At 45.7% G+C, this 62,808-nt stretch overlaps 7 protein-coding genes across 9 annotated transcripts; 5 read left to right on the top strand and 2 right to left on the bottom strand.

Annotated features, from left to right (window-relative positions):
* The first annotated feature begins 7,077 nt into the window (after positions 1-7,077).
* Positions 7,078-8,940, top strand: LOC136535223 (vacuolar protein sorting-associated protein 32 homolog 2-like). Its single transcript, XM_066527530.1, has 4 exons — positions 7,078-7,161; positions 7,695-7,794; positions 8,657-8,742; positions 8,821-8,940. The coding sequence occupies exons 1-4, from the start codon at positions 7,078-7,080 to the stop codon at positions 8,938-8,940; spliced, it is 390 nt and encodes a 129-aa protein (XP_066383627.1).
* Positions 8,941-14,893: 5,953 nt separating this feature from the next.
* LOC136535206 (vacuolar protein sorting-associated protein 32 homolog 2-like) lies at positions 14,894-16,816 on the top strand. The gene is made up of 3 exons (XM_066527510.1): positions 14,894-15,002; positions 15,095-15,290; positions 16,472-16,816. Exons 1-2 carry the CDS (start codon positions 14,913-14,915, stop codon positions 15,284-15,286), a joined length of 282 nt encoding a protein of 93 aa, XP_066383607.1. The 5' UTR covers positions 14,894-14,912; the 3' UTR covers positions 15,287-15,290; positions 16,472-16,816.
* An 8,791-nt stretch (positions 16,817-25,607) lies between these two features.
* On the top strand, positions 25,608-29,374 carry LOC136535217 (protein neprosin-like). Its single transcript, XM_066527525.1, has 7 exons — positions 25,608-26,079; positions 26,574-26,660; positions 26,742-26,990; positions 27,101-27,265; positions 27,423-27,476; positions 27,587-27,733; positions 28,737-29,374. The coding sequence occupies exons 1-7, from the start codon at positions 25,936-25,938 to the stop codon at positions 29,112-29,114; spliced, it is 1,224 nt and encodes a 407-aa protein (XP_066383622.1). The 5' UTR covers positions 25,608-25,935; the 3' UTR covers positions 29,115-29,374.
* Positions 29,375-32,125: 2,751 nt separating this feature from the next.
* LOC136535212 (OVARIAN TUMOR DOMAIN-containing deubiquitinating enzyme 5-like) lies at positions 32,126-37,095 on the bottom strand. Of its 2 annotated transcripts, XM_066527519.1 has the most exons (3): positions 36,653-37,095; positions 36,404-36,546; positions 32,126-33,160 (listed from the first exon to the last, which is right to left on the bottom strand). In XM_066527519.1, exons 2-3 carry the CDS (start codon positions 36,505-36,507, stop codon positions 32,287-32,289), a joined length of 978 nt encoding a protein of 325 aa, XP_066383616.1. In that variant the 5' UTR covers positions 36,508-36,546; positions 36,653-37,095; the 3' UTR covers positions 32,126-32,286. The 2 variants fall into 2 exon arrangements, with proteins under 2 accessions (XP_066383616.1, XP_066383614.1); XM_066527517.1 differs by having other exon boundaries at positions 36,404-37,081.
* Positions 37,096-37,372: 277 nt separating this feature from the next.
* Positions 37,373-39,915, bottom strand: LOC136535213 (uncharacterized). Of its 2 annotated transcripts, none has more exons than XM_066527520.1 (5): positions 39,716-39,915; positions 38,540-38,783; positions 38,165-38,441; positions 37,994-38,071; positions 37,373-37,862 (listed from the first exon to the last, which is right to left on the bottom strand). In XM_066527520.1, exons 2-5 carry the CDS (start codon positions 38,773-38,775, stop codon positions 37,815-37,817), a joined length of 639 nt encoding a protein of 212 aa, XP_066383617.1. In that variant the 5' UTR covers positions 38,776-38,783; positions 39,716-39,915; the 3' UTR covers positions 37,373-37,814. The 2 variants fall into 2 exon arrangements, with proteins under 2 accessions (XP_066383617.1, XP_066383618.1); XM_066527521.1 differs by having other exon boundaries at positions 37,392-37,862; positions 38,165-38,438; positions 39,716-39,914.
* Positions 39,916-42,721: 2,806 nt separating this feature from the next.
* On the top strand, positions 42,722-43,665 carry LOC136535220 (photosystem I reaction center subunit II, chloroplastic-like). Its single transcript, XM_066527527.1, has one exon. The coding sequence runs from the start codon at positions 42,854-42,856 to the stop codon at positions 43,448-43,450; it is 597 nt and encodes a 198-aa protein (XP_066383624.1). The 5' UTR covers positions 42,722-42,853; the 3' UTR covers positions 43,451-43,665.
* A 3,933-nt stretch (positions 43,666-47,598) lies between these two features.
* LOC136535207 (dihydrolipoyllysine-residue acetyltransferase component 1 of pyruvate dehydrogenase complex, mitochondrial-like) lies at positions 47,599-55,255 on the top strand. The gene is made up of 20 exons (XM_066527511.1): positions 47,599-47,819; positions 48,138-48,199; positions 48,298-48,351; positions 48,591-48,627; positions 48,702-48,735; positions 49,217-49,266; positions 49,371-49,415; positions 49,553-49,626; positions 50,409-50,478; positions 50,588-50,986; positions 52,232-52,292; positions 52,374-52,418; positions 52,534-52,617; positions 53,660-53,736; positions 53,816-53,878; positions 54,135-54,205; positions 54,303-54,363; positions 54,451-54,511; positions 54,589-54,669; positions 54,765-55,255. The coding sequence occupies exons 2-20, from the start codon at positions 48,171-48,173 to the stop codon at positions 54,821-54,823; spliced, it is 1,455 nt and encodes a 484-aa protein (XP_066383608.1). The 5' UTR covers positions 47,599-47,819; positions 48,138-48,170; the 3' UTR covers positions 54,824-55,255.
* Positions 55,256-62,808: the final 7,553 nt, after the last annotated feature.

Here is a 62,808-nt window from a genome sequence, read left to right as displayed (position 1 = left end):
TGTGGACGTCGCTGCTGGCCGCGCGTCGCCAACGCCCTGCCCCGCACGGCAGAGCCCGGCCAGAGCGCGCCTTCACCTCTCTAGCACCCGTCCGTACTCAGCCGCGCCCTCATTTCCCCACTTCACCTCCTCCTTCCTCGCCGCAGCGACAGCCGAGCGCGTCCCGCCTCCGCCGTCTCTATAGCCAGCTCTAGCTAGCGCTGAGCCGCCCATTCGCCACCGCAACAGCATCCTCGTCTTCCCAGCAACTCCCTGTGTCCCCTAGTGCCCGCTGTTCAAGCTTGGTAAGCCACCGCGCCGTGCAACGCCTCGCCGGAGCTCCGCCGCTAGCCCCGTCACCGTGGCCACGTCGCCTCCGTCCACCATAGGCTGTGATAGCTTGTGATATAGGTTCGCTATGGTCTAGAGATGCTCGTCCAAGCCTTAGTTGGTGCCGCCGTAGCTTCCACCGGTGTCTCGCCGTCGGCCTGCACCTCCGTTCCGCCATGAGCGCCGCCGCCGTTGCTAGCACCGACAAGAGGTCCCACCGAGTAGCTCAACTGGTGCGCTAGGTCACGTAGGTCATGTGGTGAAGATGTCACCGCCGACGAACTCGCCGCCGTTGAGCTTTGGCCGCGCCCAGCGCGCGTAGCGTAGCTGCCCTGTTTCGGGTCAATGACGCGTGGGGTCCTCTGACCAGCGGATCCCACCGGTCAGCGACAACAGTGTTGAGGGCTAGTTCAAATATTCTAGATTTTGAATTGTTTTGTGATTTTTATATCTCCAGTTTGATAGCTTCAAAAATTGTGCAATAAATTATGTAGTGTTCCTTAGGAAGTGTAGTATTTAGGAAAAATATGTTCTTGACATTTACAGTAGAAATTTTGAGAGATTTAAATAGAGATTTGAAATGTGTTTTTGAATGCATGCAAATGTGGTTATTTTATATCTAGAGTTCCTGTACTCAAAAAATTATGAAATTTTTGTGATAAGCTATTCTTATCATGTATGAACTCTGGTAAAAATTTGAGGATCAGTGCATATGTAGATTTATAGTTATAGATTTTTTTTTTTTATAAATAGTTAATCCTTGTATAAATTTTTATAAATTATTTATGAATCCAAAATTCATGAAATTTGTTGGGGGTAATCCTAGTACCATAAGGATGCTAAGAAAAATAGGAAATCTGTTGCTTGACACTTTTCACTAGGGTTTTCTATTTATGCTATTTTAAGCCTTTATGCTTTGTCTTTTTTGTATAGGGTGTTTTACTAAATAAAACAGCATGAAACTTTTACAGTAGTCCTTTGATAGCATTAGTAAGGTACTATAAATTTTTAAGAATTTATGATGCACATTTGATATATATTTATTATTTAACCTATGTATCTAAATAAAATAATAAAGGCATATAAAGAAATAGTTTGGGCTTCACCATTATATTTTTTTGGATGTATTTGGTATGCTTAAATTGTTGATAGACTTTGTGTTGTCAAACTTTGACTGATTACATGAAGTAGAAGTATTGTTACTTTGTATTGCAAATTGAATAGTTTCCGGACAGATTCTGGAGTTTGATGAGTTGCATGTTGAAAATGATGTTTACTGTAAAAATGCTCAATAACAAAGTTGTAGATAATTTGATAAGCTTTCCAGAAAGTCTAGGATCACTGCATTTGGGTTAGTAGAACTCCAGTTATGAGTGAAACAAGTAGCTGCTGTTTTGTGATATAGTCGATGTATTGTGGAAGTAGTAATTAAATAATCGAGAAGAGATATGCACCTACTCAATAAATATGATGCACTTGTTAACATATATGCATTCGTAATACTTATGTCATATTCATGCATCTAGGATCGGAGGAAGAAATAACGTTGCTGGAATTCGAAGAAGCAGAGGAAGGGGACCAGCAGGAGAATCCTCAAGCCGCAGCTCTCAAAGGCGTGGAGCAGAATCCTAAAGAGCTTCCAGAGTGTCCTGACCACCGTCCTACTTCCTTTCTGTGAGGCAAGCCCCGGAGCATTCTAAGTCTCCTAGTATTTTACAAATATTTACTTAAGTACTTATGATTGATGCATTAGGTTATAAGAGGTGAATGGAACCACTTGGTGCATGTACATTCCTTGTCCAGATATTACATCTTTAACCGGTATAGGTCCAGGATCGAATATATGTTTAGCCATGCTTAGACCGGTAGAAGTCGGATGATGTCCTGTCACCTGCGAGATATAGGTGGATACCGGAGCACGGTTGGCTATATTTGCTATCATGGAACAGAACCATGGGGTAAAAGAAAATCGAGACCGGGCGGGATGTCGATAGAGAAACAACAAGACATGGAGGTCTTGAGTGTGGATCTATCCTCGTCTGTGTCGATTAAGGATCATACCGTTGTTGGCGCTTCTGACAAGATTGAACGCATGCCTCTCACTTAGCTGGCCGGATAACTCGTTTCGACCGCGAAGCCGAGTAATTCAACTCAGGCCGGGACCCGTTCTGTTGTGCGCTCCTTCCGGGGAACGATCAGACTGAGCCCAAGGGCAGGCTAGGCCTGAACATCCTGGCATCTGGTGTTCCAGATTGTGCGGCGTGGTATGGACCCGTGAAATGTAGATCTGAGCTATACCAAAGGTGACCTAAAGCTATCGTGGCTGGTAGACCTGGGTTTGTGTTAGGAATAAATTCCTAGCTGGTTGAAATCGATTCGAATCACCGTCTCTCCCGGATAGTGAGAAACTTGGCTAGTCCCAACATCGTAGTAACTGTGTTATGAAACATGATGGTTCGGATGAATATGGAATTACAATACCTACTATGGTTACTATTGTATGCTTTTAAATGGATATACCACATGTTTGGCACAAGATAGTTGCTAATCTAGAAATGGATAGTTATAATTAACTTGATAAAGGCATCGTAATGGTCCAACTACGTCAATTGCTTTTATGCAAAATGTTGTCAAGCTACGTCCACTTATACAGCCTTGCATAATCCTTAGAGTCATTTTATTTCTGGTTCATGACGGATAAGTCTAGCTGAGTACCTTCTCGTACTCAGGGTTTTATTTCCCATTGTTGCAGATGGCACTGTGTATCATGGTTATTACAAGAGTTGCTTCTATCCCGCCGTGGATGAGGAGTAAGCCTTGGACAGGCTTCTTTATTAATCTCTGTCTTTGCTTTTGTGGACCGTGATCCTATCTGGCACTGTATCAAACTATGTTGAAAACTTTATTTCGAACTTAATTGCTTCCGCTTTATCTATCAAACTCGGTTTGTAATAACTTTTATTCGTACTCTGATGGAGAAATGTATCTGTGAACTTTATGTAATATGTGGCATGTATGTTGAATCATGTACAATTTTGGTTGTTGTAAATCGTTTATCGAGACCCATCGTTGTACTCGATGGACTACCGGGTTTATATGGGTTCAAGTATGACAGTGCGACCGCTTGCGGGCTGCCATTGTACTTGTACTCTTATAAATTGGTCGGTTCTGCGACAGAAACTTTCGGCACCTATGTTAACATACGGCCAACAGCGAAGACAGGGGAAGATGGGCGAACACTGCACATGTCGGAACTCCCGACAGCTGTCGGGACTTCCGACTGGGGCCAGGACTTCTGACGCGCTATTAGAGGTCAAGACAAATTGGGACTTCTGGCTCTTACCGGAACTTCCAACTTCCGGAATTCCCGGGAAGTGTCAGAAGTTTCAACAGTCTCGAAAAATTAATCTATGTGTTCGTGAAGTGCTAGAGTGTCTCTCTTTTGATTTTAATTTTATACTTGAGCACTCTATCTTTCTTAGACCACCTAAACTTGCATCCCTCTTTATAATACGACAAACCTAAACTCAAAAGCATAAGATAGATAAATGAAGATCGTTTGAGTTCGTCCGCCTTTTAAACTTCAAGAATTAAAGAACTCTATTTCATCTAAAACATCAATTTAATTCTTTCATGGGACTAAAACTGCAATACATCTCATTAAAAGCTCATTAGTCCCTAATTTGGATGTCATCAATATATCAAAACCCACAATGGGAGCACCAAAACTCACAATGGGGGCAAATACACTTTCACACCTTGAACCTTTTTAGCCTTAATTTTGGTATCATAACACTGCTTCCAAAGCAGAAAGAGGTCACGCATATTAAGCGATTTCGTCCTATATGCCTTCTTAATGTGAGTTTTAAAATATTCACAAAGGTAGCTGTTAATAGGATTACAACAATTATGGAGTAATTAATAAGCCCATCATAAACTGCTTTTATGCTTGAAGGAACATAATGGAAGGGGTAATAATACTGCATGAGACAACACATGAACTCATAGGAAAAAAGAATTGTGTCGTATTAAAGCTAGACTTTGAGAAAGCTTATGACAAAGTAAATTGGTCATTTCTCCAGCAAACATTAAGGATGAAAGGTTTCTCTAAAAAGTGGTGTCAATGGATAAACCAGATCGTAAGTAAAGGAAGTGTGGGTATAAAAGAAAATGATGATGTGGGTAGATACTTTCAAACTAAGAAAGGATTGTAGCAGAGAGATCCCCTATCTCCCCTGCTTTTTTTAATCTTGTAGCTGATATGTTGGACGTACTAATATCTAGAACGAAAGAAGATGGACAGATAACTGGTTTAGTACCACACCTAGTTGATGGAGGCCTCTCTATTTTGCAATATAGGGATGACGCTATTACTTTTTATGGAGCATGATTTTGAACAAGCAAAAAACAAGAAACTACTACTCTACGCTTTTGAAAAAAATAGCGGGATTGAAAATTAATTTCCATAAGAGTGAGTTATTCTTATGGGGAAGCAAAAGAATGAGAGGATCAATACACACAACTTTTTGGTTGTGAAATGGGACAGTATCCATTTTGTTATCTTAGTATCCCAATGCACCATAATAAGATTAGTATGTAATGCCGACCGGAAGATAATAGAAGATAAATTTGAAAAAAGACTTAGCTGTTGGAACGGCAAGCTTTTGTCTATGGCGGTCGCTTAATATTAATAAATTTTGTATTATCTAGCTTGGCTCTTTTAATGTTGTCCTTTTTTGAAATACCTAAAGGCATTCTTCACAAGCTGGAGTTCTATAGAACCATTTTTTTTGGCAAGGGGATGATCATAGAAAGAAGTACAGGCTAGCAAAATGAACTATTATCTGCAGACCTATGGAACAAGGGGACTGGGTATTCTTGATTTAGAAATCCAGAATAAATGTTTGCTCAGGTAGTGGCTATACAAGTTAATAAATGAAGATTGAGAGTGGCAACAATTGCTTACAAATAAATATCTTAGTACTAAATCAATAATCAAGTGGATAGAAAGCCAGGTGACTCTCAATTTTGGAGAGGGTTGATGAATGTCAAAAATCAATTCCTATCATTTGGGAATTTCCGATTGCAAAATGGCATGCAAATTATGTTCTTAGGACATTTGGTTAGGTTGAGCCACTTTAAAAGAGCAATATCTTAACTTGTTTAATATTTTTAGGAGGAAGAATGATACAGTCTTTGATATCTTATTAAACACTGCACCTCTAAACATCTCCTTTTGGAGATCTCTAGTAGACCAAAATCTATATGATTGGAATAGTTTAGTCTTATGAATTCTAGATTAACATTTAAGCGATCAACCTGATGTTTTTTAGATGGTCACTAAATACAAGTGGATAATTCTCAGTTAGACTTAGGTATTATGCCTCATAACAGACTCCTATGGAAACTTAAAATTCCTTTAAAGGTAAAGGTTTTCCTTTGGTTTCTGTATAGAGTAACACTCACCAAAGACAACTTAGTTAAAAGAAACTAGAAAAACCGGCGCGGCTTTGCCGCGCCCAGCTTGGAGTGTGCCAGTGGATGAATCACGTTTTGTTGGGTTAGTATACCTTTTTTTATGTATCCCAGCAATGTTACTTTATAAGGGCAAATTTATAGGTCATAGTAGGCATTGTGAGATCCTTTCAAAAGCTCATCTAGGATGATACTTCAATCTCCAAAGAGAGGTTATAGGGAGTTCCTCAAAAGACGTTTATATACACAACAGAGATCCTTTCAGCTGAACTTTTCGGTTAGTTTCCCTTGGCCATGCCAAGAGAGACCGTTTAAGCATATCAAGAAACTTAGGGTTGAATTTTTTTTAACAAAGATTTCATTTGTTTCAGGTTGCATAGGAATATGGCTCTGAAACGGAGAAATTTGGGGCTTCAGGTGCATCGAACATGAACAGGCAGTCGTCGCACTATTGAACATTGCTTGTTTTAAGAAAGTGGAACTCATTGTCACCACTATTCCTTGTCTGGTATTAGGTTGTCTTTCCTTTTTGCTACTGGGATGTTTGACTGAGGCTGCCTTCCCTTAGGCTGTGTTCGGTTGACATGGATTCGTGCCCTGGAATCATTCCAGCCAGGATTGCTTGTGTAATTTATATAGAAAGTGCTCACCAGAATTGATTCCTACCCAGAATCAGTCCTAAACGAACGAGCCCTTGCTGGAGTGCGAAGAACACAGGTCGTTCCTTTGCAAGTACGCTGGTACAAGGAAATGGATCCTACATCGCCTTGTCATTTTCGGAATCAAATCACCCGACATCGGCCGTGTCGACGTCTCCCTGCAGTCGATGCATCCGGGCCGTTCGCTGCCATCGAAGAAGGACCAGCTCAAGCAGGGACGGACGGGGCAGTCAAGCGGCCCATCTAAGCCCACAGCACGGACGAGGCCCCAACTCCCCAAGCGTGTGCGCAACCCCCACCCACCGACGACTGGGCCGGCCGTCGCTGGCGCCCTACTCCGCCACCTTCGCCGGCGACGAGCACCACCAGGTATGCCTTCCCCTTGGTCTTCCCTTCCTGCTGTGCGAAGCCGTGCGCCCAAACCTTAACGTAATCCGTAGGGACGCCCTCTCCTTGGTCTTCCCTTCCCTTCCTGCTGTGCGGAACCGTGCTCCCAAACCCTAACATACTACTATTTGTATTCGGATCTGAATCTAGTTACAAGTGTATGTGCACGTATTATGCCTGCTAACTTCGATTGCTTGGCAAAAATTATCGCAGGTGTTGTTGAGTTTCTGTTGCGAGTGTTGTAGCCATGTCCATGTTCAGTAGGATCTTCGGGAAGCCCAAGGAGCAGGCCAACTCCAATGCTTTGGCCACTCTGGACAAGTTAAATGAGGTGACCTTTCTGTCTTCTTTATTTATTTCCTGGCGTATGATTACCTTGTGTTACTTCCATTAAGGTGTTCTTCTTTATTGATGTTTTCTTATTTTGGCTGCCTAAATATAATCGCGACCTCAGAGTACCCTTCATTTTTGCACTGGACTGTTATTATAAGGTTTAACCAAAATATAACATCACTTGTTGCCTTATCATGCATGTGCATGACAAAATTCCAACCTTCTACTTTAGTCTCTTGGAACTCTCACATGTTGTTGAATTCATCTCAACTTATGGGATGCTTAAGTTCTTCCCATGGCATAAGCTCCATCTATTTATGATCAATACCTTTATAGTCTGATCATTCTTTGATTTTTCCATATTTGCTCCTCAAGTTCTAACAATTTACCTAGGGTCAGTATCGTTAACTCTTTGTATATCTTTAGCCAACTATTGAACTATGCTTTTGTTATAGCTTCCAACTTGGCACATGTAATGTCTATGCCATAGTAAATTAGAAAGTTATAAAAGCTCACTTTATTTATATTCAGACACTTGATATGCTGGAGAAGAAAGAAAAGGTGCTGGAGAAAAAAGCAGCCGCGGAGCTTGAGAGAGCCAAGGAGTTCTCAAAAGCAAAGAATAAAAGAGGTATGGTAAACCACAATAGTGCAGTTTGAAATGTGTGCTTGTGCTCTGGCGGTACGATTGGAGATGACATGATTTTTGTAAAGTAATCTGAATTTCCTCGTTGCACATGCTGCACTCCAAGCTTATCCATCATATTCGTGTATTTGTGCATACAAATTTCTTTGGTGCATGGTGCATTCGATCAACAAAGATGTGGGTATTTCTTTTGACGCATTTATTACGCTTATCATTTTTAGCGTTGTGTCACCATATTGACATAGTATTTTATCAAAATGAATTTAGGCTTATCCATCATATTTGTGTATATAAATTTCTTTGGTGCATGGTGCATTGGTTCAACAATTATGCGGGTATTTCCTTTGACACAGTTATTGTGCTTATAATAATTGTTAGTATTGCGTCACAATGTTTACATAGTATTTTATCAAAATGAATTTAGGCTTATCCATCATATTTGTGTATATAAATTTCTTTGGTGCATGGTGCATTGGATCAACAATTATGCGGGTATTTCCTTTGGCACAATTATTGTGTTAATTGTTAGTATCGTGTCACAATGTTGACATAGTATTTTATCAAAATGAATTTAGGTTTGTATGCACCTGCAATGTAATAGATTCACATAGAATGCAAATTCCATGGTCTATTATTTGTGGAGCAATTTTCAACATCTTTTACCTGAAGACCTCATGACCATGCATTATTAGCTAAATACAGCTTATGTTCACTTTATTTTTCCTCTTTTTGGCTTCCATGTAAATTAATGTTGATCATACTTAAATGCTACCAACTTCCTTTCTTATGCAATGGAGACTGGATTTATTAGAAACTTGTGCTAATACAAATAAACTTCCTCAAACAGCGGCTATCCAATCCTTGAAGAGGAAAAAACTTTATGAGCAACAAATTGAGCAGCTTGGAAATTTTCAGTTGAGAATCCATGATCAGGTATATTTTCACTCAAACATTGAGCTTTTTGTTTACTGTACGTTATGTGTGTTAACTGTATAACCCATTTTTATACAGATGATCATGTTAGAAGCAGCTAAAGCTACAACAGAGACTGTTGATGCATTGAGAACTGGAGCTGCAGCTATGAAAGCAATGCAAAAAGCGACGTTAGTATTAATATTGAGTCCATTTTGATGGATAAGTCTCTGTGCTGCTTTGTGGGGCTGTTGGCTGTACTGCTGCCACAAGGAGGGGACTGCTGTTGCTGCCAAGTGCCAAGGACAGCACAGCACCCTTGACTAGCATCTTAGCATCTAGGACTAGCATCTAGGACAGCATCTTAGAGGACAGCATATTAGGACAGCATATTAGCATCTTAGACTAGCATCTTGGTATATGCTTGGCTGCCTAGCAGCTATAAATATGTAACCCCAACCCCTTAGGTTGGTATGGCATTTGTGTGAGCTTGTGTGAGAAATAGACAAAAAATTGCCCCAACTCCTAGTGTCATCCTCTCTCGATGAGAGTAAGAATTCTCCTACTACCAAGAGTGAGAATTCAGCGACTAACAACTGGTATCGGAGCCGTATTATCCTGTAGCCTGAGCATCTCTTGCTCATCTTCTCTCCCAGCCCCACAACAGCCCCATCTGTTGGCAGCAGCAGCTCCTCCGGCCGCTCCTGTTCACTCCTCTCCCAGCTCGTCTGAAGCAACCTTCTCCCCACGCAGCAGCCCCCCGGTAGCGCGTCATGTCCGCAGGGCAGTCTCAGCGCTCGGTCGCCTCGAGCACGCGGCGTCGGCAGGAGGCCGAACTTGCCGCGGCAGAGGAACGCGAGCGAGCGGCGGCAGAGACCGCTGCGGCGGCGGCAAGGGCGTCGAGGCTAGCAGCGGCGGAGCTGGCAGCAGCCAGAGCGGAGGCGGAAGCAGCGGCGGCGGCGAATGCAGCGCGTGCGGCGGCGGCGGAGGTCGAGGCTCTGCGCGGCAGCATCGGCAGCTCCATTTCCGCTGACGACACCGCCGACGCGGACCTCGAGCTGCTAGAGAGGGAGGCAGCGCGAGCGCGGGCGGCGCAGTGGACAGCCGCGCACATCCACGAGCGTGGCGGCAGCCCAGACAGGCGTGGACGCGCTGGCGGCGCTCCTGGAGGAGGCGCGCACGGCGGTGGCGCTCCTGGGGCAGCCGCGCACGCCCACGAGCGCGGCGGCAGCCCAGACAGGCGCGGACGCGCCGGTGGCGCTCCTGGAGGAGGCGCGCACGGCAACGGTGGCGGACGGGTCGATGGAGAGCGCGGCCTTCACAGGCAGCGTGGCTCTCTCTCCCCGGATCGGTACCGTGGTTACCATGGGCTCCAGGCTATTGTCAGGGACGTCGGTCCCGGCGGTGGGTGGCCTACCCTCACCAAGACCAACTACGTCGAGTGGGCTGCGGTGATGAGGGTAAAGCTCCAGGTGCGGCACATGTGGGAGGCAGTCCGGTATGGCGACGTCGACTACGACCTAGATCGACGGGCGCTGGATGCTCTCATCGCTGCAGTCCCGCCCGAGATGCAGTTCTCGCTTACCAGCAAGCGGACTGCCAAGGAGGCTTGGGACGCCATCGCTGCGGCACGCATCGGCAGCGACCGCGCCCGCAAGTCCACACTGCAGGCACTTCGCAAGGAGTGGGAGAACCTGGCCTTCAAGCCAGGTGAGGACGTTGATGACTTTGCTCTCCGTCTCAATACTCTGTTGCAGAAGATGGTGCAGTTCGGCGACGACACCTACGGCGAGGAGAGAGCTGTCGAAAAGCTCTTCCGCTGCGTCCCCGAGAAGTACAAGCAGATGGCTCGCTCGATCGAGTCTCTGCTGGATCTCTCCACGATGTCGATCGAGGAGGCGATAGGTCGCCTCAAGGTCGTCGACAGCGATGAGCCACAGTCCCTCTCAGGGCCCATCACCACTGGCGGGAAGCTCCTTCTCACTCGGGAGCAGTGGCTTGCCAGCCAAGGTGACCGGAGGAAGGGGGAGCCTTCTTCCGCGACAGGCGGCCGCAAGCGTGGCAAGCCGCGCAAGGCGCGCAGAGACGCCCAGGCCGGGGCGCGAGGACGTGCCGAGGGTGATGCCCGCGGAGGCGCCCAGGGCGGCGCCGCCGGCAGGCACAAGCCGGCACGAGACGACACCTGCCGCAACTGCGGCCAGCTTGGCCATTGGGCCAAGGACTGTCGACAGCCACGACGCGGCCAGGCCCACGTCGCACAGGCGGAGGAGGAGGAGCCGGCTCTGTTCATGGCACATGCCAGCATCGAGCTACCTCCAGCGGCACCGGCCGCAGCGGCTCTCCTCCACCTTGACGAGCCAAAAGCACACGCCCTCCTCGGCGACAGCTCCGGCAACGACAAGACTGACGGGTGGTGCCTCGACACCGGCGCCACCCATCACATGACCGGTCGACGGGAGTTCTTCACCGAGCTTGACTCTAGCGTCCGAGGTTCCGTCAAGTTTGGGGATGCCTCCGGCGTGGAGATCAAGGGCGTCGGCTCCATCATCTTCACCGCCGTGTCTGGTGAGCACAGGCTGCTCACCGGAGTCTACTACATCCCCGCGTTGAGGAACTCCATCATCAGCTTGGGACAGCTGGATGAGAACGGTTCGCGCGTGGTGGTTGAGGACGGAGTCATGAGGATTTGGGATCGTCGCCGTCGCCTTCTTGCCAAGGTATCCAGAAGTGCAAATCGACTCTACGTCCTTAACGTGCAGGTGGCACAACCCCTCTGTCTCGCTGCTCGTCGGGACGACGAGGCGTGGCAGTGGCACGAGCGTTTCGGGCACCTTCACTTTGAGGCCCTGAAGCGGCTCAGTGCCACGGAGATGGTGCGAGGCCTGCCGTGCCTCGACCATGTGGAGCAGCTCTGCGACGTCTGCGTGTTGACGAAGCAGAGGCGACTCCCCTTTCCCCAGCGGGCGAGCTTTCGAGCCAAGGAGAGGCTCGAGCTCGTGCACGGGGACTTGTGTGGCCCGGTGACACCGGCCACACCGGGAGGACGACGCTACTTCCTGCTGCTCGTCGACGACCTCTCCCGCTACATGTGGGTGATGGTCCTCGGCAGCAAGGGAGAGGCTGCGGACGCCATCAGACGCGCGCAGGCTGCTACGGAGGCGGAGTGCGGCCGCAAGCTGCGCGTGCTGCGCACCGACAACGGCGGCGAATTCACGGCGGCTGAATTCGCGTCGTACTGCGCTGACGAGGGCATTCAGCGCCACTACTCCGCGCCGTACAGCCCGCAGCAGAACGGCGTCGTCGAGCGGCGCAACCAGACGGTTGTGGGGATGGCTCGGGCCCTCCTCAAGCAGAGGGGGATGCCGGCTATCTTCTGGGGAGAGGCGGTGGTGACGGCCGTCTACATCCTCAACCGCTCGCCTACCAAGGCGCTCGACGGCAGGACGCCGTACGAGGCTTGGCATGGGCGCAAGCCGGCGGTCTCCCACTTGCGGGTCTTCGGCTGCCTCGCATTCGCCAAGGAGCTTGGCCACATCAGCAAGCTCGACGACAGGAGCACTCCGGGAGTGTTCATCGGCTACGCGGAGGGCTCGAAGGCCTACCGCATCCTCGACCCGAAGACACAGCGTGTGCGCACGGCGCGCGACGTTGTGTTCGACGAAGGGCGAGGATGGGCGTGGGACAAGGCAGTGGACGACGGCTCAGCTCCGACGTACGACGACTTCACTGTCGAGTACGTCCACTTCGAGGGAGCTGGGGGAGTAGGCAGTTCTTCTTCGGCGAGCGCGTCTACCCCAGTCTCCGAGCCTCCACCGACCCCGGCACCTGCTACTCCGACATCACCACGCTCTCCAGCCAGGACCTCGGCTGCGATGAGCTCTTCGCCGGCTCCACCACAGCCGGCAACGCCACGCACTCCAGCACCGACAGGCACCACTCCGGGCACGTCTACTCCACCACCAGCTCGTGTCGAGCACGGCCCGGTTGAGCTCGCTACTCCGCTCTCTCACGACGAGGAGCGCGTCGACGCGTACCACGACGGTGAGCCGTTGCGGTACCGTACGGTGGAGAACCTTCTCGGCGACCAGCCGGTGCCGGGACTGGTGCCTCACGACCTGGAGGACCTGGAGGCGCAGTTGCACCTTGCGTGTGACGACGGCGAGCCTCGGTCGTTCGCAGAGGCCGAGAGACACGCGGCATGGCGCGCCGCGATGCAGTTGGAGATGGATGCGGTTGAGAAGAACCGCACCTGGGAGCTTGCTGACCTTCCTCGTGGTCATCGCGCGATCACCCTTAAGTGGGTGTACAAGCTGAAGAGGGATGAAGCCGGTGCCATCGTCAAGCACAAGGCTCGCTTGGTGGCACGAGGTTTCGTGCAGCAGGAGGGGGTCGACTTCGACGACGCCTTTGCTCCCGTGGCACGGATGGAGTCCGTGCGACTCCTCCTTGCGCTAGCTGCCCAGGAGGGCTGGCGTGTTCACCACATGGACGTCAAGTCGGCGTTCCTTAACGGCGACTTGAAGGAGGAGGTCTACGTGCACCAGCCGCCGGGGTTTGCGATCCCCGGCAAGGAGGGCAAGGTGCTCCGCCTGCGCAAGGCCCTCTATGGCTTGCGGCAGGCACCGAGGGCGTGGAATGCCAAGCTGGATTTCACGCTAAAGGGGATGGGCTTCGAGCAAAGCCCGCACGAGGCGGCCATCTACCGACGAGGCAATGGAGGTAATGCCCTGCTGGTGGGTGTCTACGTCGACGACTTGGTGATCACCGGCACCAAGGATGCGGAGGTGGCGGCATTCAAGGAAGAGATGAAGGCCACCTTCCAGATGAGTGACTTGGGGCCTCTCTCCTTCTACCTGGGAATCGAGGTACACCAGGATGACTCTGGGATCACGCTTCGACAGACCGCCTACGCCAAGCGCGTCGTTGAGCTAGCTGGGCTCACCGACTGCAACCCAGCTCTCACTCCGATGGAGGAGAGGCTGAAGCTGAGCCGCGACAGCACGACGGAGGAGGTGGACGCTACGCAGTACCGGCGTCTTGTGGGGAGCCTTCGCTACCTCGCCCACACACGGCCGGACTTGGCATTCTCCGTCGGCTACGTTAGTCGGTTCATGCAGCGACCGACGACGGAGCACCAGCAGGCTGTGAAGAGGATCATCCGCTACGTTGCGGGGACTCTCGACCACGGCCTCTACTACCCGAGGTGCCCTGGGGCGGCACACTTCGTCGGGTACAGCGACAGCGACCATGCCGGCGACATCGACACCAGCAAGAGCACGAGCGGGATCCTCTTTTTCCTCGGCAAGTGCCTCGTTAGCTGGCAGTCGGTCAAGCAACAGGTGGTGGCCCTGTCCAGCTGCGAGGCCGAGTACATAGCGGCCTCCACCGCTTCGACTCAGGCGCTCTGGCTCGCTCGACTGCTTGGTGATCTCCTCGGCAGAGACACTAGAGCGGTGGAGCTCAGAGTGGACAGCAAGTCCGCTCTAGCCCTGGCGAAGAACCCCGTGTTCCACGAACGCAGCAAGCACATCCGGGTGAGGTACCACTTCATCCGAGGCTGTTTGGAGGAAGGGAGCATCAAGGCGAGCTACATCAACACCAAGGATCAGCTTGCGGACCTACTCACCAAGCCCCTTGGGAGGATCAAGTTCCTTGAGCTCTGCTCCAGGACCGGGATGGTTCAACTCCCCCACAAGACGACGCACAAGACTTAGGGGGAGAATGATGGATAAGTCTCTGTGCTGCTTTGTGGGGCTGTTGGCTGTACTGCTGCCACAAGGAGGGGACTGCTGTTGCTGCCAAGTGCCAAGGACAGCACAGCACCCTTGACTAGCATCTTAGCATCTAGGACTAGCATCTAGGACAGCATCTTAGAGGACAGCATATTAGGACAGCATATTAGCATCTTAGACTAGCATCTTGGCATATGCTTGGCTGCCTAGCAGCTATAAATATGTAACCCCAACCCCTTAGGTTGGTATGGCATTTGTGTGAGCTTGTGTGAGAAATAGACAAAAAATTGCCCCAACTCCTAGTGTCATCCTCTCTCGATGAGAGTAAGAATTCTCCTACTACCAAGAGTGAGAATTCAGCGACTAACACATTTTAGGATTTGCGCACCTAGTCGTTCAAGGTCTTAAAATGATTATTTACCATGTCCTTGCAGAAACATTGATGATGTAGACAAGACCATGGATGAAATTAACGAACAGACTGAAAATATGAAACAAATTCAGGATGCTTTGTCAGCTCCTCTTGGAGCTTCTGCTGATTTCGACGAGGTAATTCACTGCAGGCATTTAAGATTTGCAATCTAGCAGTGCATAGTTTTCTCTGACACACTTACCACTTATTGCACTGAAAAAACTTACAGGATGAACTGGAAGCGGAACTTGAAGAACTGGAGGGAGCAGAGTTGGAATCTCAGCTTCTGGAGCCTGTTGCAGCTCCTCCGGTGCATCCAGTGCATGTCCCAGCCAACAAGCAACCAGCTCACCCTGCTCCACAGAAAGCTACAGCTGAAGATGATGAGCTTGCTGCACTGCAAGCGGAAATGGCATTGTGATCAGGTTAATCTTGATCCATTTTTTCATCTTAGTGTCTATTTGATGTTCCTTTGATGGGACTAATTCACTGGCACCCGTTAGCTAAACCTGACAATACTGTGTCCACCCTGTTGTGTAGTTGTCAGCAGTACCTATTTGTTAATGATCCGATGTAGAGGTGTACATATATTAGCTAGCTTTTAAATTATTCTACACTGTTTTATTCCTTCATTTCTTTTGTATCTTCAACTGTTTAGGCTCTGTTTTAGCTCCCAGGATATCATAATGCGTTAGGATGGTAGAAATATTCTGTCACTGGAACACTGAATGATGAAATCGTATACTCCCTCTGTTTGAAATTACAAGCTTATTTTGTTTACAAGCCTTTGACTACCAATTACTAACACAATTTTTTTTTAGTTTTGACACAGTTCATGTCATTAGATTCACGTATTAAAAAATCTTGCTTATGATTATATTTTTTTATCTCATAAATAAAATATCAATATAGTAATTGCTCTTCGAACTCTTTTCCTAAAGAACAAAATACACCTTGCAAAAAAAGAGAGACAGGCAGTAATTTAGATCTGCTGGTAGATTCTCGCCCAAGAAAGAAGTTCAGCAGATCAAATGTGCCAATTTGAGGCTGCTTACAGCGATTCAAGCATCCCTCATTCTTTTTAGATGGTTTGCTGGGAGCATGTAATCATCATGACAGTTTTCTGTCTACTAGATACACTTATTCAGATTTAGAAAGGGGCATATGCTTAAAGGTGAAGGTGTATTCAATTGTCCATCCAGTTGTTGTCCAATATTAGCTCCTGAGAATTGAAATGCGAATTTTCTGGCCCATTGTTGATGTTTGAAGTTACTAATAGGCCAGGAACCTAGTTTCATATGAGTTGAACTGTGGCTGAAGAACTTATTGCAACCACATTATAGTTTACCTTGATTTTCTTTTGGCTACTTACTACGATCAAAGAGAACTGTAATTTTTTAGATCAAATATTCACAGAATTCGCTTGGATTTACACTTAATTAGTTCAAGTTTATGGTGTTGGGAGTACATGGCTCTGGATTAATCTCCAAAGGATATGGTTTCTCAGGAAATATTATTATTCAAGTCCTGTATATATTTTTTAATTTCCATGTGTTTTAAAGTTATTGTTGCCCTTGGTAATTGTTAACCCAACTGAAACTTGCAGGTTGTCATGAAGAGGCGAAATGTGTTGAATGGTGTTACGCTACGAAGATCAAAGCTGAGTCAGCTATATTACATTTGCCATGTGTGTATAATCTTGGGGGGATATTTGACCAACCGAAGCAGAAAAAAGAGGCTGCTCCAGCCAGTGTTTGTTTCAGTGATTTTGGAGTCTGTTGTCAATCGATGACAGTTGTTTTGTTACTGTCGCTCGGTTAGCTCTATGCTAACCATTCAGATCACCAACGTGCATTGTTTGTGTCACAGTTTTTTTTTTCATTGGCCCATATTGTCTGGAGCCATGCATGTAAAAGTGTTGTTGGAACGTATAAAGCCTCAGGGTTCATCACATTTGATGTGGCGGTTCGCAGCTCTTTGAATCTCAGGCAGCATATGTTTCCTTGTTGCACCCGAATTACCAGTACTGTTTTTGCAGCTAAGTAGTGTATTTCGCTAGAAAATGACGTTGTCAACCTGTAGGCGGTAAAGACATTTGAATTTTTTATTAAATGGATAGGTATTATAGCTGATTATCAGACAATTTTGGGAGGTTCCATCTGAAAACACTGATTTAAAGGTCTCGCAGCTCCTGTAAAACTTGGTTCAAAATTTGTGAAAGTAGTGAAGTGTTCCGCATCTGTATACATATAAACTTTTGCCCTGTTTGTGGTTATAAGAGCCCCTTCGGCTCTCGACGGATGCTCGTCATGCGACGGTCCTGATCCGTGCGCATGATGGTCTCCATTTTCTGATCTTCATTTAAACTTCCGAAGGCTTGCTCGACTACGATTTTTACTTATCCTGTCGCCATCAATGTTTGAGTGAAGATAAGAAAAATAGATGTTCTGGTTACGGAAACACAAACCTTTGTACCAAAATATCTGCAAATCTCCTTGTTGAGAAGTCATTTTTTTAAAAAAAAAAAAGTTTATAAAAATATCTTACGATATTTATTATGCATTATACATATCAGTATTTTTATATGTGTTCGGTCAAATTTGAAACTCTTGGTTTCTTAAAAAGAAGGATGTATTAAGGATGATGGATGGAGTATGTTTCTAGCCAGAATTGCCAACAATACTTATGCTTATGGTGACCACACATTGTATATTTGGTGCTATAACTTTATAGCTCCGTTCATTTGTTTTATGAGCGGTACTATTTCAACGAAGAATATTATTTTTTCTCTCATAATAAATCAGCGAACAGTACTTTTAGCTATGGTTTTTCAGCGAAGCGAACAGGGCCATAATCTGCAATGCTCTAATCAGTTGCTTGACGTCTAACGTCTAGTAGTAATACTAAGTGTTTGATTCCACCTCTTAAACTTTAGTCGTTGTCGCATCGGATGTTTAGACACATATATGGAGTATTAAATATAGACTAATTACGAAACTAAATGCATAGATTGAGACTACTTTGCGAGACGAATTTATTAAATCTATTAGTCCATTTATTTGACAATGTGGTGCTACAGTAAACATGTGTTAATGACGGATTAATTAGACTTAATAAATTCGTCTCGCGGATTACTGACGAATTCTGTAATTTATTTTTTTATTAGTATCCGAACATCTCATACGACACCCCATATAATATTTGATATGACATCTCTTAAATTTTAGTCCCTACATTCAAACACCCCTGCTACATGCTTGTTGGTCCTCATTAAAATTCTGTCTCCCCTTGTCAAGCATTTGTATGGGCAAGGAGTGGACGCAAGGTCCAACCAAGCCTCCAAGGTCCAAGGCGGTGCAGCCGCCAGCCGGAGTGTAATGGCTGAGAGAGACAAATGGAAGAGGGGACCTTAGGCCTTGTTTAGATCCACGTGTAAAGTTTTGGAATGTCATATCGGATGTTATATAAGGTGTTGCATGAAATATTTGAATATTAATAAAAAAATAAATTACAGAATCCGTCAATAAACCGCTAGACAAATTTATTATGTCTAATTAATCTATCATTAGCATACATGTGTACTGTAGCATTTTATTGTCCAATTATAGACTAATTAGGCTTAAAAAAATTCGTCTTGTAAATTAGTCGCAAACTATATAATTAGTTATTTTTTTCGTCTATATTTAATACTCTATACATGTGTCAAACATATGGTAGGATAGGGATAAAGTTTTAGAGCGGGAACTCAACGAGGGCTTATCCTATGCCATCCTGCACGTGCTTTCTGTGCTTCTGTCTCTGCGAGGTACAGTGAAAATGTTTCATCTTTTTTTTTTATGCAGACACAGTGACCAATTATATATCATGGTCAATGATTTTGCAAGTAGTCTTGCTCGCAGACCGAAGAGGCAGGCTGATGAATCTAGAGTGTCCATACATACATATATACCCCCGGCTCGAATCCGAGCAACTACTGTAGACGGGTCAGGGTCACGCCTCTCAGTCTCCATATTTTTGCTGTCACTTTACTTTTTCCATGCTACTAATCTCCACACACGCATGCATCGATTCGCGCCTAATAAACATTTACAGATAACAAAATCAGAATTGGTTAAAGATTGGCCTGAAGATGGAGGGCAAGCAGCAGTAACTTAGCTTCGTCAGATGGGGAGAGTCCTCCTAATTTCCTCTCTGGCTGCCAAACAAAACAAGCCATTATATTTGCTGCAGCTGACGTCCTGTTCACTCGGCTTATAAATCGTACTTTTTAATAAATAGTGTTTTCTTTCGCAACAAATCAACCAAAAATATTTATCAGCTAAACAAACTAAAATGTTGCTCTCATTAGCTGCTCCAGTGGCTCAGGCAGGCATGCCCCAGGACGTCCAAGCGTGATCTGTGAGTGTGTGGCTCTCCGTGGGCGGCAAGGGCAGCCTTCGGCACATGAGTAGGCTCGTGAACCGTGGACACGCACCACACACGTGGGCCCCATGGGCCCATACTCGCCAGGTGGGGGAGACATGGAGGTAGTATCAACGTACTAGGGCACCACTCCTTATTTAGATTGAGGTTAGAAATCAGTATTTGGTATTGTAACACTTTCGTTTATATTTGATAATTATTATCTAATCATGGTCTAACTAGGCTCAAAAGATTCGTCTCGTAATTTACAATCAAACTGTGTAATTAGTTATTTTTTTATCTACATTTAATATTCCATGTATGTGTCTAAAGATTTGATGTGATGGAGAAAGAGTGAAAAAACTTGCAATCTAAACAAGAAGAAATGAAATGAAACCTAGAGTAGAGCACTGGTGATGAAGTAGCTTTGGCTCCTGCTGCTATAGCCTGTCGGCAGCTTGTTGCTTCACGGGCAAGCGAGATGATAGATGGTGGTGGTACGTACACTACTGCCGTTCCGTGCCTTGTGGCATGCAGGACGATTTGGTTCCTTTATTTACAGTTAATTTTGTGATGCAGTGATAACCTATCTAGTAGGCACTCAGCTCTCTGATCTGCCTTTCCTTTGTTTGCATTCTTCTTCCGAATCGTGGGCATTCTATATTGCTTTATTATGTACTATCTAGCTACATATATACGTCGTATATATGAATACATAGGAAAAACCTATGTATCTAAAAAAATAAAATGTTTTATAATTTGGAATTGAGGGGGTGCGATTGAAGCGGTTCTTTAACGCAAGGATTTCCAGACCGGGCTTTGAAGTTGTACGATACGATGAGAGAGCTCTGACCCAAGTTCAGGTGGTGACACCATACCGACACTTATACGGTCCCAGGTAGAGCCGTATGTATACGTGCATGGGTCGTTCATCAGATCAGCCCGTGTTCCTCAAGTACGGGAACACGAACATTGTTTGCAGGTTAAAAATTCCGTGCGGTCGACCGCAGCACTTGCACGGTTGCACGAACAAAACACTGGTTTTTTTTGTGGTAAGGATCGGACTGACCGCGGCCCATTACCCCACCACCGCCACCGACGCCCAAGCTATGTATGCTCGTGACTTACCTTATAAACCATACTTTTTAAGCTAATAAATAGTATTTTTTTCACCATAAATCAGGCAAACGTACTTTTAGCCAAGCCAAACGAACGAGACACTTGCTGCCGGTGCGGCGGTGCAAGCCAGGCACGGGCCATTATTCTGTTCTACTGATGTTCTGCATGCAGACAACACATGCACACACACGCCACAGGAAACAAATGAAAGCTCTGAAACAGGAGTACTAGTAGTAAGCAGGGCCTGCTAGACGACCACCGTTACGCGTTTTACACCTGTTCGTTGATGCTGAAATTTGATTTATGCTGATGTTTATATTAAAATATTATGACAAAAAAAAATACCGTTCTATGATTAAAGAGTGGCTCTGACTAAGCTCAAACGAACGGGTCCTTCTCTCGAAGAAGGTGTGTGCTTTTAAACTGGTAGGGCAGGAGACCAGCGGAGTGAGTGACCTGATCATGCCCCGATGCACGCATGTTCTTTGGTAGGTGATCTGTTTCTTTCAGCTGGAATGTTTGCGTGGAGAGACTAGAGATGTATTATTGGACGTGATAAGATCGGAATGAATACGTGAGGTTGACCGTGTAAATTCGACTCGAAAGTGGCTTGCAGCTTGCTTGATTAGGAAAGGAAACGAAACATCTATGTGTGTCAACTGTCAAAGACATTAGACATCAGTACTGTTAGACATGCATATACATCATGTATGGCAACTCTCTAATGGCTCACAGCTTGCTTGATTAGCCACTTTCAACTGCTCATCAGACAACACTCTAATGGCAGCAGCTGTGAGGTTTGAACTGCTCGAACACGACTGATGTCTGAGTCACGTATCAAATCCAGTAGAGTTCTTAAACTAAAAAAAAAAGTCCAGTACAGTACGAGCATACAACACGTATACGTACAGCCCTTGTGTTTATTGTCTGCCTGGTTTTTTAGCGTATATAAGTGGACAAATGAACCTGACAGCTCTGCTCGTCCATCACCGATTCACTGACAGCACTCAGCCTGTTCGTTTGGCCGTGGCTTGTCGTAAACGATCGTAAATTTTTAGTTGGAATAGTATTTTTTTTCTCATACAAACCAGTCAGCAGTACTTCTTCATGAACCAGCAACGATACGAACCAGCCAACCGAACAGCCTGCATGTGATAATGGCTCTGAATCGTGCTTGTGCCCGTAAACTCGCCCTCTCGTCTCCTGTTCGCGTCACTAGGTCAGTCTCAGTAGAAGTTTTATAATAATTTTATTTGTATTTAATAGTCTGTTAGGTATGTATTTTTGATGACATGGTAATATTTTAATGAATGGAGAGAACAAATAAGTTTCATTGGGATAAAACTCTCTTGACACAATTACCAATTCTCTATGAGTCTTAGAATTAAATGCTTATGAAACTCTAGAATGAAACTTTACACTAAGAGTGGATGTTTCAACCAAATTTTATTTTATTCTATATGACATGCACCTTAGCTGACGTGGTGTGACTCCCCCATCTCCAGCATGTGTACCCTGGGCACTCTGAGGTTCTGTCCATATCGTCGTACAATGATGCTATACATATCCCGGAATTACCAAGAATTCCAGGACTTTTCCTAAGACAGTCTTGCATGATTGCATCTAGCTACTAACTTGAAGTTATTTGGTCTCACTCTCCTGCCTTGTCAAACGGACACCATCCCAGCTGACATATATGGCTACCTTTGGAATGGCTTCAAATGGATTTACTTTTCTGCTAAACACGCAGAAGAATCGAGGCCGATGGTTCCGATTGATCTTTTTTTTGGCTTCTAGTATTTTTTAATAAAATAAATAAAAATAACTTCTTGCTATAGTGTGCGGTGGAGCTAGAGCAGGAATTAATCCGATCTCGATCAAAAATATTGAATCGTCGCGTTTCTCCAAAATCAAGCATCTGAGTGGCCTAATTACTTAGTCAATGCCCGTTCGGCTTACCCCATATCCAACTTGTTCGGCTTCTTTTTTCAGCAAAAACAGTAATTTTCTCTCACAACATTTTAGCTACAACAGTATTTTTCAGCTAATTTGAACTAAAATTCAGCAACCGAACGGAGCGAATATAATTGGCCATGGAATTTGTACGTTCCCATACGAGGTTGTATGCCTAGTGAGTGGTGATAGTGACCCCCATTTTTGTGCCACATAAGCTACTAGTACGTTGTACGTTCTACTACTAGTGCGTCGGTGGTAGTGAGTGGCAGAGCGAGTGAGATAGGACAAGGCATGATTCGGTTATTGTAGCTGGAAGTGACCATTTTATAATTACATACTGTAGGGCATCTCAGTGGCCTTTACCAACTGCCTTTTCATTCTCTCGTTTGGAAATTATAGAAGAAAAGAGGAAGCAAAAAAGAAAGGAAGAAGAGAAAAAAGGGTCTTTCAAGTGTTTTGCGCTTGCGCATGAGCAAAAGCGACGACGGCTTTCTCGTCGGGTTGGATGCCCTCTGTTTGTCGCAGCTTGTGGGTGAAGCAAATGTTAAATGTATGCCGGGACAATGCTGTATGCTCCCTGCTTACGTGCTACTAAAAAACTCCATAGGTTTAACTAAAACCAAACCGATATGAAACCAAAAAAAAAAAAACCCACACCTATATAAGTATAACCAAGTTTACAATGAGGAGTATTAATATTTATGACACTAAATAAATATACCGGCCGTGAGCACAAATTTGATAACATAAATACGTTGATATGTATAATCTATAATTTCAGTTAAATTTATAACAGTCTAACTTTGTGGGTTTTTTTAAGACCGAGGGAGTACGCCCTGTGCTGGTGCTAACTCATCGGTTTGACTGTTTGAGGGCACGTGAATGCATAGCGAGTCACTGTGGAGTTTTATCCCGGGCAGTGTTTAGTTTCTAAAATTTTGCAAAATTTTTTAAGATTTTCCGTCACATCGAATCTTTGGACGCATGCATGAAGCATTAAATATAAATAAAAAATAAAACTAATTACACAGTTTAGACGAAATTCACGAGATGAATCTTTTAAGTCTAATTAGACTATGATTGAACACTAATTATTAAATAACAACGAAAATACTACAGTACTATTTCGCCAAAATTTTCGCCAACTAAACCAGGCCCAGTGAAATCCCTTTTACGGCTGTCCCAGTGGCCATAGGCATAGGCTGGGCCCCTGCACGGTGTCACTGACCACTGATCCGGCCCTGCTGATCTGACGAAACATCGAGGTTTGTCCCAGCCAGCCAGCCGCCCAGAGTAGAGAGGCCGAGGTCCGGACAGGAGGATCCAAGTAATTTTACCGTAACCAAGGCTGTAACATCCGGTCAATCCTGACCGTAAGCGGACCGATCATAGCCATTGACCATGCGTCCTTCCTGTTCTTTTTCCCTGCAGTCCTGCTCTGCTCAGTGCTCCCACGGCAACCCCAGTCCCCAGCCAACTAGCCTCACAGTCACAGCCCTACTGTAAGCAGTATAATTACCGTGCGCACTTCTTTTTTACCAGTACCTTGCTCGTACTGGCGCCGTACCGAAAGCGAAAACAGCCAACCGATGTCTGGAGCCGTCGTACACGGCGGAGGGCACGTTTTCCCGGGGTGTTCGTACGGGCGTTTTGCCGGTAGCAATTACTAGACTAATCTAGCGGGTAAAAATCTCGGCCTGCCTGCCGGTGTTCACCGTTGCCTTTCGCCGGCTGGGCGTGCAGAGGTCGTGGTGGTAAAAATAATCACTTTGTTAACGGCGTTGCCTTTCGCAAAAGCGGCCGGTGTTAAGCAAAAGCCCCCTCCGCTTTGCGCGTGCGTGCGCCCAGCGCGCTCCGTAACGGGGCGCCCGGTCCGGCGGTGGTCTCCGTCACGCTGCCTCATGACGCCCCGCGGGCACGCGTTGATGAGCGTCTGCCAGGCGTGGCCCGCCGGCCTCGTGGCTCGCGGCTCTCTTTGGACGGGGGCGCACGTGCCGCGCAGGGTGACGGGTCGGGTGGGCGAGCTGGGCGGAAGCCGCCGGGCCCGAGGTGGTGGTGGTGCTGCCGGATGGGCGGGCAAAGCTGGCGGGTGGACCAACCTGGGACCCGACACGAGCCCGGATAAAGAAAATTACTACGTACTCCTACCAACCCACTCACCCTGTACAGGTTTACAACCCACGACCAGCCAACAACATCAACATGAGCAGTGCTGGTCAGCGCCTACCTTAAACAGTCACCGCTTATTAAAAAAAAAACTATGTCTCAGGAGAAAATGAACTTTTTGAATGCCTGATCTCTGGCGTAAGGTGTACGTTTATATTTTAGAAACCTTTTGCAATCTATAAACACGTAGTTCGATCTATTGATTATATCTAGGGTAAATGTTTGATAAAGACACTCCTAATGCTAAGGTCAGAATAGTTTCTATGCCAATTAATACGGTGACACATAGGACATTTCACTGATGCAGAAACTGGGTCTCAGAAAAAAAAAACTACATTGTGCACGGAAAACCGAGAATGGACATTATAAATACCAAGACAAATAAGAGAGTGGGGGAAGGAAAATGATTGGAGGAGTATACTTTGTAGTCACCGATTAGACATTGTACATTGTGAGCTATAGGCCCGGTTGGGATACGCTCCTCGCCACCGCGTGGTGCGGTACGAGAACCGTGGCCGAGGAGCTGCGATACGTAATATCAGACTCGGTTTTTGTGGTAGGCGAGACACGGGCAGTTGAGAAAATCATGCGCACCGCAGGGTGTTTGGCGACTTCTCGTCGAATCTCACGGCCAAAGTTAGATAATCGGATTATAAGCGTATCAAAAATGCCCATAGTTATATATATTCCTAACAAACCTTAATTGTCCCCTCCTTTTGCCCTTACACCAAATTTCTAACAAAACTAATTCATGCGAGTTATTACTATATTGTTATGGAGCATTGGTTTCTTTAAAGGGATTTAACTCACTTTATTATTATTGTTATAATTATATACAGCAAATCAATATTCTACGAGGATGCTTTTTATAGACGAATTTCCGTTAGCAGCATTGATCACATTGAGACCTCAACGGCCGAACGAAAGAAAACCTGGAGGCCCACATATCAGTGGGCATCGGTCCCCGGCTTGACGTTGCACGCCGGGTGCCCCTAATAATAATTCCCGAATCATAGAGGGGCATTTTCGTCCAGAAGCACAAGCTGGGGAAACGGCAAAAGTGGCCGCGAGAGCGCAGGGCGCTCCGCTCAGTGAAGAGCGCCCACTTGTGTTGTCTGCAGCAAGCGCTAGTGGTAGTGGACGCACGCGCCGCTCCCAACCGAGACGACGAGCCGCCCAAGGCGACGAGCCAGCCATTACTCCCGTTCCCAATCCCACCACGCAGGCACCCGCATTGTTTCAAAATTCTCGAATCGGCCCCTGGTGTGCGGTGGCAGCCGCGCGGCTGCCGGCGAGGGGGGCTCTTTTGGGGAGTAAAGCGAGGCGAGGCGAGGTCTGCTTTGTAAGCTCGCCGGAGGAGGCGAGCGGAAGGGGGAAAGGAGGCGCGGTAGCGTTGAAGGTGCCAAGACTGAGGAGGAGGCGCCGCCCATGGACACCGCGCGAGGGGTCGCGTGCCTGCTCGTGGCGGTGATCTGCTTGTCGTGCGCCGCTGCCGCCGCCGCGAGGTCGCCGACCGCGAGGCTGCACCGCCACCTCAAGCGGCTCAACAAGCCGGCAGTGAAGAGTATCGAGGTGCGTCAACCGACTTGTTCCATTAGGCTTTCCGTCCCACGGAGGTGTGCGTGTGTGCCATGCCGGCTGTTTTGCTGTTGCTCTTGGTAGATTTGAATTGCTTGCTGGGGAAAAATGTTTTTTCTTCAGGGGATTTTTCCATGGATAAATTAACACCTTGTTAACGGCGTTCATGAGCATTTGAGCAAGCACGAGCGTGGAGATAGATGTCTCTACCTTTTGGCTACTTGTTGAGGCCGTGCTCTGATTTTATAAAAGACGACGCCTTTTGAGGCTTCTTTTCTGGTTGTTCTTGAGGGAAATTTGCTATCTTTCTGGCTAATCTTCTCTTTTGTGTGCACGCTTTATGCTTGTTCTTGTATGAAGTTCTTTCTTGCTTGACTTGGGAAACTAATTTCTCAGAGAATTGTCAAACTAAATCCTTTGGCGGGGAAACTCTGTTCCAGTCGCACATCTAATTCTAATCCAGGTGTCTGCGAATTGCAAATCTGCAGAGTCCAGACGGGGACATGATAGACTGCGTGCACATCTCACACCAGCCAGCGTTTGATCACCCTTACCTCAAGAACCACACAATCCAGGTAAACTCCCTTGCTGAAAACTCGCAGTAACTGAATTGGTCTTGTTGGAATGTCATAGTTAACGCATTCTACGGTTTGCAGATGAGGCCGAACTACCACCCTGAAGGCCTGTACGACGAATCCAAGACCTCCAGCAGCAGTGGGGAGAGGCCTATGGTTCAGCTCTGGCATCAGAATGGGATGTGTCCTGAAGGTACGGTCCCCATCAGGAGAACGAAGAAGGACGACCTGCTCAGGGCAAGCTCAATGCGGCGGTACGGCAGGAAGCGGCACACCACCACGAACCCAATGTCCGTCAGCCTCACCATGCTCAACGAGGGTGGCCATCAGGTACCTGCTCGTATCACCCCCTATTGTTGAGGACCTGGGGTGGAAGAAAGAAGCTACACAAGTGTGCCGTTGTACCGTGATGCTCATAACTGTCTGTTTGACAATTGCAGCATGCCATAGCGTATGTTCAGGGCGACAAGTACTATGGCGCCAAGGCGACTATCAATGTGTGGGAGCCCAAGATCGAGCAGCCTAACGAGTTCAGCTTGTCCCAGCTCTGGATCTTGGGGGGCTCATTCGGGGAGGATCTGAACAGCATCGAGGCTGGATGGCAGGTAGAGAGAGAAAAATACCCACAGCACATGAGCTTCACATTCATAATCAGCATCGAGTAAATGCACCACCGTTTTCGCGGTTGGTTGCCCTGCCGGGCCGCGATGCAGTGTGTCATCACGAGCTCTGAATCACTTCTGTGCTTCTCTGTTTCATCAGGTTAGTCCGGACCTATATGGGGATAACAACACAAGGCTGTTCACATACTGGACTGTAAGTTTTGAACATTCTGCCTATCCTATCTTACCGTTATTGCAACATTTGAAGAGAGATTACGCTCTCATTTACAGTTCCTGAACTGTTTCGCTATGTGGCATGTGTAGAGTGATGCATACCAGGCAACAGGGTGCTACAACATGCTGTGCTCAGGGTTCATTCAGGTTAACAACCAGATTGCCATGGGAGCCAGCATCTTCCCAACCTCAAGCTACTCTGGCTCCCAATATGATATCAGTATACTGATCTGGAAGGTGAGCTAAGTAATTAAACTAGTAACTCACCACATGCCATGTCTAGTACGTACAGAATTATCAGACATGCAGAGAATCTTTAGCCCACTTGCTGTTATGCTCTTACTCGTGCTCCTCCTTGACTGGTGAACCTGTACCTGGGGCTTTGAAAATTGGTTTCCTCCTTACCGTGGTTATCATACTCCTTTTCTCAACAACCTCTTTCTTGTCGCTAATGATTACTCTACTTTTGATTTTTCAAAAGAAACAACCATTGCTACTTTTCACCTCAACCAGCTAGTGTTCTTCCATTTCCATTGAGCATGAGTAATGAGTGCACGATTTGCATGCTAGAAGAACATGAATGCATCCACTTAGGTGGCATTTGGATTGTGGGTTATAACAGATGGGAATGAGAAATGGGCTGGGTAGGATATGTTTTTCCCTTGTTTGGTAAAAGGGATATGGAAATGAGTTGGGTTTGGAATAGGGATAAAGGGGCTCATATCCCATACCTGACTCCTGTCAGTCCAATGTATTGCACCTGTGGCCACTTGCCGCCGCAAGGAACAGCTAACACAACATCCCTAGCAAGTCACGCCACAGGAGTTGTAGTACTAACTACCAGCAAGCGTACATAGGAGTCAGCAAGGATCGCCGTGGAAGCTAAGAGATGGGCAGCAGAATACTTCTGGAGATGTGAATTTTCCATTTCTTTCTTCTCTTTTGCATTTTTCCATACTTAACCCAAACCCAAACCATATGCATCCAGACATGGGAATGGCAACAGAATCTTTTATCCCTAATCCAAACCCACCAACCTACTTATAATATCTTTATCCCATACCCACCCAGCATCCAAACGGCACCTTTGTGTATGTTCAGCTGCTATTATTCCCTGATACTCAAATGTGGCTATGTAAATGTAGAAAAGGATTTTGCATAGAAATACAGTGATACACCTTTCCAATGTGTGGCTACTATATCTATAGTAATATCTTCCATATGTATGTCATCTGTGCAGGACCCAAAGGAGGGCAACTGGTGGATGCAATTTGGCAAGGATTACGTGCTCGGCTACTGGCCATCCTTCCTCTTCTCATACCTGGCGGACAGCGCTTCGATGATCGAGTGGGGCGGGGAGGTGGTGAACTCGCAGCCAGACGGCGTGCACACCTCGACGCAGATGGGCAGCGGGCACTTCCCGGAGGAAGGGTTCAGCAAGGCGAGTTACTTCAAGAACATCCAGGTGGTGGACAGCACCAACAACCTCAAGGCCCCCAAGGGGCTGGGCACCTTCACGGAGCAGTCCAACTGCTACGACATGCAGAACGGCAACAACGGCGACTGGGGCACCTACTTCTACTACGGCGGCCCTGGGAGGAGCTCCAACTGCCAGTAATTTTCAAGGTGTGACAGTCATCCGAGTGGGAATACACGGCCCGCATCAGTTTTCTGGTAGCTATAGGTAGTATGTGATGTGAATTGGGTCGTCATTGGTGTGTCACCTGTAGTAGGTTCTCCCTCGAGTTTCTTCTTCTTTTTTTCCCCTTGTTGATTAGTGCCAGGATGGCTTCTGAAGAGAAGCATGGCATGTGGTGGTGATGCCCTACCCTACTGGTGGCCTACCTCCTTTTCCTATATGGTAGATTCACTTGTCCTTGTGGTTATGGGCTGTGCTTGTTTTCCTGTCACTTTTTTTTTCACCTTTGATGGATGTCAGTGCAGCGCACCGAAAGGTGGAATGGGCAGAATTCAGATTTAGGCCAGCAGCTTTGTGTGCCACTGATGGATGAGTGGCTAACTGCCTAACTGGTGCTGGTTGAGTACAAGAACAAGAACGAGAAAAGGGGGGAAAAAAGGATTGTCCATGCCATTGCATTGTTGATTGTTCTGAATAGAGCACATCTGGGAGATTATGAAATGTTCTGTACTCCAGATCTTAGTGGAGGTATAGTGCACCAATGACATGTAGATCAATCAGATGTTTTCACTGGCTCTTCCTGATAATCTCTTGTGCATGATTTGGAGAAAGAAAAAGTAACAAGTAGTATAAGTAACCCATACTGGTTGACAGGCCAGGGACGTTCAAGTTGAGAGGCGACGGTTTGTTTTGGCGCGGGGGCAGAACAGCGGCAGCTCAAATGTCAATTCTGTGCGTGGGTATATGGGTTTGTGGAGACGCTGGAAAATTTCGTGCCGTTGTGAAAACATGACAGGGTCCAACCATGTGCCACAATTCCCCAGGCCAACCAAACCTTGCCTCGCAGGACTGTAAACGGAAAAAGGAAGACCCTGTTTACCGGCAACCAAAACATAAGTAGGACTAGGTCTCACATCGTTCATCGTTCACATTCAGTGTGTTTTTTCTTTTTTGTTTTCTTTCTGAACCGGCATCATCGACTGTTCAATGCATGGATCGTGTTTACACGGCAATAAGCCAATATAGCTCCTGAATGTGAATGCGCTGTGGTCCACAGCTTTGCAGAATTGTAATAGAACTAGGTAGCTAGTACTGTACCTGTTCGTAGCATATTCAGTAGTTCGGGCTGATCGTGTACTGTAGTACCTAACGTGGTGGCCGCGCCATCGTCCGCAAGCGAGCAGACGTGTGGTGAGCAACTGAGCAGAGCAGTCAAGGAGGAAGCAGTCGAAGTGGATCTGGATGCGAGAGTGGAGCGAGCGTCGACTGCAGCTTGCCAGATATCATTCGAGACGACGCGGTCGCAGAGTGGAGCCGGGCCGGCGAGCTAGCACATGCCCGGCAGGTAAGCGGCAGCGAACGGTGTGCCTGGCTCGGTCGCTCTGGCTGCCCCCCATCCTTGGCTTGGCATCGAGCCAATAATGATAGGATGGATGGGCTGGCCGCCATACGGAAGACCAAGACCCAAGAAAGAATCCAAGATGGCCGCGCATACTGTATGCAGATTCAGAGAGAGGCAGCAGGCTGGAGTGGAGTCTGCATTTGCAGTGGGCACTAGAGCACTCAAGCAGAGCCGGGGAGGTTCAGCGGCACGGGGGATGCACCAGCCAACGCCCAACGATGCTGTCCGGTGTCCGTCCCTTCAGAATTCAGATGGATCGGATGGACGGAGATGGATGCAGTCATGCAATGCAGGCCTGTGCTCGCGTCCCCAAGCCCAAGTCCCATGACAGAAAGACTATAAAACAACTATTTTACCATTATATGATTTAATATTGCCATACACTCATAAAATTAAACTTTTCTTTGTTGATGGCTAAAATCGAGGATAATTAAATTCTTATAAGACAACTTAAAAGACGCCCCATTGTATGATGCTTAATCTTCTCATGGTTACGTGACATTGCATAAGACTGTCTACGATACAACATTAAGGCACTTACCCTTACATCAGCTTTTTTTTTAAGTAAGCGACGAGCTTTATTGATTAAAGATGGTTACATCATTTGATAAAAATTCAAAAATAAAGCTAGGGGGCTATACAATTCTCCTTTGTTTGCATAGCTCGATGTGTATTAGGCGATAAATGTGCGGGAGGACACCCTAAATGAGAGGTAGAACAAGGCAATGACACAACTCCTATCCCATACAAGCAATCAAGACATGTAGTCTCGCCAAAGTTTCTCTAGGACATATACAATATTAGTGGTTCACTGGTCCAATCAGTGGTCTATGTAATGCTCCCTCAGTCCCAAACTAAGACTCCATCTTTGGTTTAAGGAAATAGTATCAACATTTGTATTTCTAAATAGGTTTACTATAAGAATATATGACGTGATTAATCTAATGATGCTTACAGTATTTGTTATCACAACTATTAATATTTTTTTATATATTTTTGTCAAAGCTGAGATTGTTTGACTCTTCGAAATACGAGATGGAGATTTATTTTGGGATGGAAAGAGTATTATAATAAAATATGCCCAAGTACATTACATATGAGATATGACATAATAGTTGAGGTAAGACAATAACACTGCAATAGTCTTTTTTGTGTCTGCTGTGTTTTTTCAATGTTGACACGATCAGACAGTACTGCCTGCAAATTGTACGTGTGTAAATGTATCTAAAAATAGAGCAAATTTGTCTACGAAAAGGAGAATAAAAGTTGGAGCAAGTGCTCAACATAGATCAGACACAGCCTTCCAAGAACACATACATAGCTAGCAGCCTGTGCAGCACAATGACAGGTCACAAGTTCAGAACGACACCAAAGACCAAACTGCAATTCAAACGGACAGATCAGAAGTTCACAAGGACACCGAGGGCCAAACTGCAATTCAAATGGTCGGATATGAAGTTGGCAGCCAATTCGGATTTAATTCGGATTTCGGAAAGCAGATAGCTCGGTCATTTCACTTCCACAGCACACTCATCGATAAGCAGCAACAAACAACAGCTATTGCGAACAGTAACAGCACACAACTTCAAACCACAAAACATATCACTGATGAGAGCAAAATTGTTTGTGAAACAAACTCCCCAATACAGCTTTGATTGGTACACTCAACCTTCATCGACACATGGGAAAGATTACAGCAACCAGGAAAAGAAAAAGTCATCTATTGTGTTCAGACAGAACATCCTCTTGTTAAGATGATTCGGCTGGAATCACCGAGTTGTAGTGCTCGCCGAGACCATAGGCATGCCTGTGAAACGACAGCCTGATGCTTGCATCACCAGCACCACTACCTCCAGATCCAGATTTGTATTCTTTGCCCATCTCCACGTCCGGGAAGGAGCCAGAGTAGACCACGATATGTCTCTTCAGGCAGTGGGTCAGCGCACCAAGTTCGAGCTGCCCACCCCAAGCTGCAGTGGATTCCATCTCCTCGCAGTACTTCTCAAAGCTCTCCATGGGATCTGGTCCAATATCGGCCTTGCCTTCCGCTAAGTAAAACGGGAGGAAATCAGCAGCGTGCTCCCTCATGTACTTGGCTGCCATTTGCCTTAGGTCCTGGTAACTGTACTGTGCAGCGCCATTGGAATGGAGCAATAGCTGGTTTTCGACAGCATGGTACAGGCAGTGACCGTCCGGCTTTATCTCTTGAATGGTCAGCCCCAAGGGCTCAAGCTTCCTTTCAAGCTTCTCGTTTTCTAGCACGCGGTCGCTCACGAGATTGCTTTGTTCTTCTTGGATCCGCTGCTCTCGAGCAGCTTCCTCCTTCACCTTCTTCTCTCGCCGTCGTGCCCCCTTGCTGGGCTTTGCGGAATCCGAATTGCTGGAAACTGAAACACCAGCTATGGCCTTCACTAAGTTGTCAAGGTTTCCCTTATCTGAGCTGCCAGAGGGTTTGTACCCAAAGGAAGCAAGCTCTGCAGCATGATTCGCCTCTAACTCTCTTGAGAGGCGTGTAATCTCTTCCTCTACCTGCTTTTTCTTTGCCTTCTGCTCAGCTTTGCTTCCTTTTGCAGCAGCTTTCTTGAGGCTTGTTTCCTTATCCTGGAGTTTTGATTTCTCTTTCCTGTTTCAGATACATTGAACTTGTAAGGAAACTAGTGAGTTGCGATATATAACTGGAAAAGAAGAAGCTCGCCATCTATAAAACCCTCAAGTAAACAGGCAAAGAACATCAAGGATGATAATACTTCATTCCAAATTATAGTTCACTTTAATTTTGTCCTAAGTTAGCGAAGTTTGACTTAGGACAAAGCTAAAGTGAACTATAAGAAGATTTGATGCTGCATTGTCATATGTGTTAGGAGGAGCCCTAACAACAACAACACAGCCGAACTATAAGGAAGTAAGAATTAAAAACAGCAAGTTCCAGCATCAACACAAGTCAGCTACTCACCTGATTTTGCACAATAAGACAAATGGAGAAATATGAAACAGCCACAGCTTTGCAGGTCACAATGTTTGACATGAACATACACTTGGTGCACAACACAATATATTGTGCTTACCAGTCAGCTGGCATAAAAGTGCCTCTAGAAATTGACCAGAACCTTCAGGTGTGACCTTTGTTCCCCACAACGACTCGGCTACTATATTGTATAACATTTGAATTGATCATTATACGAAGTTTTCAAACCTAAACTATTGTGTCATACTTAATCTTCCGATATGTACATTATCAAACAGAGGTCCATCAGACCATCCCACAATCGAAACCACTGCACCTAAAGTGATCAATGCAGAATTTTTTTTAAAAAAAATCTGGATGACATTGATGTGATCTTCATAAACTTCATTGAATAGGAAATGAATAACAAAAGTGCATTACAATCGTAACACCTTTTCTTTTCGGCTGATTGGTTCAAGAGTGGGTTCATGGCATCAATCCTCTATCTCATTATGATAGCAATTGGACTGCAAAGTTTGGCATAGATGTGCTTCTCTACTCCCAGTTTGTAGTCATGGAGTGACAATGCACTTTGGTACATGACATATAGCAAGTGAACCTAGAGATACACATTGTATCTAGTCTATCCATCAAATTCGAAACCAAGAGGTAAACAATTGGCATTAAGAATCTCCAACAATCATATCACCGTGATATCTTTCTGATGCAGTGGCAATGCACTTCAGTACATGACCCTAGAGATAGAATAGCACACGTATCTAAGAGAAGCCTATCCATATGAAACCAAGAGGCAAACAATTGGCATTAAGCATGTACAACTTGTGTCATGTGCGTGTCTGTGTAATCACTTGACAATAAAGTGCATGCAAGTATATATTTTGCTTGCAATCCATACATCACTACATAAATAAATAGCTTTAATAACGAGGAACTTTATTGTAACCATAATTTTTTAGTGTCATGAGGGCACTCCCAATGCAAACACTGACATAGTTTCTATGCGTATTAATTATCTTGCCAGGTAAGCATACCTTTCGATATTTAGGATCAATGCTACAGAGGGACGGGGATATTGATGAAGATGTTAGCCATAGAATCAAAGCAGGGTGGATGAAGTGGCGGCAAGCGTCTGGTGTCCTATGTGACAAAAGGGTACCACAGAAGCTAAAAGGCAAGTTTTATAGGTCGGCGATTAGACCTGCTATGTTGTATGGTGCAGAATGTTGGCCTACGAAAAGACGACATGTTCAACAGCTAAGTGTCGCGGAAATGCGTATGTTGCGTTGGATTTGCGGTCATACAAGAAGGGATTGAGTTCGGAACGATGATATACGTGAGAGATTAGGGGTAGCGCCAATTGAAGAAAAGCTTGTCCAACACCGGTTGAGATGGTTTGGACATGTGCAACGGAGACCTCTAGATGCACCGGTGCGTAGTGGAATCCTAAGCCAGGATAGTAACGTGAAGAGAGGCAGAGGAAGACCGAAGTTGACTTGGGTAGAGGCAATAAAAGGAGACTTGAAAGGATGGAATATACTCAAAGACTTAGCCTTAGATAGGAGTGCTTGGAAGACAGCTATTCACGTGCCTGAACCTTGATTGCTTCTGATGGGTTTCAACTCTAGCCTACCCCAACTTGTTTGGGACTTAAAGGCTTTGTTGTTGTTGTTGTAAGCAGTTTGCTAATGTGGCAGTAGATTTATTGAAGAGATAGAAGGAAAAAAGGAGAAACCGTTTCTACATCAAGAAACGTAGTCTTCACGTGCATCTAAGCCGGAGAAAAAATCGCTATCGCGTTGTGGACGGCGACATCATTTATAGTGGCATCATTCAGGTCCTGTGCGCCCGCGCCCCATAACCTCCCCGCTGCCGCCGCCGCAAAATCCTCGCACCTCGCACGCTCCAGCGACCCCTGCGGCCCGCTCCGCTCGCGCACCCGCAGCCCCGTCCCCTTCCCATGCACGCTCTTTCTTCACCCACGCGCTCCGGCAACGGAGTCCCATCCCGCGACACCGCTTTCCCGCAAGTGTGCTCTTTTATCCTGCATGCCCCAGCAAAAGGCGGCAATCTAACTTCCTCTCCCATCTACAGGCATCATCTATAGGACTCAATCCATCCATCCCAAAGTGTTGGTCAGGCAGATTCATCCCAAGCCTGGTCGCCGGCTCTAATCTGAGTCTGAGATATGATATGTCACCACCCAGCAGTCTGAGTCTGAGGTATGTTTGCAGTTGCAGTGTAACTTAACCTTAACATGTATGATATGGTATCTGAGTGCCACAGTACGGACACATAGTCACATGTCCTTTCTAGTTCATGGCAGGGTTGACAACCGATATAATCCCTTCTGATAAAGAAAGTTGAGGCTAGCATATATGCCACAAGGTTACTTTGCCACAGCTGATTCCATTTATGGTGCATGCAAGTGCTTATTTAATTTGTTCTCTATGGAATTGGGATGGTTGGGTCTAAATTGCACTCTCTTTAAGAAACTACCGATAGAAACTATGTATTGGAACTACCCAGAGAGGTTCTAGTCATCTAGGTCGCGACAAAAAAAGTCAACCTTCCTAGATAAATCAATTTGCAACTGTTTGGAGTATAATGAAGAAAAGGCGCCCAGCTATAATAACCACACTAAATTACAAAGACGAGAAGATAAGCAAATGCCAACACTCCTTAGCTCGGTAATTTTGTCTTTATCTTCAAAAGAGAGAAAATCCACGACCGTACTAGTGTCAAATACAATTAACCAGACACCCTACAATTTATTAGGACCCCAAGTAATCTACCGTGGGGGTGGAAAATCGATTTCGATGCGTACGTTAAACGGAAATCTAGTAGGAAAGCCACGAGCTTAATCACCCAATCCATAGCAAGCAAGGGGAAGGGAGAACCAACCTGTGCCTCGAGAGCACCTCCTCGAGCGTCTCTTCCTTCCGCTGAGGCGCCTGCGCGGACGCCGTCTCGTCGGCGGCGGATTCGACGGCTAGGGTTTCCTCCATCGCCAAGGAAGGAACCGGGCTCGGGGATGGACCGACCGACTGGCCGACAGATAAAAAAGGCTACAGCTTGGTTTTACCTTACCCGTGCGTGCGATTGCTATTTTCTTATAATCATGAAGCAGGTCGGTTTTCCCTTTTTGCTAACCTCGATCAGACGGCGGAGAGGAAAACTGGTGACGTGTCCAGGCCGGACTCGCTTGGATCCGGTTGCGCGCGGGGCCAGGGAGGGACCGAGGGAGGTAGCCGAAAGAGGATGGAGGCGGAGCAGCGCCCGGGACTGAGCGTGGGGGTGCCGGCGGCGACTGGCTGGCCGGAGGAGGCGGCGGTAGGCGGTGGCGGACTGGGGAGGCCGAACGGGCGGTGCCGCGGTGGGCGGGTGAATAGAGCGCTATTGGGATTTGGGAGGGAATCGGCCCGTCAGGCCCAAACACCTGTAGCGGCGGTTTCACGACCGGCCCACAAGTCGTTCTGCTCACAAACCACCATCTTAAAAAAACGACAACTGCAAATCTGAAATGCAGCCACAAAATTCACAGGAATAAACGGAGTTTAACAAATACTTACTCCATTAAAATTTACAGGCCTTGTTTCATTCGTTTAAGACAAGCACTTGACCCGCAATTATTCTATTAATGTAATCTGTATGAGAAATGATAATCGTAAGTATGGTCAAAGGCTTGTCCTATAAAGCTTTGTAATTTCAAGGTACAGAGTACCAACACATCAACTCTGTAACGATGGCATATGCTCCTGACTGTGAGGAGACTTCAGAAAACTCTGGGAACTCAGTCCCTGTTTGTTTCATCCACAGGTCTGTTTCAGTTTAGGCGGGATGAAAGAAACAGGGCCCTTAGGCAGGATGAAGGTATGGTATGCTGTTTCAGCCTGAACTCAACCATACGGCAGGCTAGTCCACATTTGAAAATTTTGGTCAGTTTTCATTGAATGATTACCATAAGTCTTACAAGCTAAAAGTTTACGACAATTAAACATCATAATTCATTGGTTCTCAGCCAACATCCAACTTTCAATGTTCCTCAACGGTTGAACATTCCTTCCTCTATGATTTTGAGAAACCATCTATTGTATCCAAGTTTCATTGTTTCTCACAAAGGTGCCCACTACCCACAAAGATGGAGCTGCACCTCGCTAGATCAGGAATCTAACATGCTCTTTGCTGTTGACATCAATTGATCTTGATCAGAGCACTCATAGCACCAAATTTGATGCTGAGGTTTGTCTGCCACCAAACTATAGATTTTGGCCAGCAGCTAAAGTCAAGTCCAAAACTTCATTCGCCTCGACCTCTATTCTGAATCACTCTCCATGCTCAAAGCCTTCAAGCCTCTAGCTCTCTGCAGGTTGTTTCACTCGTATCAGCAACAGCCAACAGGCAGTAAGAGAATGCCAATTTGAAGTTGAATAGAGAGGTACAGGTACAAATGTACTTCTTTAAGCAAAACAAAATTGTCTACATGCAGGCTACCTTTTTAGAACTCTTCTTCTCTCTGACTTCATATCTCTCATGCGACAAATCTGATAACCAAGCTCCTGGGCTCACCATCTATAGTTGTCAAAAAATGAAACAGAAGACAGGACCGAAAGAATGAGTATGATCATAACAATGAAATGAAAACTTAGTGGAAGTGAGCATTACAAGTAAGCACTTCTGCATCAACTTGGGCCTCTTCTTTGGCCGCTGTGGCAGCTTGCAGCCCTTCATTGCCATGAAGTCCTCCTCCTTCTCCTTGTTTGACAATGCAATGAAGAATCTTGGCAACGCAGTGGTTCCCTTCTCCTCTGTTATGCTACCAAAGTCGAACCCATTTCCATCCAAGGGAAATGGTGAACCCCTCGTTGTGTAATACCTGTCCTTCTCTGGCGATAGCGCCATCGAGTGCTTGTAATCATTCACCAGTGAATCTGATTTCCTGCTGACAGAAGGTATTTTGTATAATGTATCAGGGGCTCAGGGAACTTGTTCATATTATAGTGGGCAATGCAAACAAAGCCTGTGCACCGCTGAAATTACCTGCGGTTAAGAGTGCTAGGGCGCCGTGGTGAACGAAATGTCGCAATGTCAGCTCCAAGGAGGGGTCGAGTAGCACGGGGTATGGCACGTCTCAGACCTTCAGATGGCGACCGCGATGGTGAGCCGTCATCACGCGTCTTGACGCATCGCAGCCTCTTCCGGCTGCCCCATTGCAGGAAGAGGTTTGGCTCGCTGGGAGGCCTTGAGGGCCTCGAGTCCTTCGCCTCCTGATCCATCCTGTATCCTGGAAGGGAACACGGCTAGTTAGGCACCAGGTAGTGAATGAAGTCAACAGAGCAACTCTGGATCAAAGTTTCAGTGGATTTAGTGAACTTGGACACTCAAATCAGATCAAAATCCTGCCCCGAAATTCATTAGGAAACTATGTTGCCCAGAAGGGAGGGAGGGAGGGAGGGAGGGAGGGAGCGAGAGAGCGAGAGCGAGAGCGAGAGCGAGAGCGAGCGCGAGCGAGCGAGCGCCCTTCCTCTCCATCAAACGCATAGTGCCCTCTTACGGTCTTTACCCCCAACTAGGATGGAGTGATGAGATTAAAACAAAAACAGAAACTGAACCCCTAAACTTTGCACAAGGACTCTTACAAAGGGTAGAATCCTACTCCGCGGTCCATCTAGAAGGGGTAACGGAGCATGCAGTAGAACTTGCAAGCAGAAAATCACTCTGTTTTGGACCAAAAATCTAATCTTTCTCTTCAAAAGGTGACCTGCTACAAAGAAATCAAGCACGCAAGAACAAAAAAATTAATCCACCGAGTCCCAAAAACTGGCAAGAGGCACCAAGATTGTGCGCATAAGAGTGGACCAAATGATGCCCTGGTGTTCAACGACCTAAACATCTGGTCAAAAACACCCATGAAACCCAACGACAGAGAGTCGACGAGGCCGTAGAAGGAGAAATCTAACGCTCAGCTTCAAGCACAATCCATCCGCCAAAACCAGATCGAGAAAGAGTTCCTACATGCGAGAGAAATCAGGGCCAAACCTTCCAGTTCCAGCTACACCAACGCGACTAGTAACCAGGATCCAGATTCACAGGTCCAACGCACTCAATCCAACCCCGAGACGAGACGGCCTCCAAAATCCAAACAGGGGGAACACACACACACACAAGAGCTCCCAAATCCCAGAAGAATGGGGACGAGAAAGAAGAGGTGCTTACAGTTACAGATTTGCTACTCCACCGCCGGTCCAACACTCCAGCAAACCTCTCGGAAGCCGGTAGGCGGATGTAGAGGAGCCTCTGGAGTAGAAGTGGACGAGTTGTTGCGGGATTAGGCGGCTGGGTGTTGCTTCCTGGGCTGCTGCGCCAACGCGTTCTTCTGGGCTAGAGAGACGAAGAGGCAGACAGGCGGGTGCGCGGTGCACACACCCCTCCTGTTATGGATGGGTCCGCTCTGCCCTGGGAATGTCTGTGGCCGTCGGATCGGGCGCGGACGCCTCTTGATTCGGAAGGGTGTTTTTTTTTTCCTTGCCCGCCGTCTCCTGTTTGGCGCTCTAGGTGGGGATTGGGGAGCGTGGAATGGCTATATCGCATTGTCGTGTAGAAAACGTAACATTGCTCCTTTTGTAGATAGGCCTCGTTATTTAAATATATGAAATATGCTTCATGGTCTTCAATCAAGACGTTATTTTTTTTAATCATAGACACTTTGCCTTTCCCATGCAGATTGATTACCACAAAATTACTGCATGTTTCCTTCTTCTCTTTTTTTTTAATCAAAGGGAGAGGGAAACTTGACTCTTCGGGGCCTTGGCATCCGGCCGACAGCCTCGCAGCCCATTGGACATTTTGCGGGCCAAAAGTAGTCATCGTGGTATGCGGGTCACTCGAATCAAGCCTACTTCAGCCCATATAAAATGAGTAGAATCATACTACCTCCTCTGGGCCAGCACTGACGCAGCCCACATTGTCTTGTTCTTGTCTGATCACGTGTGTACATCCAGGACGATCCGGTTCATCACTAGCGCTCAAATGACGCCAAGTCGCCAATTTTGTTATCCTGTGTGTGTTCATTTGTGTTTTTTAAACACATCACACAGACTCAGTTTGCGTTCGATGTTAATGATAATCTAGACAGGTTGTGAAAACTTAAACGTTGCCTATCTAAATAACAGCTCCATATCCTTTCTACAGCCCACGGAGGAACCAGTTGAAGGAAGAATAAATTGTGGCCTTATCAGTTCCTGATTTATTTTAAAGGTAATAGAGACAATGGCTCTTTGCTGTAGTGCACAAAAAACTCAAACCAGAACTGACCAAAACTTCACCGACCAGGCCCTAACACAACTATAAGTGTTGTGAAAACTTAGGAGTTGGAATCTATGTGACACGGTTTTGTTTTACTCCAGCTTTTTACTATATTATTGTACCGTCTCCTAATTGCATGGAGGAGCCGAGCTTTATTGTCTCCTAATTGCTTGAACAGCGTTGCTGATTTAGGCCTCGTTTGACACAGTTTTTTTTTTCAATAGCTTTACACGAGTTGTTTGAAATTGTTTTATGCCAAACAGATTCACACGTGAAGCTTCTCAAAACCTGCTTTTGGACGGTGCTGAAAAGAATCTCCATACTATGTTCGATGCCCAAAAACCATGGATGGATATTTTTGATGAATCTGGGTTTCCAGCAGGGTTTATTCAGAAAACCGTTAAGGTGGACCCAATTATCAGATTTAGTCACGTTTATCCGCGACGAAACTGACTTGGAAAGACTCCAGAACACTCTAGAAGGTAAACCACCGCGACAGAGCCTGGGTGGCTGCCATGTGGGGCCGTCCAACACCACCGGTAGACCGCCCAGCCTGTGGGTCCCACAGGTCAGCCCCTCCTCGCTACGTCAGTTCTTCACCGCCTTAAAGATTAAATATACGCCGTTGTTCAAGGTCGGTTTGATTCGATGGTCCAAATTTGACGTTGTCCCATATATATACGCCCCTATACCTCCTCTAGAAGGGCATCCTAAAATCATAATTCATATCCTCAACTCAGGATCAGATGATCGCATTTAAGAAATATTAGTTCTCTAGTAGGCTCTACTCTTATTGTACCTAGAAAATAGTGAGTTAGAGAGTGAGGGAAGAGTATGGAGAAAGTACCGGCTTGTCGGTGCTACCTCTACCGCTTGTACTTTGACGGATCCAGGCTCTTCCAAGTCTGCATCTGAGATACTTATGGTAACTGATTTCTATTTAAAGTAAGTATTGTACTCTTTTGTTCACAGGTTCATAGTTCTTTTGAGTACTCTAGTTCTTGCTAGCTGGATTAGAGTAGTAATCGTTAGCATAAGCGTGATGCTTAGGCATCGGCTACCTGCGTTTACTTCCTGCTCTCTGGTTGCTTGGTAGCATAGAGTGGTGACAATTCTGCGTCGATGCTTGAGTGCATGCGGGTCCAAAACTGTCAGAACTTTACAAGATTTCCTTGTTTGCCTTCACACATCCATCAGTTGAGAAATAATTGTTTATTTGTTCAGCACCGAAGCAAGAACACTACTCGATGCTTGCATATTTTTTCCTTCAGCATCGGTTCACACAATTGCATGACTCGATGCTTCAATATTCTCTTTCATCTTTCAGCGTTGGTAAAAACCTACGTTGTGGCTAGTGCAAGGAATTGGTGTGGGTTGAAACTAAAAATAGTTGCTTCTCACAGCTTCAACTTGCTTTGTGTGCCCTTATGTGAAATTTTGTGCGAGTACATTTTAAGAACATCTATATGTAATAAAGCATTTTTGTTCAACGGTTCACCGAAAATAGCTTCGGATTGTATCGATAGAGCGAGCTGCACAGTCCATGAGAGCATATATATATATATATATATATATATATATATATATATATATATATATATATATATATATATATATATATATATATATATATATATTAAAAAAAACTGTTTTATTGGTGAAACAGGCGTGTGGCAAACAGAGCCTTAGCTTTGGCCAGACTTTATATCCATGTTGCACAGTCCTACCGGCTACCGGCTGCACCATGATGCGATGATGATATTGTGATGTCCCACGCTCTCCTCCGTCGGGACGTGGGAGCGTCGTCGTGTGGAGGAGGACGAGCCCGCGGTGACGTGTGTGGATGCCCAGTCTCCCCACGTATCAAAATCCGCACTCCCCATTGGCCGGACTCATATATCCCCTTATCCACTTCGCCACCCGCGGTCTCGGCCACCACCTCTTGTCCTCTTAGCTGCGTGCTCGCGCGGCGCCCTCTCCATCCAGCACGCTCTTCTCCTCTTGCGAGATTCGCTTGCTCAATCCTTTCTTCCAACAGAAGCAGCGCCCATGGCCATGGCCACGCAAGCCTCCGCCGCCACGCGCCACCTGCTGGCCGCCGCCTGGGCGAAGCCACGGCAGCTGAGCTCGCAGCTCGCGATGCCGTCGTCCTCCCGCGGGCCGGCCCCGCTCCGCGCGTCCGCCGAAAAGGCGGTGACCGAGGAGGCGCCCAAGGGGTTCGTGCCCCCGCAGCTGGACCCCAACACGCCGTCGCCGATCTTCGGCGGCAGCACGGGCGGGCTGCTCCGCAAGGCGCAGGTGGAGGAGTTTTACGTCATCACGTGGACGTCCCCGAAGGAGCAGGTGTTCGAGATGCCCACGGGCGGCGCCGCCATCATGCGGGAGGGGCCCAACCTCCTGAAGCTGGCGCGCAAGGAGCAGTGCCTGGCGCTCGGCACCAGGCTGCGCTCCAAGTACAAGATCAACTACCAGTTCTACCGCGTCTTCCCCAACGGCGAGGTGCAGTACCTCCACCCCAAGGACGGCGTCTACCCGGAGAAGGTTAACGCCGGCAGGCAGGGCGTCGGGCAGAACTTCCGCAGCATCGGCAAGAACGTCAACCCCATCGACGTCAAGTTCACCGGCAAGAACACCTTCGACATCTAATCCATCGCATGCATCACGTACGGCCGGCGACCCAAATTAAAGGACTGGGTTCTTCTTCTGCTTATATTATAAGTTAGCTGGTGGTGGTGCCATGCATGGTTTGATAGATGATCCATGTGTAATTTTATTATCAAGTTTTCTTGGTGACCGTGGAGGCGCAGCGTGGGATTATGTACATGTTCATTTGCTCGTCATAACGTTGCTTCTTTGCATAACACCGATCCATGATCATCGTTAGTAATTTAGTCCTATATATACGTATATATTCATTCACTCCGTCCAAAACAACTAGTATACATATTTAAAGTCATAAGTACATGTTAATATTAATTAATAGTATATAAATTTAATCGGTCTTAAACAAGTTTGACTCAGTTTGATCCTAAAATTGCATCATGATATGAATATGTTCCAAAAAATCAGACAGTAGTCAACTATTGATTCAACACCTACAAGTTACAACGACACTACTCCGCTTATCCTAGCTACGCCTGAATTTTTCGAACAAGCATGCCACTTGCTTGTAAGATAAAATCAGGTGTTGTTTAGTGTTTAGTGCTTAGTGCACGGAATTATAGTGTACAAAAAATTGTGTATCTTAGAGGATTTTAATGTAGATGCTTTAGTTACACCAACTCTATATCTAGTATATTTTATCTAAAAAAATCATAATATTGTGTATGGTGTACAATTCTTTTTATTAAAAGGCCTTTCGGATCCTTTCGTTTGGAAGAATTGAAATCTACTTAATAAACTAGGCTATTTAGCTTAGAATTTAACATTCCACAACTTTTTAAAGTTCACATATAAGCCTATCTTAAATTTATAGGATGACATATACTGATTGTATCCATTCGCCCAGGCCCCCACGTCGTCCTCTACGGGGCGGCTCGGGCGGCTCCACTCCGCCTACCGCGAAGCGCTCCCGTTGCGCCGCCACGGCCTGGCCGCCACCAGAGCTGGACTTCGGCAAAACGAAGGAAGGCAAGGACGGCGGCAGCTAGGCCCTCTGCTCTTCTTCCCCACCCCTCTCTCTCTCTCTCTCTCTCTTCTGGTGGCTGGAGATGCTCCCGTGCCTGCACAGGGCGGCGGCTACCGGCAGTTCCCGGCCCGAGGTGCGTGGATCCAGTGTTCTCTCGGGCGGATCCATTGTCTACGTGCCTAGATCTAGGTTCTGGTCGGCCCGCGCCCGATGATGGCCGGGGCTTCTACGGCGGCGGCCGGGGCTACTGCGACGGTGGTGGCTACGGCCGGACCCGGGTCCTGGGTTGGCTCGCGCCCGGTGTGGACCTCCTGGTGGCGGTTTGGTAGTGGTGCGAGTGTGGCCGGCGGCACGTGCTGCATGGCCGGCGATGCTGGTGGATGGGCTGTGGTGGCGCGCGGGATACTGTGCGTGGTGTGCGGCGGCGTGGGTTGTCTTGCGTCTCGGCATGCTGCACTCTGCTCTCGGACTTCTGCGCGCTGCGGTGCTCAGTTCTGTGGAGGGCCGAGGGGCGGCGTGCAGACAGCGGCAGATCGGTGCGATGTCTGTTGGAGTCCTTGCGCGACGTGGATTGATGCGGGGTGAGCTCGGCATGGGTTGGGACATTGGTAGGCTAGGCGATTGGGGCTTCTTTTGATCCCGGACCTCTTCTCCCCGCTAGCTGCCTTCCCCTTGCTCGAGCTGTTCCCTATGGTGAGTTGGTCGTAGCTGCCGGTTGCTGGCCGATTTTGCTGGTTCAGGCAAGGGGCGGACTCTCCGTTGGGCTTCTCCCGGCGCTTCTCCTGGCCAACGTTCCTTGGGGTGAAGGCCAGGCGGGGCTGATGCTAACCCCTCGACGCATCCTACCTCATAGGGTTGGGTCTCCGGCGACGGTGATGTGGAGGTTGTATGAGGTCAAGGTGAAAACTTGGATGACGATGTCTGTGGACGTCGTTTGCCTTTTTGAAGGCGTCCTTTTCTACCTCTCCTCCTACTGTGCTGGATTTTATAGGTGAAAACCTTCCTTCACCGGCTAGCTTGTCGATGCTCTTGGTGTTATTTCCTTCTTGGAGGCTCTGCTAGGCTATCTAGTTCTCCGCTGTTGATCTCTTGTAGTCTGCCACAGCGCTCCTCCAAGGGTGGTGGTGCTCGGTGCTCTAAGCTGTCTTTTCCGGTTGAGGTGTCTTAGTTAGGCCTTTTTCTTCAGTCAAGTTGTTGTTAGTTTGGTAGTTGTTATTAGTTGGCTCGATTCAACCAAGTTGCAAGTAGTGGAGTGAGTTGTGATAGCTGTAAAGTTGTGCAGGATGAGTAGGGCACTCTCCTTAGTTGTATGATTTTTTTGGCTCAGTTTCCATTCAAAAAATTGGGCTGGCACTTGCCTTTTTTTTCTTTCTTCATCTAATAGAAATCACGGCAAAGCTTTTGCCGTCCTTTCTAAAAAATTTTATAGGGTAGGAGATGGAAATTAATTCTATAGATCACCATGCTATGTTTCTACTTTGCAATTTATAATATGCTCTTCAACTCGCTCATCTACGATATAAATACAACACATAAGTATCTCTCTCGTATATCCAACAATAAATATATAAATATAATTCATATACAACCATATTAGCTTAATTATTATGTGTCTAAATTATGATTATTAAAATGAAGCCAATTCTAAGGATCCAAACGTGGCCTAAGATTTAAGTGTATAGATCTGCATACAATTATGAAAAACAATAGATCCATAATCATTCGAGGAGGACGGTATCCTAGAATGCACACACAATATGTGTTTAAGCATGGTCACCAAAAAGAATATATGGTGTAAAAGTATTTTATCTCTTCGATGTCTTATTTCATTTTGTTGTTTCGAACACATAAGCTAGAGAATATTATTAAAGCAGAAATAAATACTCATTTAGTCTTATCTAGATGAAACCTCTTTTTCTCGTATTTTATCTCTTCAAAGTCTTATTTCAATTTGTTGTTTCCATAACATAAGCTAGAGAATATTGTGGCAAAAATAGGAGCTCATTTTATCTCTCGCTTTATTTTTTTATCTCATTAAAACTACTAAGACGACAACACATTGAATGAGAATTAAACCCTAGGACTAAACTTAGTGTTAAGGGCACCAGCCGTGTATGAAAAAGGAGGTCCTAATAAGACGGTTGAGCAAGCATGGGTGGCTGCCCGCTCGAAATGTGTGTGAGACGTGTAGCTCAACGAGGGTGTTGGCTACTTGTCCGATGTAAGGCATTGTGTGGTGGCGGCTTGCCATGCCTTGTGGGCGAGGCACGACAACAATATGCGTGTTGGGCCCGAGATGCAGTGAGAGGGGAAAGAAGAAAGGTGTTCGAAAAAATTCACAAGTTCTTCCTCTTTTCTTTGACAAAAAGAGATATGTTGGAGCTTGGTTTATCTTTAATCTCCTCTATCAGTAGTTATAGAGAAGAGTATCACATGTATTCTTAATGCGATGGGGTGCTCTTACTCCTCGGCATACCTTCGATTTTCAGGAACAGATGGAGTGCTTTGATTATTTTATGATGTGTATCGGTAAAAGCTAGGGACATTTTTATTCGTGTAACCATGATAAAAGTCTATGATATCTTTCTTGTGTAATAATCTTAATGATATTTCCAAGCCCCAATTACATCGCGAATTTCGACGTGTCTAAAGGGAAATTTGAACCCCTTGGACTCGTACGGTATGGTCGTTTCCCTCTACGTTGCCCCATGGCCAAAGAAAAAGTGCCTCGTATGTGTTTCACGAGATATTCATATCACCGTACATGGCCAAGGCCAAAGACAAATTGAATTCATGCTTTGACTTTGGATTTCTTTTTACTGCAAATTTGTCGCCCCGTGGTGAGATGGCGAATGGCGAACTGAGAGGCGATCGTGTACGTGTGTTGGTAGTGGACGGCGAGGATCGCACCATCCGCAACTTTCGCAGCACCCGGTCGTCGACCAACAACCAAAACCTGCTTCTTGCTTGCCGCTATAAAGAAATGGCTCGAGGCTTGCGAGCTACTTGGGCTGGGCTCGTCGCAGGCTCGATCCAAGCCCAACTCGCCAAGAGACAAAGCAGAGCCAGAGCTGCGCGACGGAGCCCGTGTGAGTAGGCCCTACGTGTCAGGTACTCAGGTCAGGTTTAACACCGGTTTCCCCAGCGGCTCGGCTACTCGCTCGAGCTCGGCTCGTTGACAGCGCTTACCTGCCTCCCCTGCGGGTTCCCTTCCCCTGCTCGTCTTCGTCCGCGCTGGTGGTGGTGGGGGGCATCTAACCCGGCGCCGCCGAACCCTCCTTTTGCCCGGTTCCGCCCCGCCGTAGTCCTCCTCCTCTCCTCCGGATCCTCCACAGACGGCCGCTGCTCCTCTCTCGCTCGAGCGGGCTTGGAGATCCGTCCGTCCCGGTGAGTAGCGATCTCTTCCTTCCTGGTAGTCCTGGCTCGCTTGAATGGGGGGACGGATTCCTTTGTTGGAAGCACGAGATTGGTTCCGTTCCGGGTCAAATTTGGAACCTCCTTCCTCTCCATTTAGATTTATTGTTTCGGTGTGGATTTGTGTGGCACCGTAGTGTTTGTTGCCACTAATGTTCCAATCCGCCTATCCATGCGTGGCCCTGTTAGAGATTGTAGTATTCCACAAAATATTTTTCGTGCCCAACTGAAAACCACCCCTCTTTGCTGCCTCTTTTGTTTTGTGACACATTCTGCGTATCCTGGTACCAGGGATCATTTGCTGCGGAGGTTTTGCTTGGGAAGATGGCAAACATACGTGCACTTCTGGTCGGGTAAGATTTTAGATGATTGACGCTGCCGACGAATTTGTGCAAATTTTGATGCTTTTCGAGACAGCTATTTGACGATGTGTAATGTTGATTGCCCACAGCTTGTCGCGGGCAAGGGGTTCCTTTGCAGAGGCTGGCAGATGTGCGTCCACGAGGTATACCATTGTAGACTTTACCTCAAGGGATCGTTCGGTTTTCTACTGTTGTGTCAGTTGTTTGTCACTCCATGGACTTATGCTGCCACCAATTTTAACTCTAGGGTTAACTGATAAATTGTGAACGTGGACCAACACGTGTGTAGCTTACATGCTTTATTTACTTGCAACTGATGATTGTTGGAATATGGTTTTATTTATGAAGTATATTGTTTTTCTGAAGTATGATTTCTTTCCAGGCCATCATTTCTAGCATCTCTGGGCGCACATTACAAGGTGGGACCAAAATACTAATCCTTTTCATCCATTAAAACTGCTAACTGCATACTTATGTGGCGTCCTTATTGCAGATCCCCATGCCAGCCCGCTGGTTCTCATCTACAGGTATAACCACATGTCTCACATTGTTAATTTGACATAAGAGATAAACAAACAGAAGATCATTCCATAACTTACGAACTTCATTCTGTACCATTGATGTTGTGCAAGTCTTTGAATTCATCTACCTGTGGTTTGGCATCAACAGAAAAATGTGTATTTAAATTGCTAGTTTAAATCTCGTGGACTTGTCAAGTTATATATGGTTTAACTATGTTCCTTTTGTTCTGCAATGTAATTTACTGAACAAGGAAAGAACCTCATGCGGTCACTTATGTCATTATGCAGTATCGTGTGATTTTCTGCAGTAACAATTGGTTTCTACAAAATTAACCCATTCAAGAGAAATGTCCTAAGCAAGATCCTGTTCTGTGAACATATTGTGCTGATGAATCACATCCATTTGTACCTCATTACTTGTAATTTTTCATATTTATTACAACTAAATTATCACATCTGTTAATTTGTCCTTATCTTTTTTGTTCAGGGCTTCCTCCACATCTGGTGGTTGGAATGCCAGCACTATCCCCTACTATGGTAAAATCTTTAAGCATTTATCTTAGTAATACATTGATACATGTCGTTTGCTTTCTGTCTTTTGTATTTCTGCATATTTGGTATTCTGACCCAGTTCTCATTAGAATCAAGGTAACATCGCGAAATGGAGAAAACAGGAAGGAGACAAGGTTATGCTTCTGCTAACTGTTATTTTTTTAATTCAACAAGAATATCCTATTTCCAGCTTAGGGTTTCCTACTTTTTTCATTTAATGTGTTTTATTTAGTTCTGAGAACAGTATCATTAAACTTTATGTTGTTTGCAGATAGAGGTTGGTGATGTGATATGCGAGATAGAAACTGATAAAGCCACTCTTGAGTTTGAAAGCCTTGAAGAGGGGTAATGCCCTTGACGAATATTTCTAAGATGTTATTAGTAATGTTTCAATTACTTTGATTATTGTGATGTTACATTCCCAAGTTTACATTTTCCATCATGATGTTTTAATCTCTTGAATAGTTGCTAGTTCTTTTCATTAGAACCCTCCATTCATGGACGGAACACGTGATAATGCTCCAGGAACAGGTTCTCACCAAAATTTAATGGAACCCATTCATTATATTTAGTTCCAAAGTTAACTCCATGTTTTGTGTTATGGTAACCTACTGGTACATTCCTTTCAATGAAAGAATTCACTAGCGGAATTAACTTATTTAAACCTTATGTATTCATTTACACTCAGACAATCTTTATCAATCTATTGTTCCAAGTCAAACCGAACGTAATATATGCAATTTTGCATTCTTCTTTGTTTCACCTGATTACCTTTTCCATTGCACTTGGACTGTGTTGATGGCAGACTGACCTAAGCTCTATAACATCCGTGGTCCATAAAATGCATGGAAGGATACTCCGGTGATCTTTTGCAATTTGAAGTCTATTTAATTATTCTACCTAATTACGTAAAAGTGCAAGTTTTTAAATAACTGGAAACTGGCACTGCTAGATCAAATAATTATGGTTTCAGTTTTTTTCTTTAGTGCTGTGGGCTCCCAGCTGGCTGCCCAATAACATTCGCGTAAATTTTTATTCTTTTGTGTCACTTTATCATTTCTTATCATGAATGTTTTTGTATCCTGCACACACCTTTTGTGTTTACCCTTACCCCTTTAATGCTTCAGGTATCTGGCCAAGATTTTAGCACCTGAAGGTTCTAAAGATGTTCAGGTTGGACAACCCATTGCTGTCACGGTATAGCTCCATTATTGATTGTTTTTTATGTCATAAGCATCCATTTTAATGTGATGATTTATATCTTAGTGATTCTTTTGTACTGAGTGCTGGTTGTCCATTTTGTAAGGTTGAAGACCTTGAGGATATTAAAAGTATACCAGCTGATACATCTTTCGGAGGTGAACAAAAGGAGGAGCATTCAACAGAAAGTGCGCCACAAAATAAAGTAGTTAATGTGTCTGAACAAACCTCAACAGTGAGCCGGATCAGCCCGGCAGCTAAGTTACTGATCAAGGAACATGGACTGGATACGTCATCACTGAGAGCATCAGGCCCCCGTGGCACCCTTCTGAAAGGGGATGTTCTGGCGGCATTGAAGTCGGGTGTCAGTTCAAGTTCAACCAAAGAAAAGAAAGCTCCAGCTCAACCTTCGTCTCAGCCAACTCGAGATTCCCAAGCTCAAGCACCCCCTGTTTCACAAAAGGCTGATACATATGAAGATATTCCAAATAGTCAGATACGCAAGGTACTGTGTTTGACTTGACTTTATTAATTTCAGTAGATATTATGATAGCTTTCTCTTATGTTACCTTAAGCGCATGGTAAACTCAATAACTAGCATCTAGATCAGTCTAGGCCCTGTTTGGATACTTGTCGTGGGGAAGCGCTTCTCCCTGTAGAAGCAAGTATTGGGAAAGCGTTGATTTTCTTGCCTCTCAGGTTTTGGACTTGTGCGGCACGGAAACACACAACTGAAGGTCATTTGATGGGATTTTCTCGTGTCCTCACGGATACGCAACGTGCGTACATATCCAAACACGCCCTAAGTTTAGTGCTAATACCTAAACTTTCACCCTACACCTTATTGATTTTTTCAAGTGCTGCAGGATATATTTGCTTTTAGTGAGTCTTTTAAAACAATCAGTATTGGCTAAAACTCAGCTCCCACATTTACCCCTTGCTCATTTGTGAGCTTTGCTTCCTCTAGAAGTCTATTTCTCTGAGAAGCTTGTTTTGGATGCTTTGAAATCTTAATAAAGAGGAACTCTGAGAAGCTTGTTTTGGATGCTTTGAAATCTTAATAAAAAGGAACTCCTAAGAAGCTAAAGAACTCAATTAACTTTGTGCACTTCAGCTTCAAGCAGCCGTAAGCTCAAGGGTCAAGATCCCTTTAACTAGGACCTTAGTCCACACATGTGCTATCCCTTCTTGAAGTTGCGGTGACTGGCTCCACCCATCACCCCATGCACTCCCACTGTATTTGATTATGTGTGATGTGTGACCCGGCTTTCATTTTCCTTGTAAGGCTTGCTTCTTTCTCCAGTCATAGTTTGTTAAAGTACAAAATCTTTTGACATTGAAAGAATATTGACCACACGAGCTCCCTCTGTCTTGTCCCTAGCTATATGGATTGTAGCATGGTCGAGAGTTTCACGCAATGAAACAGATTATTAAAGTATTTTGGATTAATATCAAGACGCAATTCAACCTGTGAACTCGTCATAGGAGTCCAAGCACATATAACTGTTTGTTGGGGATGGGTTCTGCAAATGTGTTGTACCAGTTTACAGCCATTATCGTCCATTTTTATGTCTAGTGGATCTTCTTGCTACTAGTAAAGAACTGTCTTTCATGAAAAGTGATCTCGGTTAGGTCTGTGCATTACAGTTATAATGTATCATCTTCATCTACGAATCCTTTTTTTGAATAAAGTATAATCTATGAGGTCCATGTTGTTTCAGCAGTGCAGACATGTTTTCTTATCATGCAGGTCATTGCAAAAAGGTTGCTCGAATCAAAACAGACGACTCCACATTTGTATCTATCCAAAGGTCTGTATTCATATTTCATTCCATGCACATGTTATTTTCATAATATTGTTAGCATGATGATATGTTTTACATTGTTGTCAGATGTTGTGCTGGATCCCTTGCTCACTTTCAGGAATGAACTGAAAGGTGTGTTATATATCTTCTTTTATCTGATAATTTTCAGTAATCAGATAACTTTTATTATTTTCAATAGTCAGATAACAGGAAAGGTCTTCTGTGCTCATAACTTCATTCATTGCAGAGCAACATGGCATTAAAGTTTCAGTAAATGATATCATCATAAAGGCTGTGGCAATTGCCTTGCGGAATGTCCCTGAAGCAAATGGTAATTTCAGAATAACAAAATAAACATCAAATTCCAATGTTTTTTTTCCCTGAGGAATGGAACTAGAATTATTATTTGTTTGTCAGATGTATGAATCACAAATCCTGCTTGGTGTATACATAAGAAATTCACAATGACATTTCTGAGGAACTTTTGAGGGTTTTTCTGTCTGAAATTGGGAAGATAATTGCGTGCTACCCTTAAGTTCATGGCAGCATTCTCTTTAGAAAGCTAGCAGTAGTAGCATCCCAAGACTGCCTCCATAGCATGATTCATTCTCATTTTGATTGCACGGCCCATGCTGATTTTGCACACCAAAATGGTAGTTTGAACATTTATATGTTGCACTGGAATATTATGAGCTAGTTCCAGCTCAAACCATTGAATCTAAGCTAGTTTTACATTAGACTAACATATGGTATAGAATTCCCATAAGCTGAATTTGATCAGCTACATAATAGGGCTGTGCTGAGTTTGTCTTTTCAGGGTGCTAGAATTTGTGCCATTATATTAAAATAAGATACCAACCTGCTTGTGCTTTCTGTTCACTGAGCATTCAGTTTGGGTGGTTAGACTTAGACCATGGCTCGTTGTAAGCTTATGTCTTGTACAACAGTACAAGCCTTAGGCTGTCCAATTGGAACCCCAGGTCCAGCACCCAAGCCCTGGCTACTCCTATAGGAATACTTCAGCTTGTATTGAAGGAGTAATAGTTTAAATGTATATTGGCACACTTGGCAAGCATAGTACTAGTGGAAAGCAGCCATGTCTATTGCTGTTTGACATGTTTTGGCGAATCCTAACTAGAATCATGCTAGTACTAGTTTTTTCCTGCCCTGTTTAGTGTTTACTTAGGAAGCCAGCTACATGTCCTTTCTTTTCCTTTTCCTTTTTCTGTTTTTCTTTTGATTTGTAGTATAGCTGAATTGATTGAAACTATTCAGTAAACACGCTGGTTTCTGTATGCTTAGTTTGTTTAGACCAGTATGTGTAACTCTCTTCAGTCTCCACTTAGATTTTATGTATTTGCATATATTGCCAGCTTACTGGAACAATGAGAAGGAAGAAACCCAAAAGTGTGATTCAGTTGATATATCTATTGCCGTTGCCACAGAGAAGGTATGATTCTAGAGTCCACACTCCACAGAGTAATTATTAGTGTACCTTCAGTGCCTGATGATGGTCTTTGCTATTCCAGGGCCTGATGACCCCAATAATAAGAAATGCGGATCAAAAGACTATATCTGCAATATCCTCAGAGGTACGATAATGTTGTCAAAGTTCAAAGCAGATGTTTATATGCCAGGATGTTCAGGCAGTTTTTGTTTTTGAGTGTTTAATTCTTGGCTCCTTGCCATCAACAACCATCAAGTTTGCTGTTTGCATAAGAAATCACTAAAATTGCACAGTTTTGTGGTCTACAATTCTATCATAAAAAAATCAGCCTTTCTGTGTGTAGAACATTTTCTATTTTCAATGGAAGTCATTTATGGGTTTCTTTGTTCATAATCACTCAGGTTAAGCAGCTGGCTGAAAAGGCAAGAGCTGGGAAGCTTGCACCTAATGAATTTCAAGGGGGAACTTTCAGGCAAGCAACTTGTGCCTGTTTACCATTGTTCTTCAGGGAGTTCTTTCTGTCATTGAAATTCCATATTTTAACATTTTAATGATTTGTTCTTACGCAGTATCTCAAATCTTGGGATGTACCCAGTGGACCATTTCTGTGCAATCATTAACCCTCCACAGGTCCCTCCTCACACGTGTTTGCTTCTCTAGTAATGGGATCCTTCGAATTTGTACTGATTATTCCTATTCTTCATTTCTTTCTATCAGTCTGGCATTCTCGCAGTCGGTAGAGGTAACAAGGTTGTTGAACCTATTGTGGACAGCGATGGTATATTTTCTTGACACACTGCTTTCCTGCCCAAAACAATTGCAGACACATTTTTTAACTCATGTGACTTTGTCCAGGAGCTGAGAAGGCTGCTAGAGTTACAAAGATGAGCTTGACACTATCTGCTGACCATCGTGTATTTGATGGGCAAGTAGGAGGTGTGCATCTCTTTTCTTTGTTTTTGTCTCTCATTCCCTTTTGGGCTGTATTTCACAATTTAATCACTTTTTTTTTGCACCGTACGGGTGAGCAGGGAAGTTTTTCACGGAGCTGGCGCTGAATTTCAGTGACATTAGGAGACTGCTATTGTAAATGAAAGGAGCCAACTACTGTGTTTTGAAGAATTCTTTGGGGGCGAAAACCGCTCAAGAAAAGAGAACATTTAGATGAAACCCGAGCTCTGCTGGTTGATCGGCAGACCGTACAAAAGTAACCAATTTTGTAATAAATTATAATAAGAATGTATTGGCACCTCCACGGTTTTTTTTAACCCGTTTTCCATTAGATGGGAGGAGGCATGTCCTGAAAATTTACAGGTACAGTGCCATTTCATGTTTATGTTTAACGTGGTTCTACAACAATGACCCTAGATGATGCTTGCTGCGAGGTGAGCGGATGATCTTACTCTTATATCCTCCCTGTGTGTTTCTTTTTTTGAGGAGACTCCCTGTGCGTTTCTGCATGGACGCCCATTTTGTTGATGACCATGTGATACTTGGAAGCAATAGCAGAATGCTTTTCTTACATTTTTTTTTCAACTGCACCAGTCTTCTGGTAGCTGGTTTATTATTACGGCAAGATTTGCTGCTGTTGCCATAATGTGAAGCTATCTGCTCCCAGTGCGGTTCGGTTTCAGGTTAATCTGTTCGTGTCCGTCTTGGCATTGGATGGCACTTGGGCAGTGTCGCAGTGACGCCACAACACAATGCCCACACACGACGGACGGCCGGGTGATTGCAAGGATGTACAAGTGTACGCGCTCAAGCAAATATAAAAGCTACTACCACGAATTCAAAATCCGGCTAGGCTACTATGAATTCAAAATGGGAATTACTGGCGCCTGTCCAGAGTAGATGAGCGCGTTCGGACGTCCCGCACATGCTGCTGCCACAGCCCGCCCGTCGCGCCAGCTGCTGTGCCGTATCGCTGCTGCACGCGCACTTTCGTCCCCCCGTCTGTCTCACCCTGCCTCGCACCTGTACCTTGCTCCTGTCCGCCTCGCCCCGCCCCACACGCGCACCCCCGCTGTGCCCGCCACTCCTTCCCCTTGACCACCTCCTCTCTCTGTGCAGGCAGGACCCGAGAGCCCGGAAAAGGACGAGCACGCCCCGTCCGCAGGACCCAGGCGCGTCGTGCGTCCCATCTGCTAACCCTTGGCTTGCCGCGCCCCCTTCCCCCAGTGCTCAGGTCGTACCCCATGACTCTCTGAACATACCTCTGAAACACGAAACACTTGCAACATGAAACACTTAAATGCAACATAAGTCTAAAGTAGATAAAATATTTAGAACATACACTTGTAACATATGTGTGAAACATATGCAACATCTAGAAAAAAACACTTATTGCAATATAAGACTGAAACATCTGAAACATTTTAAACATACTCTTACAACATATATGTGAAACATATGCAACATCTAGATTAATAACGCTTGCAACATACGTCTGAAACAGATGAAACATTTTAAACAACGCTCGCAACATGTCGCCGAAACACTTGCAACATGCCTTTAAAACACTTGCAACATACCTCTGATAACATCAGAAACACTTGAAACATATGTTTGCAATATCAAGGAGGGAGAGGCCAGGGCCAGTTGATTCCGCCCTCGGAGTGGGAGCCGGCGCCGAGTGGCAGCGCGTGAGCACCACCACCACGGGTCGCGCTTCGTGTGTGCCCTCGGCTCGGTGGGGACTGACCTGAGCCACGCGACGGCACCACCAGCGCCAGCAGAGGCGGGCGGCGCTGCCCTTGCCCGATCTCGTCCGCATCGCTGGATGCCGTCGCCAAGGGAGGATGCGGACCAAGCTCCGTGGAGAGGAAGAGAGGTGGAGGCTGATTAGTCGCCGCTCTTGGCCCGAGGTGCCGTCGGAGAGGGACGGAAACAGTTGGGCGGGCGCGACAAACTGAAGCCGCGCGATGGTCGGTGAACTGTGGTGAAGAGGGAGGAAGGCGGCTGGCGACGCTCAGGTGAGGTGGAGATGGAGGATGGCGGCCGGTCAGCCGTTGTCGAGAGCGCTACGGGAGCGCCTTCACGGTCGAGCGCGGAATTGGAATTCATGGGTGAGTGGGGATTGGGGAATGACATTTCTGGAAACCATTGAGTGATGAAGACAGCTGAGCGTTTTTTTTTGTCAAAAACAACCAATCAGAGGAGGCATCCGGGATAGTGTCCGTTCTTATTTCTTACCATCAGGGCCCACGTCCTGACCCAGCATTTCTGATCCAAAATCTAGCCAGGCTACTTGTACAACATTCAAGACAACAAAAAAAATCCGGCGCGCTCCCGAACCACGCACAGTGGGTGCGATCGCAGCGACAGATTCAATGTTCACAAGAGAAGCTTGCTGGTTGCTGCAGAACCAAACCGGCCGGCGAGATCCACACAGCGCCGCACGATCGACCTCGGTCCTTGCCCGCCCCGGCCTTCCCCGTGCCCGCGCGAAGACGAACGGAGGGTAAGGCTCGTGCTCGTTCGGGCACAATTCATGGCGGTGCGGCCGTCCGGACAGGGGTGGTGTTGCCGAGCACGAGCAGCGTCGACGCTCCACGTCGATCCAATCCAGGTACGTGCCTGCCCTACCTACCCTCCGATCATCGCATTACTTATATTGCACTGCGAATTTTTTGCGATCGCAGGTCGTGGAGACGTGGCCTGAGAGTTCTGTGGTTGGATTATCTGGTGCCGAGCAGTCATCCAAATGGAGTCAAATTTAGTATCAGCCATCTGTTCTGACCAGTGACTACTCCATCCTCACGATTTTGGCCCTGTTCGTTGCTGAAATTTAACTTATAATGACCCTTATGGGAAAGGAAAACATTATTCGTTAGCTAAAAAGCACTATTGAAGTAGTGCTGCAGAACAGCGTAAAACAATCTGCTCTAATTTTCTAGGGATCACCATGACTTTGTCCAGAGGTGAACCTTAATTTTGGGTATCTAAGTGCTCTATGCACCGGATTTCGAGTTGCGGAGGACTACAATAGATGTAGGTCAAGAGTAATCAATCTGTTCGTTTGGCTGTAGCTTATCGTAAACGATCGTAAATTTCCAGCCGGAACAGCATTTTTCTCTCACACAAACCAACCAACAGTACTTCTTCACGAACCAGTAACGATACGAACCAGCCAAACGAACAGGCTGAATGTTGCCAGAGGATGGGCCAAAAATACCAGTAGTGCTTACAAAAAAGAAAAACAAGAACTCACAAATAAGATAGACCAATTGGACAAAAAAGCCGAATCAGTGGTGCTACAACAATATGAAGTTGATTTAAAACACTGTTTGAGAGAGAGGCTAGTCCAGTTTTTGCGGGAAGAGGAAATACGATGGTACCAAAGATAAAAAAAAAACAGAACAATTATTGAAAGGAGGTAGCAATACAAAGTATTTCCTGTTGGTAGCAAATGGTAAACACTGAAAAACGCGCATCTTTCAGCTTGAGGATGGTAGTCACGTAATAAAAGGTGACGAACAACTGAAATCATATATCACATAATATTACAAAGGGCCTGTTTGGTCCTAATGAGTGTGAAGACTACTATGGACGAAAGTAAGAGGGATGATATACCACAAGTATCAGTTGAAGATAATGAGAAATTAACTGCGCCTTTTACTGAAAAAAGAGGTTAGAGATGTAATTTTCCAAATGAAACACAATAAAACACCAAGCGTTCTGGGAAATTATAAAACATGATCTCATGGCTTTATTTAAGGAGTTTCATAATGGAACCTTGAAAGGATCTTACAATACATAGAGGGGAGTGAATAGGCATATCTAAAGATTTACAGCACAAACTAAAAGTTCAATGTCAGCAATTGTCGGAAGTCCTGATAGTTCGGACCGGAACTTCCGATGGCCGAAAGTTCCGACGCAAACTGGCCGGGAGTTCCGACTCTTACGGGAACTACTAAACCGGTGCTAAAATGAACTTTGAGAATGAAGTAGCTTACAACCCCACTTCCTAGTGGTTAGGTAAAGGTGTAGAGTCACTCCCTTGACGTCGAAATGCCACCACTCCGTAGATCAGGTCCAAACCCTAGGAATTAGCTAGAGGGAGAAAGAGACAACCAAGAACAACAACAAGCACGCGAAAGACAACGATTTATCCTGAGGTTCGGCAACCCCACAAAAAACTCCTACGTCCTCATTTTTTGAGGTGACCACTAAGGTTGGAGTCTCTTCCACCTCCTTACCTCTCTCAAGAAAACTACAAAGGTCACTTGAGTTCTTCACTAGAAATCAAGGGTAATACAAACTTGCCAAGGCTCTTCCACAAGATGAAAACTCTTAGGTGATGCCTAGCCGGCTAGGGGCAAAGCCCTAAGAGTAACAAATGCAAATCCAATTGGCTTGACAAAGAAATCAAGTGCTCAAGCTTGCTTAGACAATTTTCTCACTCAATCTACTCTCTCTTCACTCAAATCCTTGGAGGAATCGAAGTTGGGAGCAAAGGGGGAGGAGAGGGGAGCCTTAAATGTTTGGGAGCTATTTTGGCTGAAGTTAGGTCGTGAGTAATGAGTGGGTAACGGTTAGAAGAGAGGAGAGAGATATTTATACTTCAAGGCAAAATCTAACCGTTCAGATTTGCGTCGGAAGTTCCGACCTAGATCGCCGAAACTATAACACCTCGGGTGTTAGCCTTGCATAACTTGACTTGCATAACATGAGCATGATCATCAAGCATTCATAAACAAGCATTTACAATTGAAACATTGGATTGAAACATCTGCAACGTTTGCTTGTTATCGTATGTTTCTTAAACAGATGCAACTTTTCTCGTTATTTCATGTCTCCATGTGTCTATGCATATGATCATGAGTGGACACATGCACTTGGTGGATGTGAGTCACACAAACATATAGCAACACCTAGGTTAGCAAATAGGACTTTGTTCATGGTCACATTTCATGAACCAACACTTAAGCTTCATATGATTACACTAACTAGCCCTATGAGTGCCTAATACATGAAATGATTGAATGACCTTACAAATTGCTTAAACATGTTTAGAGTATCATTATGAACAACTTTGATATTCATAACTAGGGCTAAATAGATCACTAAGTCATAGTTTTTGTTCAAGTCATCATTTGAATGTAGCTTGTTTGACCAAGTTTGAATTAGGTGTTAGAGACCTTGCATGGAGGTGGTCACTAAAGCAAAGTTGTAGTATTTGGTATAAGGAACAACTTTTATTTTTGGGTCATTGACTAATTTAGCTCCTAACATGCTTGAATTAGGCTCACAAGAATCATCAATTCCCTGTTTTCAACACTTAGCCAATTCTGTTAAGTCTTGTACCCTAACAGTGCTGACAAGCCGACCTTGGGGGCGATCTAACTTGAATTCGGTCATGAATTAGAACACGGTTCCTTGACAAGAGTTGTAGCTGGTACATGGTTCTACAAATCCTATTTAGACTGTTTATACTTTGGATCCACGGATTAGCAGTTAAATGGACTGCAAAACTCGTCGTCAGGCTCGGCATTGCGTTTACTGAACGAACTGAACTCTGGTTCAGTGGCTGACAGACGCTAGGGCAGAGCCGCCGTGTGGACGTCGCTGCTGGCCGCGCGTCGCCAACGCCCTGCCCCGCACGGCAGAGCCCGGCCAGAGCGCGCCTTCACCTCTCTAGCACCCGTCCGTACTCAGCCGCGCCCTCATTTCCCCACTTCACCTCCTCCTTCCTCGCCGCAGCGACAGCCGAGCGCGTCCCGCCTCCGCCGTCTCTATAGCCAGCTCTAGCTAGCGCTGAGCCGCCCATTCGCCACCGCAACAGCATCCTCGTCTTCCCAGCAACTCCCTGTGTCCCCTAGTGCCCGCTGTTCAAGCTTGGTAAGCCACCGCGCCGTGCAACGCCTCGCCGGAGCTCCGCCGCTAGCCCCGTCACCGTGGCCACGTCGCCTCCGTCCACCATAGGCTGTGATAGCTTGTGATATAGGTTCGCTATGGTCTAGAGATGCTCGTCCAAGCCTTAGTTGGTGCCGCCGTAGCTTCCACCGGTGTCTCGCCGTCGGCCTGCACCTCCGTTCCGCCATGAGCGCCGCCGCCGTTGCTAGCACCGACAAGAGGTCCCACCGAGTAGCTCAACTGGTGCGCTAGGTCACGTAGGTCATGTGGTGAAGATGTCACCGCCGACGAACTCGCCGCCGTTGAGCTTTGGCCGCGCCCAGCGCGCGTAGCGTAGCTGCCCTGTTTCGGGTCAATGACGCGTGGGGTCCTCTGACCAGCGGATCCCACCGGTCAGCGACAACAGTGTTGAGGGCTAGTTCAAATATTCTAGATTTTGAATTGTTTTGTGATTTTTATATCTCCAGTTTGATAGCTTCAAAAATTGTGCAATAAATTATGTAGTGTTCCTTAGGAAGTGTAGTATTTAGGAAAAATATGTTCTTGACATTTACAGTAGAAATTTTGAGAGATTTAAATAGAGATTTGAAATGTGTTTTTGAATGCATGCAAATGTGGTTATTTTATATCTAGAGTTCCTGTACTCAAAAAATTATGAAATTTTTGTGATAAGCTATTCTTATCATGTATGAACTCTGGTAAAAATTTGAGGATCAGTGCATATGTAGATTTATAGTTATAGATTTTTTTTTTTTATAAATAGTTAATCCTTGTATAAATTTTTATAAATTATTTATGAATCCAAAATTCATGAAATTTGTTGGGGGTAATCCTAGTACCATAAGGATGCTAAGAAAAATAGGAAATCTGTTGCTTGACACTTTTCACTAGGGTTTTCTATTTATGCTATTTTAAGCCTTTATGCTTTGTCTTTTTTGTATAGGGTGTTTTACTAAATAAAACAGCATGAAACTTTTACAGTAGTCCTTTGATAGCATTAGTAAGGTACTATAAATTTTTAAGAATTTATGATGCACATTTGATATATATTTATTATTTAACCTATGTATCTAAATAAAATAATAAAGGCATATAAAGAAATAGTTTGGGCTTCACCATTATATTTTTTTGGATGTATTTGGTATGCTTAAATTGTTGATAGACTTTGTGTTGTCAAACTTTGACTGATTACATGAAGTAGAAGTATTGTTACTTTGTATTGCAAATTGAATAGTTTCCGGACAGATTCTGGAGTTTGATGAGTTGCATGTTGAAAATGATGTTTACTGTAAAAATGCTCAATAACAAAGTTGTAGATAATTTGATAAGCTTTCCAGAAAGTCTAGGATCACTGCATTTGGGTTAGTAGAACTCCAGTTATGAGTGAAACAAGTAGCTGCTGTTTTGTGATATAGTCGATGTATTGTGGAAGTAGTAATTAAATAATCGAGAAGAGATATGCACCTACTCAATAAATATGATGCACTTGTTAACATATATGCATTCGTAATACTTATGTCATATTCATGCATCTAGGATCGGAGGAAGAAATAACGTTGCTGGAATTCGAAGAAGCAGAGGAAGGGGACCAGCAGGAGAATCCTCAAGCCGCAGCTCTCAAAGGCGTGGAGCAGAATCCTAAAGAGCTTCCAGAGTGTCCTGACCACCGTCCTACTTCCTTTCTGTGAGGCAAGCCCCGGAGCATTCTAAGTCTCCTAGTATTTTACAAATATTTACTTAAGTACTTATGATTGATGCATTAGGTTATAAGAGGTGAATGGAACCACTTGGTGCATGTACATTCCTTGTCCAGATATTACATCTTTAACCGGTATAGGTCCAGGATCGAATATATGTTTAGCCATGCTTAGACCGGTAGAAGTCGGATGATGTCCTGTCACCTGCGAGATATAGGTGGATACCGGAGCACGGTTGGCTATATTTGCTATCATGGAACAGAACCATGGGGTAAAAGAAAATCGAGACCGGGCGGGATGTCGATAGAGAAACAACAAGACATGGAGGTCTTGAGTGTGGATCTATCCTCGTCTGTGTCGATTAAGGATCATACCGTTGTTGGCGCTTCTGACAAGATTGAACGCATGCCTCTCACTTAGCTGGCCGGATAACTCGTTTCGACCGCGAAGCCGAGTAATTCAACTCAGGCCGGGACCCGTTCTGTTGTGCGCTCCTTCCGGGGAACGATCAGACTGAGCCCAA

The sequence above is a fragment of the Miscanthus floridulus genome, unplaced genomic scaffold, assembly GCF_019320115.1.
Source record: "Miscanthus floridulus cultivar M001 unplaced genomic scaffold, ASM1932011v1 os_2617_1_2, whole genome shotgun sequence".
Lineage (NCBI taxonomy): Eukaryota > Viridiplantae > Streptophyta > Magnoliopsida > Poales > Poaceae > Miscanthus > Miscanthus floridulus.
This window is presented reverse-complemented; position numbering and strand designations above follow the sequence as displayed.

Excerpts from the sequence above, each read along its gene's own strand:
- LOC136535206 (XM_066527510.1), top strand. The coding sequence starts at position 14,913 with ATGGATGAAATTAACGAACAGACTGAAAATATGAAACAAATTCAGGAT. Across the intron at positions 15,003-15,094 it reads CTTCTGCTGATTTCGACGAG|GATGAACTGGAAGCGGAACT; the intron begins GTAATTCACTGC and ends AAAAACTTACAG.
- LOC136535223 (XM_066527530.1), top strand. The coding sequence starts at position 7,078 with ATGTCCATGTTCAGTAGGATCTTCGGGAAGCCCAAGGAGCAGGCCAAC. Across the intron at positions 7,162-7,694 it reads CTCTGGACAAGTTAAATGAG|ACACTTGATATGCTGGAGAA; the intron begins GTGACCTTTCTG and ends ATTTATATTCAG. Across the intron at positions 8,743-8,820 it reads AGTTGAGAATCCATGATCAG|ATGATCATGTTAGAAGCAGC; the intron begins GTATATTTTCAC and ends ATTTTTATACAG.
- LOC136535213 (XM_066527520.1), bottom strand. The coding sequence starts at position 38,775 with ATGGATCAGGAGGCGAAGGACTCGAGGCCCTCAAGGCCTCCCAGCGAG. Across the intron at positions 38,442-38,539 it reads CCTAGCACTCTTAACCGCAG|CAGGAAATCAGATTCACTGG; the intron begins GTAATTTCAGCG and ends ACCTTCTGTCAG. Across the intron at positions 37,863-37,993 it reads AGAAGAAGAGTTCTAAAAAG|AGAGCTAGAGGCTTGAAGGC; the intron begins GTAGCCTGCATG and ends AACAACCTGCAG.
- LOC136535207 (XM_066527511.1), top strand. The coding sequence starts at position 48,171 with ATGGCAAACATACGTGCACTTCTGGTCGG. Across the intron at positions 49,416-49,552 it reads GAAAACAGGAAGGAGACAAG|ATAGAGGTTGGTGATGTGAT; the intron begins GTTATGCTTCTG and ends TGTTGTTTGCAG. Across the intron at positions 54,364-54,450 it reads CAATCATTAACCCTCCACAG|TCTGGCATTCTCGCAGTCGG; the intron begins GTCCCTCCTCAC and ends TCTTTCTATCAG.
- LOC136535220 (XM_066527527.1), top strand. The coding sequence starts at position 42,854 with ATGGCCATGGCCACGCAAGCCTCCGCCGCCACGCGCCACCTGCTGGCC.
- LOC136535212 (XM_066527519.1), bottom strand. The coding sequence starts at position 36,507 with ATGGAGGAAACCCTAGCCGTCGAATCCGCCGCCGACGAGACGGCGTCC. Across the intron at positions 33,161-36,403 it reads GAGGTGCTCTCGAGGCACAG|GAAAGAGAAATCAAAACTCC; the intron begins GTTGGTTCTCCC and ends TATCTGAAACAG.
- LOC136535217 (XM_066527525.1), top strand. The coding sequence starts at position 25,936 with ATGGACACCGCGCGAGGGGTCGCGTGCCTGCTCGTGGCGGTGATCTGC. Across the intron at positions 26,661-26,741 it reads TCAAGAACCACACAATCCAG|ATGAGGCCGAACTACCACCC; the intron begins GTAAACTCCCTT and ends TACGGTTTGCAG. Across the intron at positions 26,991-27,100 it reads TCAACGAGGGTGGCCATCAG|CATGCCATAGCGTATGTTCA; the intron begins GTACCTGCTCGT and ends TGACAATTGCAG.